This window comes from Melozone crissalis, unplaced genomic scaffold, assembly GCF_028551555.1.
Source record: "Melozone crissalis strain CALT ecotype California unplaced genomic scaffold, PUWL_Pcris_2 ptg000013l_1, whole genome shotgun sequence".
Taxonomy (NCBI): domain Eukaryota; kingdom Metazoa; phylum Chordata; class Aves; order Passeriformes; family Passerellidae; genus Melozone; species Melozone crissalis.
Window position 1 is genome coordinate 2,971,748 of NW_026535791.1, and position 60,948 is coordinate 3,032,695.

At 39.9% G+C, this 60,948-nt stretch overlaps 2 protein-coding genes across 2 annotated transcripts; one reads left to right on the top strand and one right to left on the bottom strand.

The window, feature by feature from the left end:
- Positions 1–3,704: 3,704 nt before the first annotated feature.
- On the top strand, positions 3,705–43,268 carry RNF17 (ring finger protein 17). Its single transcript, XM_054271994.1, has 36 exons — positions 3,705–3,781; positions 4,386–4,468; positions 5,151–5,209; positions 6,137–6,192; positions 7,459–7,558; positions 8,634–8,714; positions 10,118–10,215; positions 11,021–11,192; positions 12,511–12,587; positions 14,881–14,955; positions 16,097–16,188; positions 17,705–17,866; positions 18,446–18,638; positions 19,097–19,262; positions 20,593–20,783; positions 21,363–21,501; positions 21,967–22,120; positions 22,828–22,943; positions 23,881–24,001; positions 24,736–24,853; positions 26,391–26,612; positions 27,554–27,704; positions 28,737–28,855; positions 29,463–29,553; positions 30,375–30,490; positions 30,816–31,123; positions 32,254–32,417; positions 33,205–33,324; positions 35,710–35,790; positions 36,425–36,550; positions 38,895–38,999; positions 39,640–39,790; positions 40,718–40,853; positions 42,095–42,284; positions 42,608–42,709; positions 43,197–43,268. The coding sequence occupies exons 1-35, from the start codon at positions 3,705–3,707 to the stop codon at positions 42,704–42,706; spliced, it is 4,509 nt and encodes a 1,502-aa protein (XP_054127969.1). The 3' UTR covers positions 42,707–42,709; positions 43,197–43,268.
- A 1,497-nt stretch (positions 43,269–44,765) lies between these two features.
- On the bottom strand, positions 44,766–59,111 carry CENPJ (centromere protein J). The gene is made up of 16 exons (XM_054271971.1): positions 58,734–59,111; positions 57,574–57,697; positions 56,540–56,773; positions 55,736–55,883; positions 54,500–54,605; positions 52,583–54,206; positions 51,534–51,666; positions 50,538–50,703; positions 49,256–49,495; positions 48,542–48,641; positions 47,273–47,373; positions 46,496–46,594; positions 46,258–46,398; positions 46,066–46,150; positions 45,858–45,978; positions 44,766–44,958 (listed from the first exon to the last, which is right to left on the bottom strand). Exons 1-16 carry the CDS (start codon positions 59,109–59,111, stop codon positions 44,766–44,768), a joined length of 3,993 nt encoding a protein of 1,330 aa, XP_054127946.1.
- Between the last annotated feature and the right edge of the window lie 1,837 nt (positions 59,112–60,948).

Genomic DNA, 60,948 nt, shown 5'->3' on the forward strand with positions numbered 1-60,948 from the left:
TGCTGGCCACACCTGGCTGATCCAGGCCAGGATGCCATCGGCCTTCTGGGCCACCTGGGCACACTCTGGATCATGTTCAGCTGCTGTTTGCCAGCACCCCCAGGTCCTTTTCCACCGGGCAGCTTCCCAGACAGCTTTCCCCAGCCTGAAGCGCTACATGCGGCCGTCGTGACCTATGTTTTCAAGCTGCATTTGAGTATGACTTTAGAATACAGCTGCAGAGTTCGCCCCCAGGCCGTCAGTCCGCCCAGCAGCATCCTTCGATGGCAGCCGAGCGAGCGGCGGGCGGGCGCGGGCAGCGTTAGGCCATGCTGCCACCTCGTGGGGACCCGCCGCGACACACCGGCCCTCCGCTCCCGCAGCACCGCCGAAAGCTAGGGGACATCGGTGGTGCCCTCTGTGCACAGGCACAAGCTGTGCCTTCCTTCCAGGATAACTACTGCTTTTGTAGGAATGATTACCCGAACCGCCCGTTTTCTCTTCAGATTTTCAGAATGGTGTGAGCGCAAAACTGAAGAGACGATGTGTACGTTCACTTATTCTTTCAGATACAGGCCGACAGAGCAATCAAAACCCACAATATATACATGATACATAACCTGTATGCACGTCTTTATAATTCTCTGTAAAGACATGGAGAGCAGAATGTGAAGCCGTATTTTTTTAAATTTTTACACAATTAATAAAAAGAAAACTATTACTTTGGAATGTGTTGCTATTATTCACTTAACTAAAATATAAGCAAGAATAAGCTGTCTTCCCACCAAAGAGCTAATTAGGCTTCTTACAGCTAGTTACACTGTTTTTCAGATAATCATGTTCTGCTGCTTTAACATTGCATTCAGACCTCTAATCAAGCCAACCTTCCTATCATTTCCCTTTCTCTGCTACATCCACAGCAGGTCTGCCATCACCAATCCTACATTTTACTCCTCAGCTGTTACTCATTATGATCTTAAGAAACTGTTTGTGAGTTAGATTTTAAATGGGAATTAACACATACTAAGAAAGATGAAAACAAAATTTTGGGTGCGCAAGCCTGCCCTCACCTTGGAAGCAGAGGAAGCAATTTCCAAATCTAAATACATGTTGAGAAAACACCTTAGATTTTAGCTTCATTGCAGAAAAGCGAAGGAAGAACCAGAAACACTGGTATTCACAGAGCAGGAGAAGGGGGTTTAGTTCTTATGAGTAACATAGAGAGAGATGATTAATTTCTTCCCATCTGAGTGAAATTATTTAGAAGGGAAATGAGTTTGAGGATAACTTCTCAAAAGTTCTACCCTACACACAAAGATCAGGCTCATTCAAGTGTAGATTTTAAAAAACCCATGCAAACTTGTTTGATTTGGGTGTTTTACCAAACAATGGATGAGGCCCTACTCCATAGAATTGTGTAATTTTTGAACTTCATTGCTCCTTTCTTCATGCTTTCTGCCTCATTACTCCTGAAATTCTTCTCCTGTCCTTTCAGCACACAGGCCCATAGTCTCTCCTCTTCTGGCTCTTTTCCATACAAATACTGTTTGCCTTGGCCACACCAACTGCAGTACACCCTGTTATTAAGAAAACTTTGAGTAAGGTTTGTGTTTCAGCATTCCCTGTGCCCACTATCAGTGGTATGTCCTTCTTGGTAAGTTTTGGTAGCCTTGATAAGCTTTTGGTAACCTTTCCCTGAGTATGTCAAGCCCAAAACCTTAACAGGTCAATTCTAACAAGACACTTATCATGTTAACACCTGGACATCAGCAGAGGAAAATCAATGTATCTTGAATGTTAAAACTTAATTGTATTGCACTAGAGGTGATTAAACAGACAGCTGGACAGTATCATGCTACATTTGTGACAACCAAAACATGAGTGGCAAAACACTGCACAAACATATCTTGCTGCTTCTGCAAGTAAAGAGAATGCATGTAGAATAAAGTAACCCCAAAGCAAGGACTTAATGGTTTATAATCTAGTGTTCTGGTTTTGGCTGGTGTAGTAACAGTGGTATAGGGCTGTGGTTTGGATTTGTGCCGAGCAGAGCACTGATAATAGAGACAGTTTTGTAATTGCTTAGCAGGGCTAACACAGAACCAAGGCCTTTTCTGCTTTTGTATTGTCAGGTTTTGAACTGGTGAGGAAGCTGTAGGTGCATCAGAGGCTGGGAGGGGACACAGCCAGGACAGGGGACACAGCCAGGACAGGTGACCCCGACTGTCCAAAGGGACATTCCGGACCATCTGACATCAGGCTCAGTGTACAAAGCTGGGAAAGAAAGGAATGCAGGATGTTTGGAGTGATGGCTTTTGTCTTCCCAAGTTACCACTGTACGTGGTGGGTCCCTGCTCTCCCGAGGATGGCCGAACACCTGCCTGCCCATGAGAAGCAATAAATTAATCCCTTGTTTTGTTTTGCTTATGCGCGTAGCGTTTGCTCTCTCTATTAAACCGCCTTAAACTCAACCCACGAGTTTCTACCTCCCACTCTCTCGATTTTGTCCCCGATGTCGCTGCTGAAATAGCGAGCGAACAGCAGGCCTTATCCCATCCGGGCCCGCAGCGTACCACGCTCCGCCCATATCACGGCCGCCGCCATGGGGCACGACGGCGGAGTGACCCAGCCGCACGCGGCCGCCCCGCCCCTCGCGCCCGCCCGCGATTGGCTGCGGCCGCCTCGAGAGGCGCCCCGGGCCGGCCGCCATTTTGGCGCGCGAGGGGCCCGGCGCGGTGGCGCGGAGAGTGGGCGCGGTGCGCGAGCGGCGGCCGCGCGTCCCTGAGCCCGCCCGCAGCGCCGCGGGGACAGAGAGAGAGAGAGAGAGAGAGAGCGCGCTCCTGTGGGGCAGGGACCCAAAACTACCGCCTGAGAAACCACGGAAGGTGCGGGGCGGCAGCAGTCCCCCGGGAAGGGAGTCGGGGTCCGTACGGGGGATGGATTGTAGGTAGGGAGCGAGTATGGGGAGAATTGCAGTAAGGTGAAACCATCCTTTGAGGGTACGCGCTCAGGAGGGAGGTGGGAGGGCAGCAGTGGTGGGAGCTGTGAGCTTCTCATGGTATCCAGCAGTGGTAGGAGCTGTGAGCTTCCTGCGGTGCCCAGCAGTGTTGTGTGTGAGCTTCCTGCGGTGCCAGCAGTGGTGGGAGCTGTGAGCTTCTTATGGTATCCAGCAGTAGTGGGAGCTTCCTGTGGTGGGAGCTGTGAGCTTCCTGCGGTGCCCAGCAGTGGTGGGAGCTTGGGAGCTTCCTGCGGTGCCCAGCAGTGCTGTGTGTGAGCTTCCTGCGGTGCCCAGCAGTGGTGGGAGCTGTGAGCTTCTCATGGTATCCAGCAGTGGTAGGAGCTTGGGAGGTTCTTATGGTATCCAGGAGTGGCTGGAGCTGTGAGCTTCCTGCGGTGCCCAGCAGTGGTGGGAGCTCGGGAGCTTCCTGCAGTGCCCAGCAGTGGTAGGTGGATCGGGGTGGAGCAGCTGAGCAGTGCAGGGCAGGCTGCTGATCTGTTCCATTTAGATTTGCTTTCCAAGGAAGAAATGGGTGTGTAAGAATCCAGTACAACATAGGTGTATATGATACCATTTCTCTGTCTATCACTTCCATTTTGCTCTTAGCAAAATGACGTGAACCTATAGTGTATAGTGTTGGCTCAAGTGATGAACTAGTCTATGTTGAAGGGTTGAAAGTAATTTGTCTCCTTTTTCTTTTTTTCTTTTTTTTTAAATATTAGGCACCATGAGTGGAATGGGAGAGTTCTCCTTGTTGGGTGATAGTAATGGAGAGCTTCCCAGAAGTCGAATGAAAGGTGGGAGGTATGTGGATTTCGAGATGGTGGCTTTAATATTTTCAAGCTCTGGCAGCGCAGTTACCAGGAAATAGAATTGAGAAAATGTAGAAAGTTTGTGTTCTGCAGTGTTGTGAGACTGTTTTTCTGTGTTATGTATGTGAGTGAAATACTCAGTTTGTGTGAAGTTTCCGTATTTGGAGTAGGTTCATGGAAAGAGACAGTTTTAATGCAATTTGGTATGGTGTCAGATACTGTGTCATACTGGTCTGTATGTATTTTTTACAAATTAGCTCTGTTGGTTTATTCAGTAGTTTTTAAATAACTATAATGAATCTGAATTAAACTGATTGCATAACAATTTATTTATGCTGATTCTAGTTACCTGAAATACTGCATGCCTAGCAGCTGTAGTATCACCTTTTTGTATGGTGAGTTCAGTGTCCCAGAGCTAAAGTACTTCCCTAGTTAAGAGAGGGTAACATTTTTTGTGGTGTGTTTTGTTAACTGTAGCTTCTTCATAAAGTCATTTGGTAAAGGTGGATGAGCTTAGCTTTGAAACAGCTGGAAGTCAGAATTGGTTTCTTACTAATATTCTTGATGATCCTAAATCTTTACTTTTACCTCTGAAGGCAGTGTCCTAAGCCACTAGAAGAGCAGGCATATCAGAGAAATGGTGATTTGTGTCATATGTCAAAAACCATCAGTGCAGAAGGTAAGGAAGGCTTTGGGATCTTTTTATTTCCAGTAGTTTTATTGTGTGCACAGCTCACTGTTAATTTTTATTTTATATGACCTGTTAAGGACAGTAGATGAGCTGCTGGATTTGATTAACACATTGTTTATTTGCTATTTTTCAGTAGTTAGCAAGAACAATCAATTCCTTTTGATTCCTCTCCAGCTCCTTTTCTTGACAAAGTGATTGTCAACTTTGTTCTAAAAGAAACCTCATTTTTCTGGGTTTTTCTGCATGAGTAACTTTTTTCCAAGAATTGAAAAATGGTATGGGATGCATAGTATTTATGGGTTTTCATGAAGCAATGTTTTTTCTGGTACTTAACTATGCTCTTTGAAGGTGTGGGGTTTTTTGCCTTTTTTCCTTTCCTATGGTTATCCTGAACTGAATGTAGTAACAATATATATAGCTAAAGATAGCAGATAATGCCCTAATCAGTAAACACAAGTCAGTCTTTGTAATTCTCAGCTAAGTTTTATATCCATCCATCTGGATTTCTATTCCTAGCTCTTAAATTCTCTTATTAAAAAAAGTCAGGATTCTAATTCCTGTTGACTTGCTGAATACTATTTAGAAGACTACACTGGTGATGGTGTATTCCTATTGTCTTATGGATTAGGATGCCCTACAGGAGTGGGTTTTTCTGTGCTTGTTTTTACAGTGTTGCAAGGTGATGGGAAGGATGAAGACACTGATTTGTTTTGTTTCTCTTCTGCAGAAGTAAGTTGATCTAAAGCTTTCAGTTCAGTAGTCACTGTGGTGGTGTGAAGTAGCAATTTTATAGGAGCTTGTGTATTTTCACTGAGAGTGATTAAAGCAGGCTCAGGCCTCCTCTGGGTTCAGGGTCTGACCACCTACATCCCCAGCAGGTGCTTGCTAGCATTTCTCATTACACAGTGTTGCTGTGTAGTGCGTGTCAGCTGTTCAGAGCCTGGGTTTAGGAAGGTTTGTTTTTTACAATTCTCATTAGTGCCCCTTGTTGCCAGATCTGTTCCACCCTCTTGTGTGCACACTGTGTGCAAGAAAGCAGCTCGTTAATACCTACATTTTCTGTACATAAAGATTTAAAAGATACTGGAAAAAACAACTTCACTTTGCCCAGTAGTGCATAAATTTTGACAATTTCTGCTTCTGCATCTTAAAAAAAAAGCCTTGCCTATGACATGTTAATGCCATTGTTTCATCAGAATTTATATTTTGGACAAACATGAAATGCCTTTTTTTCATCTTATGAAAGTCAGGTTTAGCATTTACAAGTGAGTCAGATCTTTGGCACTTGAGCCCTGAAATTAAGTCTTAGTGAAAAAGTACATTGTAGAATCTGGTTCAGGAATCCAGTATTTTAGGAGTTTTGCATAATAATGGGGAAAATACTGATTGCGAACAGGAAGTTGGGATTCCTTTTACCTGGAACACTTTTTATTTATCACAAAGGTGCATTGATGGCTACAGATGCTCCACTTTGGAGCCCTTTCCTTAGACCTCCCCTTGTACAGTTCAACAGCACTTACTTTGAAGCTTGGTCTAATTGAAATGGTGGGCAGGGGTGGATACTGAAGGTGAACATAAGTTTGTAGAATACCTTTCCCTGGGATTGGGCTGTAAGGCTATGGTTTAATTTGTTTTCCTTTTCCTCCCTGAATTTAGAACAAAATGGACTTTAAATTTGGGCTCTGTGGCAGCAGCTTGGAAAGACAAGCAAGGTAAACCTTTATTAAATCTTTCCATGTCTTTAAATGCCAGCATGAGGGAAGATTTGACCAAGTAAGTGATTCCAGACATTTTCCTTGGGCTGATTTTTTAGTGTGTTCTTTAAACTTCAATAATGTTGTTGTTGGTATGAGTATCTGATACTGTGGTAACACATTGAGTACAAGTATCATTTCATTGAGAGGCAGTGAAAAACAAATTGGTTTGGCTTGAAAATGTGTGAAACTGAGAGTTTTAAGCGCTGTGGTAGATGGCTGATAAGGGTTCAGAGGGAGAGAGATCTGCTGAACTGCCAGGCTGTGGTGGGAAGGACTCTGCCTCCTTCCCCTCAATACCTGCTGATCCCATTGCCCCTTCTGTTTCGATAACCAGTCACAGCTATATGAAGATTATGCCAGCAATATTCTGTGGTCTTGTCAAATCTAAAGTACATTCACTTGTTTATTTGCCCAGTCAGTGTGAACCTGAAGGAAGTCTGGAAGTGGCTGTCTTCCCTCTGCAGTGTTATTGCTGTGGAGATTGGTGTTCATGTAAATAAAGAGTCCCAGAAAATTTTTTCAGGTCTCTTGCGTAAGGAACCTGTTCTGAAAGGAAGATGCAGGAAATTTGTCTTCTGAGTTTGGTGCATGTAACATGCACTGCTAACCTTGCCCAAAGTGAAAGATTTCATGTGTGGCTGTCAGTCTCTGCAGCAGAGTTCTCCAGATGCTCTCACTGTTGGTCAGACACAGCAAACTGAGCCCAGGAAGAACAACACAGGGCTTCCTTCCTGGAATAAGGCTGGTTTATGCAGGCTGCTTTTGTGGGAGTCTTGTTAGCTGATGCAGCAGAGCAGCTGAGGTCATCATGCCATAAAACTTAAGAGCCTTCCTAACAGGTTGCCAGTAAATGGTTTTGGTGTCATTGGTCATGTATTCTAAAGATTTTAACAGTAACAAATGAAAAATGAATCCTGGAATATTCATAGTCATGCATTTACTCTCACTGAGGATAAGAATCACTACCAGCTGCTAAGATTTTGTTCAGCCTTGCCAAAATAGTCAAATGAAAAATAGCTGCATTTAAGGGGATTATAGTAAAAATTAGATTTTTTTTTTTAATGGAGTATGTGCTATATGTGTGAATTAATTCGTTACGTAAATAGGTCTATATATGTATTTAATGATAGATTTTGAAATACTCTTGTGAAGTATTTGTAGGAAGTTTGGTACTTTATTTAAAATGCATAGGTCCTTTCTTTACAATTTTTTTGTTTGCAGGCCCTTCAGTCACAATATCAAAGAGAAAAATGTTCAGTACCCATTTTCTTCCAATGGTGGGCTGAGTGATGGATCAGCTCTAGCTCCATCATCTGACATGGTGTGTTAACATGGAATTTCCTTATATTCTCGCCTGGTTTGGTATATGCATAGTTAATAGTGTACTTTGTAAAACAAAAAACTCTGCACCCTTAACAGTTTCTTGCTACTGTTCTGTCTTACCATAGGGATGTGCAGCTACAGTGTTCATAAGATAACTTGACAAAATGAGTGCAGCTCAGACTCCCCAGTGAGATCACAGCTGAAGACACTTAGGTCTATCCAGCTGCTGTGAAATTATGTATTTTGAATTTAGCTTTTCTTAAAAGATACCCCAGGCTTCACAACATTTGAGTTGGGGACTTCTTTATTTGTTTTTAAATTTGGGGCATCTGCAAGGCTCATGTTCACATCCTTAAAACAGTAATTCAGGGCAACAAGGTTGGTGGACTAATGTACCTCTTTACGTTCTGTTAAATTTCCTAACCTCGTCTTTCTGAATAGGTTTGTGAGGTTTTAGACCAGAAAACATAAGTTGTGGATGTTTCAAAATGTAAAGGAACTGTACATCCACTGCCAGTCGTGTTTTCTTCTGTGAATGTTGTCCTGTACACTGACCTTGCAAATGTCTGTGATTTCTTTGGTAGTTTTGTTACAGTGCCTGTTAAAGGTTGAAAATGGTTTCCTTGTATCGGCAAACTACTGGAAGCTAGCTATGTTTTTTGGGGGGTTTTCTCCAAGTGATATTCCTAAATATTTTAGTTTTGTTCTAGGCTGCAGTATTCCCATTCTTCTATCTCCCATGTTTTCTTTTCTCTGTATTAGTAACTTTGTTTTGCTTTTTTTTTTTCATTTACTGTTTTAATTTGGTTTTTGTATGTGAGTATGCAATTAAATTGTTTTAAGAAACAAATTTAGCTCTGTTTCAAAAATACTACAGCGGAAATGTTCTCAGTGAAATTCAGGTAAGCCAAGTATTTTGTGTCTGATGGCCATTATGGAGCTGCTCAGAGTCTTCACATAGCTCATCAGTCATCCACATCAAATGCTTCTGTCAAAATGGCAAATGGTTGTAGACCCTCTTGTCTTTTAGTTGTGCAAGCAACTTTTATGTTCATTGGCAAACTTTTCCTCAGGAGAACAACACTGGGCCAGATATTGATGAAGCTTTGGGCATAGCTGTTAGTAATCTTGGCCACTTCCATGATGCAAGCAAGGTGGGTGAAATTTAGTTAAATAAATCATTAAATAATCAGTCCTCTCCTAGACTGGAGGTTTTTGTTGTGGGTGGTCACACATTAATGCATTATTGAAATTTGCTTTTCCTGCCTTTGTTTTCTTAACTCTTTTGTCTTTAACTGTTCCATGTTGTTTCTCTGAGTACACAGCCCTAAAGTCCAGGCTACAGTCTGAGAAGTACTCTGCAGAGGAGTACACAAGTTTGTGCATAATTTAAAGTTAATTGGTCAATACATACATTTAACAGAACCATATGCAAGCCAGTCTTTAAGTACTAAGTTTGTGTTTCCTTGGATCAGGGAAAAGTTCAGCTTTTGTTTTTACTCTAGCAGCTAGTCCGACTTTTAAATTCTAGTGTGCCTCTTTCTGCACTTAAAGGTGGAAAAGATGTTATGAGGGCAGGAGAAGTAAAAAATGCAACAGAATGTGCAGAAAAATGTAAATCAAGCAATTTATATGCACAGTATAAAACATAGGAAGAATCCTAGAACACCAGCTATGTTGTTAATAGGTTTTATTAATTACCTTTTAAATTTTATCAATGATAATTAATTTATTTAAACTTCAGCTCTTCTTAAATGTTTGAATGTGCTGCAGAAAAGCTTGCAGTTCTCTCTTTGTCATCTATTTGCATTTTACTTGTAAGATACACAGTATAGAAGTATTTAATGTTTCAAAAACTTAGTTCTGGTAAATGTGGTGGGAAGTGTCAGTGAGGCCTGTTCTCCATTACCTTTCTAATGGCCAGGCTTTCTGTTAAGCAAAGCTATGTTGAATTCCTAATTCATACACTGGTGGCATATTGTAAAAACTTCCCATTTCAGCAGCTATAATATAATAACCCATGGGTATTATATTATAACACCAAGACTGTGGTCTTGCAACAGGTTTTCAACAAAGACTGAGAAATTGCCAAAGCAGTATTGCACTGTTGAGGTTTTTTTTCCCATAGTCTCTTCATTCAATGTAACTGTAGTAACAAAACTGTTTGGCCAGAGGAAGAATTTTTTTTTAATTTTCCCTTTATGCTCACAATGAGTTTTAAAAAACAGTAGAAATCTCAGCGTGCTGTTATCTGTGTATGGTGCAGGTTTGAAGGTCAGGTAAGGACAGTGAGACATTGGGCCCAAGATCGGTGTGTTTCTTCCTAAACATAAAAGCTTCAGTGGGGGATTCAAACAGTGCCTGCTGACTCCAAGTTAGAGAAAACAAGAGTTGTAATGAGCTATAAGTGGTTTAATGTAACTGTCTGCTGGGGTATCCATCAGTGTCTTACTGTTCATTGCTTCTGTTCTGAATTTTAAAAGCAGTAGTAATAGTATTGTGAGAGTAATAAAATAATAATGAAATAATGCGTGTTTATTCGTACTGAACAAAATAGGTGCTGGAATACTTGGAGTTGAAAGTAAAGCATAAAAAAGACAAAGTTACAGAAGCTGCAGATAGAACACTTGATGAACTTATTACTCTTCTGTCAAGGTAGTAATCTAGTTTTGTAGTATGGCATGGGTGAGTTGCTTTTACCATAAATCTTGTCCTAATTCAGGTGAAAGAGTAAAATTTTGTTTAGAACTTTCTTGTAGCAGTATTTTGTAGTACCTGTCTTTTGTTTTTACCTTTTCATTGTGGCATCTTGGAGCTGGTTTGCATGGTTGGAAAACACTAGCTTATGCTGCCTCTGCTCTTAAAAGGATAAGAAAAATTACCCATAATGTTAATTTTCTGAAAAAGCTCAATTTTGAGGTTTTCTAATACTTTTATTAGTGGATGATAAATTTTAACAGCGGGGATAGCAGGGGTTTTTTTATTTACTTCCTGCACATTTTCAAGCTGATAAAAGTGCAGGGACACTTCATTTCTGGATCTTCACAAATATTTATGTGTTCAGACTGGGGGGAGAGAGGTGTTAAAGCTCAGGTTTCCAGAAGAGCCTCTGAGGGGGATGGTCTTTAATTCTACCTTAGTAGAATAAATTGTAAGATTCAACTGTTTATTTTTCAGTTGGATGTGTTTGGAAATACCAGGAGGTTGAAATGGAAGAGTGCTCCAAATATTTAATTAATAAATATATTTTCAGTGTGACCTCCTTAACTTTTGTGGTTTCTCCAATTACAGAGTGCATTTCCCATGCCTGTACTTCTCACTGTTTGGGGGAGATGAGCTTTGTGTGTGAGATGTATCCACTTTGTATTGTGTGGCTGGCAGCTGTGTGTAGCAGTTCAAATTTGAGTCTGTGCAGCTGAGTGCATATTAAATTCTGTGAAAAGTAATGTTTTTAACACAGGAAAAGGAAATCATTCGCAGAATTAAAGGAGAACATCAACAACTACATTTCTAATATTGCAAAAACGAAGGAAATCATTGAAGAGAAGAAGAAGCACTTGATTGGTGCCATTAGGACAGCAAAGGAATTAAAATTTTCACATGCTCTGAGAAACTGTTGTGATCTCGCTCAGGTAGTAACCTTCTTGCACTGTGAAATAATTTATTTTTAAGGAATATATTAAAATTTGGATTAGAAGTTTGTGGTCCCAGTTTGCTGATTTCAGTGCTGACATTTTGGGGCTGTTATATTCTTACCCTGCTTCTTCACAGACACAGAATTTTTATTTGGTCTTAGTCACAAGTTACAGTCGGGTGACTGATAGAGGAAGCAAAAGAAGGTGGTTCTTACCTTGAAGAGTTTGGCATCTGAAACAGGAAATGGAGGGGGAAGATAGGAAAACTGGCACAGTGCCGATCAGTGAAAAGATGATGTTTGGATCAGTTCAGTTTCTTAAGCATTTTTTATTCCAGAGCTCTTCATCCTTCTCACTGAACTACTCCAGAATTCATGGCCACGCTCACTTGATCCTCTTGGTCCCAGGCCTTTACTTTTGTTCTTTTTCCCCATCACATCTGCTGTTCATAGAAATCCATGCTACCTGCCATGCTGTATCAGAGCAGATATCCTCTGGAGTCTCCTGTCTGACAGCAGAGAGGAGAGATGCTTGGAGGGAGCATCCAAGAAACTGGGGAAGTTGAAGGTTGAGGATTTTAGTATCAATAGGATACATCAGGCTCATTACACTGAACAAGCATTACCTTATTCTGTCATAAGATTGTGGAACATCATCTTTAATGTCATTGTAGAGCTTGTGGCAATGTGCATGGGTGTGTAGGTATGTGCATTGTATGTACATAGGCATAGGTTGTGGCAGTGAGTTCCACCTTTCACTATTTAAAATGAGGTTTATGTGAAAAAGCTTCCTCTGTTATTTCAAAATGTGCCACTCAATTATTTCATTTGGAGCCTTTGTAGTCCTTGTGTTGAGAAAAGGAATGAATAATTGGTCTTGTCATTCTTTGAAGAAATGTGCTTTTCAGAATCATCTACTCTGCATCTGTCACTTTCCAGCTGAAGAAACTGGGTCTTCTGACTCAGAAAAGACATCTAGTTGTTCCTTTTTTTCTAGCATTTACTTCTCTCACCACTGATTTTTTTGGGAACTGGCAGCCACCACTCCCCTCTCATAGGCCTGCCTTTTTACTTAGAGATGACTTTCTGATTAGATATTGAAATAAAAGGAGTATCTGACTTTTGCTTCTGTTTGCATGCTTAGATTACAAAATCCCAACCATTAAGTGTTAATAAGGCAAGAGACATATTTGAGAATTGGTTGTTGGCTAAACTCTTGGGGTTTTTTACCATAAAATTTAAGGTGTCATGCTATAGATAAGTGCTTGTATAACTTCCTATTTACTGGAAGCTAAGATTGTACTTCTTCATTTCAGATTATTTATGACTTGAAGTTGCCAGTGGAGACTGAGCTCTCAAGAGTGAAGAATTTAAAGGACAAAATACTTTCAAGGTAAATGACTGGAGTGGGAGATATACAGGGAGGTAAAAAGAGGCACAGGTTATCTTAATTCCAAAAACTATTTATGGAACAGTTAAACAACAGAAGTTGAGCTTCTTCACTTGCAATTGACTGAAAAACTACTTTAGGCATAAGTAGAAACTCTTCATTAAAAGTAGGCAGTAGCCTTTATGTGAGGCATGGGAGAGAAAACACATACAATTTGCTGAAGTACAGGTAAATACATACGCATTTTAAAAACCCTTGGCAGACTTCTGCCACTTCTGAAATCCTCCTTTCCTTACAAATAGAAATAAATTGGGAGAATAAGGGCTTAATTACTTTTTTAGTGAGTCAGTTTCTGACCTTCAGGAAGCGTAAAATGCTTTTTGGACTGCTGGTGTCTAAAGAAAGTTGTGGAAAATCCCAGTTGCCGTGCTGTCCTCACTGGAAGCCACTGATGATTTCTGTAAGAGAAGTGAGTAAGAAAGTAGGTCACAGCTGAGGTACACCTGACCCTGTGCAGCTTGATCATAAGGCTGGCCAAGAGTGCTGCAGTTCCTAGTGCATAAAGGCCACACTGGAAAATGATGGAGGGACAGGACAAAGATGGTGCTCCTTTGGAACATCTTGGGGCAGGCCCGTTTTATTTCAGGATGTGGAACCTCTCAGGGAATACAGTGGCGGGTGTGATTCTGACTGGCACAGAGAAATGAGGCTGAGCAAGTTGATTATTTACATGCTAAATGCAAACAGTTTTTGTAGGATCACAGAATCATTTAGGTTGGAAAAGGCTGTTAGGATCACTGAGTCCAACCATTAATCTAACACTACCAGCTCTGCCTTTGCCATGTGTTTCAGTGTAGTGTCTACATGTCTTAAATCACAGTCACAGAATGGTTTGGTTTGAGAGAGACCTTCAAAGGTTGTATAGTCCAAGTGTCCTCCTGTGAGCAAAGGCATCCTCAGCTAGATCAGGTTCCTCAGAGCCCCATCCAGTCTGACCTTGAACCTTTCCAGGGATGGGGCATTTACCACCTCTCCAGGCCACTTGTTCTGCTGTTTCACCACTCTTAGTGTAAGAAATTCCTTTTATCTACTCTGAATCAACATTCCCTTAGGTCAAGGGGTAATGGTTTTAAACTGTTGCAGAAAATTTGTGTGTGCCTGTGTTTCTGAAAGGTGCTGTAAGATCTCCCTGGTGCCTTGCCTTCTCCAGACAGAACAGCCCCAGCTCTGTTAGCCCCATGTCTCCAGGGATGGCGACTCAGCCAATCCCTGGGTGGGTTGTTCCAACATGAGACAAAAATTAGGATCCCTCCTGCCTTGTTAGTTGAGTTCTTGAATTAGAACATGGATAAAGCCATCTATAAAATCCTCTTTTAGAAAACTTAGGCCCTACCTACCAAGTCACTGTTTTGAAGATACTGTCAGTGATGAATGGCAATTTCAGAGATGCCTGTTTAAATGCATAATGGTACACTCTCCCAATTTAAAAGAAAGCTGAAACATAACAAAATCCAATTTTTTTTTCATTGGAAAACTTTTTGAGAACTTCAGCTGAACAGAGGACAAAGGAGACCTGATGAAGGATAGCTCTAAAGATGTTATGTACCTTGTGCCACTCCAAAATTACACCAAAGGTGAAAAAAACCACGAGTAGGAAGTGCATAGAAGTCGAGACACATGCTGTAGACATAAAGTGTTCTAGAAAAAAGAGTGATACTTTCCTGAAGGGGCAGTGAGAGAGAAGCCCAGAAGCCCAGACAACTGTTCATTACGACTTATATTTTGGTTTTCATTAATTAAAATTGGATAGAAAAGTTAAGGCATTTATTTAAGTTACATTCACAGTTCCATTAGTTTAAATGTAAAAGTGCTTAAAAGATTTTGCTGGTTTTCATTGGTAAAGAAAATAGTTAATAGTGTAGCAGTGACCAGAAGCATATATTTTGGGCTTGAGTTACAGTTTTGTTCCTTACAAAGGAAAGAAAATTCTTTGTCTCTGTGCAGAATAATATATTGAACTAAACTGAATATAGATGAGGAAACTGGGTGAATGCTGTAGTACTCTGTGCATGAGGGAGAAAGCATAAGACAAGAGTTTTTAAATATGAACATGAAGATAAATGAGCAGCCAAATCTGGTTTTTGTAGGAACAAATAAACTAGAGTAGGTAATTAATCTTACTTTGCCCCTCCATGGGTATTGGGCTGAAAAACACCAAAGGTCCCAAACCTTTTAGGTATTCTTGTGATTTAGGTATTCTTGTAACTATCTATAGTGTTTGTTCTCTTCTGTTGAGATTGTTCCTGAACACTTTTGAGATTACATCTTCATTAGAAAATTTGGGAGAGATTAAACAGGGAATGACAAGGAAGTAAGTATTTTTTAATGAAAGAGAATAGGTGTAGTAATTTACCTCCTCTAGTGGTTAAGTGCTTACTGGAGACCAAATCAAAAAAACTGTAGGTGCTTATGGAATTCTAAGTTTATTGAAGCAAAGCAAATCTTTATATGCTGATATTTCAATCAGCATTCCAGTCAGTCCAGTTTGTGTTTCAGTTCTGACATTTTTGTTTTGCTTGTGTTTTGCCCTAGTATATTTTGCTGAATCACCCAAGTTATCCAGAATTTATTTGCACTGTTTACTTTTCAACTTTGATTGGCACTTAATGATTTGACCATGGAACCAGTTAGGCTGGAACAGGTCATGGAGTCCAACTGTAAACCTAACACTGCCAAAGCAACCACCAAACTGTCTCCCTGGGTGCTGTGTCTGCTGTGTTTGTACTGCATGTAATAGAGATGTTAATCATTTCAGCACATGAAAATGCATGTAAATGAATCTCTAATGAACAGCAAGTACTGAAATTGGTAGTGTTTCCAGTTCATGGTCTAAATACAGATTGTGTCAAATGCCAAAAAAAACTTAAGATTAACAAAGAAAACCCTTTTATTTTATTTGGGGACTTTTTGTTTGGTTTTTGTTGTTGTTTGTTTGTTTCTGTGGTCTTTGACTAATACTTGAAACAATGGAATGGAGTTGCTGTCAGGGCTGTTGTAGTTAACAATGAATATGCTAAGAAAGATTTGTTGCATACTCTAATATTTGAAAATCCTACACATGAGAGTGAGTAGTATCTGGTAGTACAAAAACATCTGATATGCTTTTTGTTTCCAACTTGAGTTATCTTATCACATTATGAACATTGTTTTCAAATAGTATTTATGCTTGTGTCTCTGATCATCTAGGTGGGGGGTAGCTCTTGCAGTAAGCTGTGCCCAAGTATATGTGCTGTGTCTGTGACAATTCTTCCTAGGATTCAGAGTTATAATACTGGTTATTTCTTGTCTTGGTATTCAAAAGTGCAATTCAGTTTATTTCTAGCAGGTCTTATGAGGCATTTTTTTGACGTAGTGATGCATTCTTAATAAAAGCTCTGCTTTGACTTGTGCTTTTCTAGAAACAGACTGAATTATGTTAATTTGTTTCCAAATAAAATTTTTCCCAAATACAGTGAAGATAATGGGCAAGACACTCTTATCCTTGATGACCAGGAAGAAGCACCTGATGTCATAATAGAAGAAATACTTGAAGATGACTTGGAAGGCAAGTGTCTTAGTACCTGATGCTTTCTGTGTTCCATTGTTGAATGTGATCTTGTTTTTGAGTCTTGTATTATGCTGTGTGTTTGGCTCATGCAAGTTCTTTAATGGTGTCTGTTTCAATTCTTTTGAGGGTTTTTTTGTTCTCCTGTTTAGCTTATTGAAAACTTTATCACAAGCTCTCCAAAGAGGGTCAGAAGCACTATCTGCTATATGATGATTTACTGTGACTTGTAAGAGTTTCTGTCATTGGCTCCTGTGGAATTCTTCTCTGTCAGTTACCTCAGCTTCTTGAATCTTCTCTCAGGCCATTGTCCTATGATATTTGGCAGGAACAGCTAGGTTCCTCAGCTTGTCAGGTTCTCCCTGGATTGTACTAGTAAGAGTGTAGCTGGCAAGTCCATGAAGGAATCCTTCCCCTCTGTCAGAAGACTGAATCTGGAGCACTGTGTTCAGTATTGGACCTTGTGATACAGAAAATCACTGTCACACAGGAGGGAGTCCAGCAGAGCCTGCCAGGCTGGTGGGCAGGAGGTGCTCAGGATCTTAGAGGTGTTTTCCAGCCTTAATAATTCCATAATTCTGTATGTAAGAAAAGATAGCTGACTCATCACTCTTGGAGATGATGGCCAGAGGTGATCCAAAAGAGGCTGTGTCCCTGTAGGGGAAATCTTCCAAGTCATTCAGACTTCTTGTTCAGGTGCCATCTTTTACACTGGAAATGGCCAAGAGAAATCTTGCATCTCTTCTGGATGCAACATTTCCTAAACTTGTAAGCACAGTCCTGGATACCTGGTTGGATTGTTTCAGGTGCCAGATTCTGTGTACTCTTTCACCCATGATGTGTTGCAGTTCAGAGGTGGCAGTGCTCCAGGATGTTGCGAGTTTGTCCGGTTGGTGTGCCCTGATCAGTCATGCAGGTGACATTCAGTCTAGATGATGTTGTCCACTCTTTGCAGGTATAAAATACTCTTGTAAGAATTGGGTTGTGGGGCTTCTAAAACCCTCTGATCCATTAACAACCTTTGTTGAGTGGCTTCAGAAAGAGAAAGCTGTCTTTTGCATCCCTAGTGGAGGGAGGTGCCTGCAGTACAGAGGATTTGGATGTTTAGTCACAAATCCTGTCTTCCATAGGGTCATCTCTTGGCTAGTTCCTTGGTCTTTGTGTGCTAACACTAACTATAGGAAAGTGCTTAGCATACCTGTTCTTGAAAGTAGAAATCTTAATCTCTAATTTGCTTTCTATGTCTTTGTTAGAGGGAATAAAAACTCTGAATTACCCACTTAAATTCAGGCTACCACTTTGTGAGACAGCGTGTTGTTTTGGAGCACAAGGGTGGTAGTTCAGAAGAAAAATTCCATCAGGAAGCAAACATGGTAATAGTTTGAAACAAGTATGAACAGACTTGTCAGATTAAAATCTGTTTGAGATAATATTTTCATGATTAATGCAACATAAACTGAGTCATATGCCTGATAATATCTGGAAGGTGTTTGATAATTTGTTATGTCTTACTCAGGTTTGACAGAATTGGTGTTGGTGAGCCATGTTATAAATCCGTGCCATTTCTATGTTCGGAGATATTCACAGAAGAAAGAAGCGTTTGCTTTGCAGACAAAATTAGAAGACTTCTGCTGTAGTAAGAGTTCCTATCTCTTGCCTTCAGACGTTTTGGAACTAGGTAAATTGTTAATTTCTAAAGGTCTACACAGCTTAAGATACTACCTTGCAATATACCTTCCTTAGTATCATATTCTTTCTTTTTTCTCTCCTCCCTCCCACTCCTTTATGTGGTAAAGCAGTCCTTATAAAGTCCACTGACTGAATAGAAACCATTCTAGAAAGGAAAATGAAAGACAATAATACATTCTTAAATCATTAAAATTATTTCCTAGCCCACATGTTGATGATGTTACCCACTTCCATAATGTGTTCAGAAAACTGATAAAAAGTATGTAATATGTCAGTGGGATTTTTGCCACTTTACTCAGAACTATAGAAAGTTTACCAGAAATTACTTTTTGATACAAGCCAAGCACCTGATAGCCTTAAAGACACTGTGTGAATGAATGTGAGGGGAACTTCTGGTGGCTACAGAGACAAGATTAACACTATTTGTGTCTTCATTGTAGCAGTAGCACTTTCATTACCTGTGTGGAGGATGGGAATAGGGGAGCATTATGCAGAACTGTAATAATAGTTTTGGTGTGAGGTACTTTAAAATACTGAATTTAGTCATTTTGTATTTGCTTCCATATAGGTGCTAGAACTTTCGTTAAGAGTAAGGAAACTGGAATGTGGTGCCGTGGAACTATCACTGAACTAATTCCTGTAGAAAGTAAAAATCAGAGGAAGAAGCTTTGTGGTCCAATAAGATACCAAGTGTGTGATATTGCATTGCTGAAAGTATTCCTGATTGATTTTGGAAGCTCAGTAGTTCTGATTTTCTCAGGGTATGTTTATGGAAAAAAGGGGTTTTGTCTGCAGTTGTTGTCTTTACTGTTGTTATTCAGGATCTCTTCTGAGAAACAAGTCTTCCTCAACTTCACACAGGTGGAAAACCAGATACCAAAATTGCTCTGGTATTCTCTTCATACATATTCCCCTCAAAAAAAAAAAAAAAAGTGGCACTGTATTTAAGTGCACAAGTGAACAAGCCTGCATACATTAAAATATTTAACTGAGACATGAATTGCAAAAGCAAACTCTTGAGCATGTAAGTACTAAATGCTTTAAAAAAATGCATTTCAGTGAGACTTTAAAATTCTGTTTTATGGACATGACATTACACCAATTACTGCAATAATAACTTACAATAAAAGCCTGGGGTTTCATTTTGGGGGATTTTAGGCATTGGATTTGGAGTATTTTGCTTTTAAGCTAGTGCTGCATTTATTCCCACTGCCATTAGATGTGATCCCACTGAAAGGTCTGATCCTGCTACTCTGCAAACTATTGAAACCCATGACATTTGTCTGTTTGTGAGGAAGCCTGACCAGCACATTGAGGCAGAGCTTGCAGCCATTCCTCCTTTAGCAGTACGGTGTTCACTGAAGGATGTTGTTCCCAAAAATGAAGTAAGTACAAACTGCTTGAAGTATTTCAGGACCTTCTTCATAAGATTTCTGTTAAAGAATGTAAATATGGAATTTAAAATTATTTTATTCTGATATAAACAGAAGGAAACTCAAGACTACAGGGTTTACTTTTTTAAGTTAAATTCTTTTGTAAAAAGATGTGTTGCATTGCCTTCATTGGAAAAGAAATGAAAGCTTATAGCAGTCTGTCTTAAAAAGCCTGTGAGACTACAAATGTATATTTCAGGCTTAAATCTCACTGCTCGTGCTTGAGACATGTTCTTTTGTGAAGTTTAAAAAGTAATTGCAAAATTGATCATCTTCTTTTGTGTCTGTCTGGTAACTATGCAAGTAGTAACTTTCAAAAGTCATCCAAACAAAGAATAAATGGCTTCTTAAAAAAAATAAAGATAATCCCTTCAGAGATGGTACTTGTTACTTAAAAATTTTTGCCACTATTGTAAAGTGTTATTTATTCTCTTGCAGTATAATCACAAATAAAGTACTGCCAACCCTTATTCTATTACCAAAAAAGGCATATATATAGCAGTATTATTTCCTTCAGTATTCACTTTTTATTAGGCTTGCTTTATTCTTGCCATATGCACATGGAAATGAGCTAAGTCCAATACAGCTCTGCGTTTCTGGCAGTATTAACTGTTGGTCAGTTTTGAGGAGTTTTTACCAGACTGATGTTGACTGAAGTAATTTTAAATAGGAAAGTTCTGGAACAATTTTCTCAAGTGTAGATGAAGTGCCTTCCTTATATGTACTCTCAGTTTTTTCTGTTCCTAAGAGGCACAGATTTGCAGTATCAAATGAGAAATGCAATAACTTGGTCCCAGAGAAACAAATTCAGACAGGCTTTTTCAAGGTAGATAAAATGTTACACAGGATGCTGTGGAGAGTAGCAGTGTGTAAATTGATCAGATCAGGCTATGTATTTGTGTAAAGACACAAGAAGACAAACTTATTTCTGCTCGCTCAATTCATGAGGAAGTCATGAAATGAAACAGGTGAGATGATTCTGGTTAATGTATCAAAACAATCTGAGGGGATCTCCAGAACAAACATGGTAGAAACTGCAGTCCTTTGACCTGACTCAGTTTTATGCAGTTTAATACACATACTAATCCATCATGAAAGAATTCCATTCAGTGCTGTCCTGGCTGTAGGCTAGACAAGTCTGACCATGTTCAGTATGTAATCTGTTCTGATGCATCTGTGCTTTCTTCCTTGCATTTACTTTATCTATCTTTTAATTATTTTGTTTGTACTTTTTGTTCTAACATTCTCTGACATCCTCAGTAACTTTTTCCTTCTAATGCAGGATGAAGGTTGGGGAGAGGAGGCAAAGACAAAATTTTTAGAAATGGTAAATAACAAAGTTGTTTCAATGATGGTATTTAGAGAAGAGGATGGTGTTCTCATTGTGGATCTGAGAAAACCTCCATTTAATGAAGTAAGCAGTAACACACCACTGTCTCTCAAGGATGCTTTGGTTTTCTTAGATTTGGCAAGGTATGTGTCTTCCTTTGGATCCTGCTCCTCTATGCCATAAGTGATAACAGAATAATGCTTACCAAGTGGAGTTTACAAAGCTGGTTGCTTTTGCAGCGTTCCATATATTAATGTGTTAACTATATATTAACTAACCTTCAGCAGTGTCTGCTGATTTCCTTTTTTGCCTTCACCAATGAGCACCATGCTATACTCATTTGCACTAGTCAGGCTTCATTTAGATAGGGAACTTTATTTTAGAAAATGGCAAAATATTTAAAATTTGTGAAGAAATATATAACCAGGGAGGCTCTCTAAATGAGAAGCCCTTGATGTCTATCACAGACAGAAAACCACACAGAAATGAGCCTGGGATCTGTTTGATTTGGCTGGTAGGCAGTGGGAGAAGCATTACAGATAATTGGCTGCACCAACTGCAAGAAGGAAAGTTTAAGCTATACATAGAAGTATGAATCAAGTAATTTTTATAAGATCATTTTGTGTTTTTTTAAATGGGAAATTTGACATTTGAATATAAAAGGATTGGTTTGCAGTTCATTTTGACTGACTTTATTCAAAATTTCACTTTGTTTACCTTAGGTTTAAATTACAGCTTCCCAGCCAGTTGGAAAACTGCACCATCTTGCAGTACAGTCCACCAAATATTCCACAGGAAGGGGAAGAGGTCTTTGTTGTGGTTTGTCACATTAATAGTCCAAGTGATTTCTATCTTCGCTTGGTAAGTTTAGAAATAAAGCCTGTTCAGATTAAACTGTGAATAAACATTTTAATGTTGAGCTATTTGTACCCCACACTAAATAAGCTAGAACTTCTATTAAGTTCTGTCAGTTGTTACCAGTGGTTGGATTCCTAGGATTAGTAGGTGAGATTAATTCCAACAGTCATTGATTCAGCCTAGTTAAAATTCAGGAATTCTTAAAATCCTGGAAAGGTTTTGTCAGTTCTGTAACATGATTCATTCTTTTGTGAGTGTGCAATATTTTACTGGTTATAATTGATTGAATAGGGCACTATTCAGTAATTGTTAGGCTCTTTAATTCACTTTATGTATTCATGACCACTTTAATTTTGGAGGGAAGACTGGAAAGTACAGTACTATTAAAAGAATTATCCCTTAAAAGAGTAAAAATGCTATTAAAAAAAAAACCTGCTGTGTACATGTGGTTTGTTGTTTTTATTTCAGAGAGAGAATGTGGAATCTTTAGCTCTTCCAGAGAAAATTCAGGAGATATATAAACAAGAGAATGGTAAAAACTTTGAAATTTTCTGCCCAGTTGAAGGCCAAGCATGCATTGCAAAGCAGGAGGATGGGAATTGGTACAGAGCACAGATTATAGGTGAAGTATTGATTCTTTTGCTCTAATGCTAGGTTGCAAAATCAGATGTGCTAGTAGGTCAGAGTCACATGCTGGATATGAGCAGTAACATCCAGCCAGTATTTTTACTGGGAATTATGGTGCTACCAGGTAGCTTCATAAAGTCAGTAGTACTAATTCATATTCTTTTGCTACTAACAGACTGATTTGTACACCTGTTCTTTCTAAACAGAGATGCAACATATTCCATTCTCTAGAGATTATTGAAATTCTATTACATAATTATTTTAAGTAGCATTTCTCTTGCTGTTACAGTGTGAAACCCAACTTTGGCTATTCCAGCCAACCTGAGAGTGTATCTGGTGTTGGTTCATAATTCTCCAAAGTAATTCCAAAGGGAGTGGGGGGGCTGTGCTTGTGCTGAGTCTGTGTTGCCTGTAGGTGGGCAGTGTAGCATGTCTGCTTACATGTTTGTAAAACTTGGCATGTTTTCAGTGAGCCAGTGTCTCGCAAAGGGGGCCAAAATGCCAGGGCTCTCCTTTTAGGGACCTGAAAGAGCTGGCTCCTAAAAAATATGCATTTTGGTTGGGATATAAAAATTAAAAGAAATTTATACTAGGTGATCGATCATATGGCATGAATGTGGGGTCTACTCTGAAATTCTGGTGCTTTAACCTGTATCAAATCCTAATTTTTTGTTAAAACATCTTGGGGTGTTTTCCTTGCAGGGCTGCCAAGTTGTCGGGAAGTTCTGGTAAAATACGTTGACTACGGCAACATTGCAAACTTAACTCATAAAGACATACGCAGAGTGAAACAGGAATTCCTGAGCTTTCCAGAAAAGGTAAATGCCTGGATTAAACACTCAAAATTAACAGCATTTCAGTGAATGAGAGGGGGAAGAGAGAATTGTGCACCTTCTGAAATACATTAAATAAATAAAATGTTAAGGAACTTAATTTTTTCCCACCATTATGAAGTGTCTCACTTAATGTTTTGGGTGCATATTGAATACTCAATTTTTTTTGTATCTTTCAGGTGTAAATTAAATCTAATGTTGTCTTGCAATATACACACTGCAGGAGAGGTATATATACAATGTGTATATATACATGCTTATTTAATTCACCTACATTTATTTTCATAAGCTAAATGAAATTTTGTGTTCTTTCCTTTTTAAATTATAATCTCATAATAAGAGGGGGTTTTTATTTTTGTTTGCATTTGAAATTTGGTGGTTTTCCAACTTGAGGAATGGTTGGAGTGTCCCCATTTTGTCAAGGAGGAAAACTGACTGGGAAAGAAAACAGCACAGTGTTTCTGTCAAATTTTTAAAATGCCCATAAACGGAAATTATTTTTTTCTTTGCTATTCATTTGATAGTTTTGGTTACCAATCACAATTATGCTGAACTTTGAAACTTCATATGTTGGTAGGGGTTTTTCTTAAATCCTTGAAGGCCCCAGTGGGCTTTTTTTTTATCACTTCTGATCAATAATCTTTACTGATCTCTGCACCAGTTCTATGCCTTACCATAAAGGGAGAAAAAGAGATTCAGGCTCTTTGTATTTCAGCAAGAAAGTCTCTTACTGTGAGGTTCATGCTCAGCTACTGGGAAAGGAGGGATCATTTTGAACTAAATCAGATTGTGGTAATGTGGAACCAGAAGCCAAGGTCTTGCTGTCTTGGATGAGTGCAAAGCAAAGCCTGTGATTGAGTCATAATCAGATGATTTTGATCTGTATGTGATGTTGGTTGCATAATCTTGAGTTATTCTTCAGGCAATCAGGTGTAGGCTGGCTTGCATTGAGCCATTCAAAGGGGCAGATGAGTGGAACAGAGAAGCCAAGGAAAGATTTGAAGAAATGACTGAAGATAAGCTTATGTTGTGTTCAGTTATTGGTAAGTTACCAGGAGTGTATTAATTTATATTTATATATTGTTAAGTTGTCTCAAATGTAGAAACAATCACTTTGAAATTTAAAGTAGTATTTATTTGAAATGTTCATGCTTGCTAGAGATAGCCTGGAGTGAGAATATGTAAATTCTCTCCTCTGATTGGAGGAGGCATAACAGATAAAATTTGCAACAAAAGTTCTATTCATGTCTTGTCTTACAGACCACACCAGTGTTACATGATATAAATAATCTGATTATTCAGGTGGGCTTGTTTCCAAAAGTACTAGCTGTCCATGGTGTTTCCTGACTTTATTGGTATCTGGGAGTGTGATTGCTGCTGCTCTAAAATATTGCCAAGAAAAAGAAAAATAATTTCAGATAACACAAATATGCCTTAGTAGGATTTTTCTCAATACCATATATTGTTCATATGTAGCTACTTAGTTTTCAGCCCTTGTGGAATGATTATCTGGAGCCCATTTATAAATGGAATTGTGTAGCAGTTGGAGTTGTTGTACAAAAGCATTTTGTGATTATTGGTGTATTTCAAGTTAATCTTATGGATATGTGCAAAGCTGAGCATCTGCATATTGTTGATGTTCAGAATCAATTATTTTGTACATCAAATGTAATTTTGGAGAATTCTGTCTTTTGGCACTATTTGTCATTGCTCTAAAACCAGAGTCTTCACACTGTCATTGATTGGCACTAATTATGTTGATATTATTCATTCACAGAAATTTTAGATAATAATGTCTTATCTATTGAGCTCTTCAATGCCTCTGCTGATAATGGGAAAAAATTCAGTATTAACTGCCAGCTAGTTGAGGAAGACTTAGCATCCTACATACCTGGGTAAATACATTGTGCATTACTTTTAAAGTATTTGGAAATACAGAATTTGTGTATTGAAACTGCTGGTGTTGGTGTGTCACCTCCAGTGGCTGGAATTTACCACATCTGCAATAAATTGCTTTTAAGATCACATCCATCAGCTGGTGTAATTTAGAGTGTAAATGCAGTTCAGTAGTTAATTTCTCAAACTAAATCTTCACTGATGTATTGAAGTTGTACCTGTGAAAAAAACTTGAAATCAAATGTTTGCCTTGTACTTGTAGTGTCCCTAAATGCCAGTTCTTGCCCAAGTATTCACTGTTAAGGTTCCCATTGCCATTTAGTAAGAAAAAGAATTTGTGTCTTAAACTTGCACATATGGTGAGTCACCCCTTTGGGAGGTCTGTTACTAGAAAACACTTGGGTAACCAGCTATGACAACAGAAGGGTTGGGAAGACAGCAGAGTTGGGAAGTATAATAGATAATCCATGGGCTATAATTCATGAAAATCTGTAGTTACTCTTCAATTAATCATTTTTGAATACTGTTGGAAATATATAATTAAATGGGAAGTTTTCATTCCAAAAGTAAATTCCTGAAATTGCTTTTTTTAGGAGGAAGCATGTAAGTGGATTTTCTCTCCTAGCTTAGAAATGTTACTAAATCTTAGTAACACTCTAATACTGTCATAGTCACAATTTTTAGTAAGATTTTTGTAAGTTATGCAACCTGAACAGCTGAGTTGTTTTTTCCTGTCACAAAGGTATTTTGTTGTGTCCCATCTGTACTAAGATGCCTGCTGCCAGCCTTCACTCAAGGGAGTATATTCCTTTGCCCTAAGTTGTTGTGTAACACTGATCCCTTGACTAAGGTGGATTTTATGATCCCTTACTCACTCCCCTTCTTCATTTGGTCTGGGGAGAAAATAAATTTGAAAACTCATGGGTCAAAATAAAGAAATCACTTACCAAGTACTGTTGCAGGCAAAACAGACTTGATTTTACTTAGTTATTACTAATTAGCATAAACACTGAATTACTAATTCGGGCATTGGTACACAGAAGACAAAGATTTATGGCACCTACCCTCCCCCTTTCCCAGGGTCAAGTTTATTCCAAGCAGCTCCCATTCCTCTCCTGCCCTTGAGTTACACTCAGCATTCAGGGAGGCAGGGAGTAGTGCAGGGAGTTGGGGTCAGGACACAGCGGTTTATCTGTGCTGCTCCTTCCTTCTTTTCTTCTTGTGCTCTGGAATGGACCCCCCACAGTCCCTTATTCTGTGGGGCAAGAGACCCACTCCAGATGTTCTGTTCTTATGGGCTTGGTGTTCCCTGTGCTATCTCTTCTCTTCCCTGAATGTGCAAGGATACCTTCTGAAGGAGAATAAAAATGTTATTATCATTAGTGTTTCAGAAGTAGCACTTATGAATGTTCTTGTCTAGGCTACAACTCACTTGCTGCACATTGAATAATTCCTGTTATTTTGTTATTGAGCCTTTTTCACTTCATTTAAAGTCTGTTTAGATTTTCTATTCTAACTATTTTGTGCTCTTTACAGGTACACTGAAAAAACTGAAGTAAAGCCTAATGAAATATGGGATGATCCTCTAGAAGAAATTCCTAGAACCTCAGAAGCTTTTATTCCCACAGACATGGAATCTGTGGATGAAGGAGATTTCAGACCACTTTGTAACAAGGAGTTAGATGGGAGGATTAGTCATGTTGTGTCTCCTAGTAAAATTTTTGTACAATTGCTGGCATCAGAAGGTATATTGAAAAGGTACTGAAATTCAAAGAACTTCTCTTTAGTTAAAGTGTCCTTATGACAAAATGGTGAAGTACAGTTAGAACAAACTCTGAGATTTGTTTTGATACTGTGTACTTCTTGAAGGCTGCTGACTTACTTGCCTTTGTTGAGGGAAGTATAGGAGCAGAAGAGAGGTTGGCACTATATTGTGGCTTATGAAATAGTTCTGCTTCCAAATTAAGTATATGGTCTCACTTGTATTTCAAATCAGTTTTATTGTAGTAAGCATTGCAGCCTGATGAATGCAAGTGTCCAAAAAGATTAAATCTTCCTGCTCTTTCTTCTCTCCTTGCCATTCCCTCATTAGAAAGCTGATTAAATAAAACCTGTATCCCAGGTCTCAGAATTTACTATTAGTGGTAGTAGCAGGGTTTTTTTCCAAAGTGTTTCCAGTACCCTGTTAGGAAGTTTGAACACAATTTCTAGACACAGTGTATATCAGCCTGCCTTTGGTAGATATTTAGGTAACATTTAGGTAGTCATGCCTACTCTTTGGAAATAGTTAGAAGAGTCTGTCATGGTTTAGTAAATGTTGCTTATGTATTTATTTATCTTTTCATGGCTGTAACTGCATAAAGTACCATTTATGTAGTCATGGCATTGAGGATCACACTCTCAAGCTGTCAAGAGAAAACAGTGTAGTTTTCAAATAGTGCCATACAAAGCACTCAGGACTGCTCAGATTAATTCCAGTGTCTAAGTTAACGTGATAGGTTTACAGACTTTTAATCAGCATGCATGTGTTTTGTAACTCCCATTTCATGTATTTCTAACATGTTACGAAGAAAAACTGCAGCACTGTACATCTGTTAAAGCAGTACAGCTTCACTGTAGGCTAGTTAAATACTGACTGAATAAGCCTTTTATTTACTGCATCACATTTTATCTCTGGAAAAACTTTTTTTGAATGTCAGATTACAGGAGGAGATGGCTTCCATCTACAGAGAATCCCAGCCACAGTCTGTGAAGTGGGAGAGGGAAATGCACTGTGCTGTTTACGTACACGATGTGGGACAGTGGCAGAGGGGTCAGATAAGCAGGATTGTCTCTGAAACAAGTGCAGAGGTAAAGCTCTTATCTTAACAGGGTTCATACTTTTATTTTTAAACTTGAAAGCGTTCGCTGATTAAAATAACGTCAAATCTTTGTTTCTTTCTTCTGTGTTCATATTTTCTCACAGCCTTTTGCTTTTGTTGAGAGTTTAAGTAATGCTGTACATTGCTGCAAATCAGTTGTCTTGTCAAAGCTCAGGTGCCTTTAGCAGGGAATCTGGTAGTTGAGGAAGGCTCATGAGGTTGACTCTTTATTTACACTGCCCTTTGGAACATGGCAGAGATTCCCAAGCTATAGTCTAACAATTCATTTTAGATTCCAGCAGGTGTGTGAAACTGAGGGTTACAGTAATTCAAACTTCATGATCCTTGTTAGAAGAGGGAGCCAGTTGAACCAAGTGCAACACCACAGCATCACATGCAGTCAGGCAGTTGCATGAACCCTAAACTGATGCTGATGCACTGTGCCATGTAGCTATAACACTTTGCACAGTAACCTCACACAGCACTGCTTGAAATGTGTTCTGTTGTACCAGTTTGAAAATAATGAGCACCAGAAAAAGCATTTTGTGATTGAATACTTACGTGTCTCTAAAATATAAGAATGGCTTTTTGCTCATCCAGGTAATCCAGCACTGGATTGCTATTATTTTTTTTTTTCATCCATCATCAGATTGTGCCCAGGGTTCTTTTTAGTAGGAAACAGAGATGGTACTTCGTGTACTTCATTTTGCATCAGCTGCTTTCTGAGCCCAGGAGCCTTCGAACAGCTATTTAACCCCATCAGAATAAAAAGCAGGGGGTGGAGGAGAGCTATTTCAGTGTTTCTTGGTTTACCAAAAAGTCAGTAATGTTGTTTAACCTACTTTCAGCACATTTGTATGGTTTGTCCCTTTGCTGTGCTGTGGTAGTTGCTTGAGTTGTGGTGAAGTATTTCAGTGCAAAAGGCATTTGTTAAATCCTAGTAATGTTTGAAATTTTTTTAAACAGATAACAGCATGAGAGGTGGTTTTTTTTCTGTTTTATGGTTTCTTGCCTGTAACAGGTACTACTTTATGATTCTGGAGCTGAAAAAACAGTGGAGGTCAGCTGTCTAAGAAAACTTGAGGAAAACATGAAGACCATCAGGATGTTAGCAATGGAATGTTCACTGACAGAAATAAGGTAGCCTTTCCCTTCTACTGAGTGGCAGCAATAGAAACTAACAGTGATGTACCTTTGTTAGCACTGATTATGTAAGATTTGGATGTGGTTTGCTTTTTGAATAAAGAGATGGTGTGCTGGCTGTGATTTATTTAATTAAGGTTTGGAGTTTTTTTCTAAGGGTTATACTGTATTGTAGTAAAGCAGAAACTGTTCTGTAGAAATAAATAATATTTATAGGTTGAGTTACAAAATAGTGAACAGATTTATTTCATTGAATACTTTCTTTCCTTGGCTCAGAATTTGAGATGAATTGGATTTCCTGAAACAGTACAGAAGGTCTCTTTTCTAGACTGTTTTGACAGGTGTCATAACTTCTAGAACTCATGATCCTCCTCATTTTGAAATTCTGGGTTTGTGTTTTTTAATTTTTCTGGTTGTAGAGATCCAGAAATTAATAATGATTTTGTTACTCTTGACTGTAGTAGAGATTCTTTTTTTTTTTTTTTTAACAGTTTAGGCAGTTTAGAAAAAAAGCCAAGTTTTTGGTAGAGGGAGGAGTTGGTAGTTATACTCAGGAGATGCCAACTTCTTTTGTACCTAGAGGTTATCATTTGTTCTGTGTTAGACCCACAGGTGGAAGCACACAGTGGACAGCAACAGTGTGTGAATGCTTGTCCTATTACCTAACTGGAGCACAAGTGAAAATAGTCATACAGGTTTGTAATCAAAACCAGTGGTATTTACAAAATTCCTGTCAGACTGGCTGTTAATTTGGATTTTTTTCTGAATATTTTACCTTTCAAAAGATCATTAATAAAACTTGTATAGCTGTTTGCTCTAGGGGAAAAGGTGCTTTCTTCTTTCTGCTTTACTTTTGTTATTCGCTGGAGCAGTAGAGCAGTCGGCTGCCCAGTGTGGGGAAAACTTAATATTTGATGTGTTTGGTTATTGAACAGTAGATGTATCTTTGGGATCACTGGATGCTGACAGCCTTTATGGACAGATAAGTAAGCTGCTCAGTTTTTTTATGAGAATTATTTCAGCAGCTACTTTGTTAGTTTTCAAGCCTCAGAGACTGGAAGAATTAATCCAGTGCTGTATGAATATCATTAGTAATTTATCTCTTCCACAGTTTAAAAAAAAAAAGAGTCTTGGGAGGGTTTGATTTGTTCAGTGTCTGTTGCCATCTGCCAGTGATATTTTACAGTGTGTGTGGAAATAAAAGCAGTGATGAGTGGAGTTATTTATGCATGGGTTTAAATCTCCTGCTGAAAGACAAGTGTTTGGCACTTGATTTTATTAAAAAAGCTCAAAGGAAAAGCAAGCTTTTACTCCACAACCCTTTTTTAATGCCTTGTGTAGCGTAGAACAGTTGGTAAAATGATTCATATGGCTTAAATAAATTTGTGTCTTCTCATGTGGGTACCAGTTGTTCAAGGATGTCTGATTGACAGTACCATTAAAATGAAAAATATGCCTGTAGTTTAGAGGAAATGCATATTTGTAGTATGTTGTCCAACTCTCCCATTTTTTCCAGGAAAATGTTGTGGGTTGTGCATTGCCCGTGAAAATTCTTTGCAAAGATGAAACAGGAAAAATGACTGACACTTCTGAATACCTTATTGAACAGGGTTTGGCTCTTAGAAACAGAAGGTTTGGATACTTTTCTTTTGTATTCTCTCAGACTCTGATGGTCATATTTGACAAAACTAATAAAATCAAAAAATTTGGATTGTGTTCTACAGTTTTAGCAACCGAACTCCATCTTCAGTGGACTTACTTATAATGTTTTATAATGAGTATAATGTTATTTAATGTATCTGTGGCACATTGCAGTTCTCTAAGTTTGTAGATGAGATGCTTGGCAGTATTTTGAGATACCTTTGCCACTTCTGTGTGTTACTTGTATTATTTTGTAGTTTTGCACTTTTGAAGTTCTCTGTCAGTTAATACATTGATATTTGATTGAATCTTCCAGAACTGGTAAAGCCAATGGGGCTTGTTTAGTCTCCAAGGAACATCTTGAAGTACATTTTGAGCAGGAGAACACACAGCTGGATGGTTGTAATTCCAAAATTGCATATGAAAGAAGCAGGACTGTTCCAGAGGAAAACACCACTGTCACAGAGAGTGAACAAAAATCACTCAAAATACATGAGCCACTGCCTCGTCCAGAAATGGATGAAGTGTATAAATCTCCCATTGTTCCTGAAGCAAAAGTTTTCCAGGCTGTAGTGAGTTGTATTGGAGGTGATGGAACTATTTATATAATACCAAAATCATTTGGTGAGTTTATGTAGAATAAAATACATTTATGAATCTGAGTGCTCTTGCGTATCATAATGTATGCTAGAACACCTATCTGGTCTGGAAGATTCCTCTTGGGAGGTGATGTCTTTTGGTGTGAGGGGCAGGGATTCTCTCTCTCCTTAAATCAGCTTTCCTGTCCTCCCACCCTCCCAAGCAATCCAAAAGCCCAAAGCACTTGGATAGGCATGTTACTTGCCTTTCTTCTCTATGCTGTGATGGGTAAAGCAGCAAGTGCTTTATTTTGTAATGTTGACTGACCAAGTAAATGTAGTAATTATCTTCAAAGTGATGCAGATACAGTCATAAAGGTTCTTGGAAGTTAGCTTGGTTCTCAGATACTGCTGCTGTATTTTTTTCCTGCAGTTTAAGCTCAGTACAGTTTCTTCAGGCTCTTTATTTGCATTGTGATACATTCTATATCTCACAATGTTTCCTGTTTGTGTGGCTCGAAAGAATTTCATTTTCTTCTGACTGATGCAGTGTCACTCCTCAGTTCCATGTTAGTATATTGTGCTTTAGAGAAATATTTATGTATGAGAACATTAATTCTATCTTTTTTGCTCCACAAATGCATTTAGCTACTAGATTATGTAACTATTTTTATTCCTAAAACTTTGAAATTCAAAGTACAGTAACGCCACTTGCACAGGACTGTGTGTGCTTCCTGCAGATCTTGCTGCAGGCTGTACCATAACAGGAGAGGTTCTTCTGGACACCTCTTCTGTGTTGTTTCATGGTGTCCTACCACTAAAACAGTGTTTTGAGAGTTGTTGTCTTGTTCATGCTTTGCTTTGCTCTGATATAGTGGTGCCTAGGTGTCACTTCCAAAATTTGTAGACTCTTCTACAAGTCCTTCTGAGATTAGAATTCAGAATTTCTAATGGCTTCAGAATTGGAAATGCAGTTTACTGTTAGTAACTCTTCTGCATATACTAGATATTGAACATACATATTGTAGCACTGTGGGGAAATAGATTTTAAAGCTGCACATGTGTTTGTTTATACATGTCATCTGCATCTGATGGGGTTTAGTGATGGAAATATTTTGCATGAATGTTAGAGACTATTCTTAATTTTTTTTTTTTTATTTCACCTCCTCTCCCAAGAAACTGCACTAAACAAATTGATGGCTGAAATACAAAATACCTTCAAGGGCCTTGGTCTCCTGATACCCTACTGCTGGAAGAAGGGAGAAGCCTGTGTTGTAAGAGGATCAGACACTGTGTGGTACCGAGCTAAAATTGTAGAAGTCAGCGGTAGTACTCTGCAGGCAAGTTTGATTGTATGGGGTAAGGGGAGAGGGTGTATGTATATCTGCATATGTGTGTTTAAAAAAGGCATGTAATCCAATCCTGTAAAATAAATAATGGATTTAACATTTTTTCATTCAGCTGACCTGTGCAGTTGTTCATTCTGCGTAAAGGTGTGGATTACTGTCCTCATTTTTACATTTATTTTAAAAATCATTTTTACCTATTTCAGTTGTCACAGTTTTTCCTGTCATTTGCCTAGTAATAATTAATTTTTTTAAGTAAAAAGCTGCTCTTGATTTCCTGTAAGTAATCCCTTTTAGATTTTTTATTTTGCTGTTCTTACCATATGTGGAACACTTTGAAAACAATTAGGTTTAGAATCCCATACCTGCCCTAATCCCCACCCAAAAAGTATTGGCTGTCTGTTTTGAATTCTTTCTGCTGCAAAGGTGTAGAACCTTCTTCTCATTAGCAGTTCATCTTACCTGAGCTGTTGAGTCTGCTCCTGACTTTTGAATGCAGATTGAAAAATCTATCCTAATTCACAGATTTTTTTTCCTTTATATTTTAAACTGGTTATTTCACAAAAGGTAGCAATTCTTGCAAGAGAAGTTTATAAACTGGATTTCTTACCTGCCACAGCACTTTTTTAAATCTTTTCTTGCTTTTTCCCTTTGTCACATCACTTACCATCGAATCATTATTCTTTTTCCTTCATAAAAGTAATGCTGTAAACAAATGCATTCCCTTACTAAACTTAAGTATTTCAGGAATTATTTCAGGAAAGCTTTGCATTTCCTGTAGGTACAGTACATAGATCGTGGTTACATAGAGAGCATTCCTCAGTGTCACCTGTATCCAACTACATTCTACACTGGCATTCCTCCCTTTTGCATCCCATGCCAGCTCTACAAGACGCTGCCGGTGAGTAGTGGCACATCCTGGTGTTGGTGGGTGCTTCTCAAATCAATACCCTGCCTGGTCAGAAAGGCTGAGAGGAGTGCTGGTGTCTTCTCTTGCCTGCAAGGATTCAGAGAAGAGATGATGATTGTTTCAGCAGGTCCTTGGCAGGGCCCAGCAGGTTTGCTTTAGGAGGGGACCATGCTTGAAAGGCAGCTGTCAGTGGGGTTAAACCTTTGTGAGACAGGACACTGCTGGCTTGGCAGGGGATACTCTGAAATGATAATTCATTTTGCAGTAGCAGCAGCAAAAAGTCCTGGATTTCTTAATGCAGAATGGCCAGACAATCTGAAATTGTCAAGTCCTGCAAAACTGTGTTTCTAGCATTCTGATCTTGGCTGTGTAGGAAACGATCTATAAACTAATACAGATGAATTGTTTTAGGGGTTTTTGTCAGTAAGGAATGGGTGTGTAAATAACATCTTCACATACCATCACACCTTGCTTACTCTGAATGGTGCACTTAGTAAAAGTGACATACTGAAGTTACCGGCTTACTTTTATTGCTGGAAATAGTTAAACTGATAGAGTAAGGAAGGCTGCAGGGGTGGTGGGGCAGGGACAGGCAGCAGACCTGCCAGGGAAAGGTAGCATGCCCAGGTAGGAAAGCTCCTGCAGCAGGTGGTGGGAGGGCTGTGCAGCATCAGGGAGGCTGAGGAGGGGTTGGAGAGCTGATTCCAAGTGCAGTCTGCAGTGAACCCACAGCCAAACAGCCAGAAACCCTCCCAGCAGCACATGTGGAAGAGAGAAGGGGCAATAATGCAGAAGAATGGAAGCTTGCAATGGCAAGGGCCTGCAAGAAGAAGAGATTTTCCCCAGAGTGTGAGGTGTTCCTGCAGCACTGCTCCCTCACCCTGCAGGCTGATGAGGGCAGAGCTCTCACATCAGGAGGGATGCCAGGGCTGAGGAGGGCAGCACCCTCTGCTCCCCGTGTAACCCCCAGGGCAGCTGGCAAAAGGCTCCAAGGAGATGGAGACGGGAGTGGGTGCTCCCTTCAGGGAGGTTCAGAGGAGCTCATGTGCTGAGCCAGCACTCTCTAGAGAGGGATGGTGCTCCTGCCTGTTTGTACTGGGGACATTGCTGAGAGGCTGCCAGGCCCTGTACAGTCCTCTCCCTGTTACCCAGTGCCAGGAGTTAGTTATCTACTCCTGTTGACAGCAGTGATACCCCTCAGACTGCTCCTGGCTGTGTCTACAGGGGTTATCTGCAGATCCCAAGAGTGCTTGTAGGGATCTGTGGCCTGCCAGTAGATTTTTCATCAGTCCTGTCTGGCAGAGGGAAGGGCCTTGAAAGGTTCACTCCAGTCTGGTGAGTTATGAATTCATAGCTGTTGTCACAGGAGTGTTGCCACAGCCAGTGGTTGGGCTGCTTGGATGATGGCACTCACTTTGAGGAGCCTGCTCTGGTGGGGTCCTGTGGGGCCCATGTCCCAGGGAAGAAGAGCCATTTTGGTCCATAGGTGTGCCAAGCCTGGAGAGGGATCACAGATCAGGAGACCACCAGTGGGAGCAAGTGCAGGGAAGGGCAATGGAGATCAAAGGGCTGGAGCATCTCTCCTATGACAGGCTGAGAGAGTTAGGGCTGTTTGTCCTGGAGGAGACTCCAGGGAGATCTTGAGCACCTTGCAGTACCTAAAGGGGCTGCAGGAGAGCTGGGGAGGGACTCCTTGCAAGCTCATGGAGTGATAGGACATGGGGGAGTATCTTCAAATTGACAGAGGGCAGGTTTAGATTTGGTACTAGGAAGAAAATCTTCACTACAAGGATGGTGAGACATGGAAACAGGCTGCCCAGGGATGATGTTGGTGCCCCATCCCTAAAGTGTTCAAGGCCAGGTTGGAGGGGGCTTGGAGCAACCTGGTCTAGTGGAAGGTGCCTCTGCCCACAGTAGTGGGTTCAAATTTGATCTTTAAGGTCCTTTCTAAGCCAAACCAGTCCATGATTCTGTGAAAGACAGGCTTGTAAGCATACAGGTTGGACAGCAGATACAGCAGAGAATAAAAGTATTTAACTTTTGTTGAGTGTTATCTTGGATCCTGTAAGTATTTGAATTATGCTTCAGACAATTTTGCACACATAAATTATTACATACATAGTATTGGTTAGATTTGGCAAGCAGCATCTCTTTCTAAGCCATTTCAGGATCTCAAAGTTGTGGGTTGCATTGTCACTTGAATTATAATGCATCAAGTAGTAGATAATATTTAAATGATTGTAGGCGACTCAAACTAATGTGTCTTCTAGTCAGATTTCTTTTTTAATGGTTGTGTATTTCCATCTACCCTAAGAATTAGAAGAATATTACTTGTTAGCATCTTAATGTGTTGGTTTCTTGCTTTTCTCCAAATAGATTGGAAATTTTTGGCAGCAGGAGGCAGTAGAATACCTTCAAGAACTTCTCAAAAATGAAGAGGTTGAAATTCATGTTAAGGTAGCCTAATTTATTCATAGATGTGAAATTAAACCAAGTTTTGTTGTCTTTTTCCTTTTAACTGGCACTAGGAATGGTACATGAGGGAGTATAGCAGTAAATGCATTTCTTAGACAAAAGAAAAAGCACAACTAAACTTACTTCTCCTGTGACTTTACCTTTATTACAGTTTTCATGCCTTAAATATCTCCATTAGGGTTAGTGCTGTGTTTTCACGCTGTTCATGTTGAGTTGTCATTTTGACAAGTAATCTACCTATTGGCAGCATAAATTGTTCTAAATTCTATTCTAAGTGATAAAATTCTAACATCATTTATTAAAATTATAAGGAAGCACTTCATCTGTATTGTCTGAAAACAAGCCATTTCAGACAGCTTAATGATAAATTGTGAAGGGAAAGGGTTTGAGTGAGCAAACATGGGATAATATTTCAGTGTTAGGATGAGCAGTTGGTGCTTCCATGTCAGAAAGAGAGATTCTCCCATTTGTGTTACAACTGATGTTAATAGGCATATTGGTCTTGTGTCTTTGAGTGTTATACATAGCAACATGAGAGGTTTGAATTTCTTGGTCACTGTTTCTAAAACTTCAGCCAGTATTACTGTTACAGTCCTGTTTTGTCCTGTGTAAACAGGAGTTACCAGATAACCCGTGGGGCAAGCTGTCCATCAGCCTGTATTTTGGGGGCATGTCACTGTCATCCTTCATGGCATACCAGAGGTACTGTGTTGCTGAAGATTGCCAGGACATCCAAAAGCTGGTGAGACTTGTGTGTGTGTGTGTGTGTCCCCCTTTTGCTGTTGCTGTTTTACCTTTGGAAAGATTATTCAGTTGCTTGTTGTGACCTAGGAGGATTTGTTACTTTTTTTAATATTTCTGTGTGATTTTGTGCTGTAAGCAGCAGTAGGACTGAGCACACAGGTCTGCAGCACAACATGGGGAGCTACAATGTGCTGATAAGACTCTGTGGAATAAAAAATTGCCAAGAGTTTGTTTATGGACTCTGTAATGAAAAGAGATTTTTGCACTTCTGTTTAAAGTCCAGCTAGCATTCCTCTAGAACACTACAAATAGGGTGATACTTTTAGCACTTGAAGGGATTAGTTATTCATAGAAATATATCCAAGGATGGAGTAAATTAAATCAAGTATTTCATCGTAAAGCCAGTGATTTATAGGGGAGTTACCTAGGTTCTTTATTCCAAGAGTCTGGGACATCTCCCCTAAAGATCATCAGGTAAGATAGAAGTTTCCACCTAACTTCATTTTCTTAACACAAAAACTCCATACATAAGTAATTTCTCTGTATTTGTTTTCATTTTTTTGTTCCTTGAAATCTGAGGATCAGGTTTATTTAAATTGCTAAGACTTTGTTATTGCATTTTCCTCTTAATTCTGTTTAAGTCTGCCAATGTACTTTTCATTCCAACGAACATCTTTGCTTCAGAAAATAATTTTCCAGTACAGAGTCTGCTGCTGTCACTGGTGGTGCAAAGCTTGAGTTGTCTGCCACTGGGCTCGTGATGCAGTTGGAAAAATCCCTCAGTGTATATTAGAGCTGAGTAACCATGGAAAACCTCATTGTAAATCATTCTCTTGTTGCATTTTCATAGAGTCAGCACGACACACATCTTCAGCAAATTAAATATGGATCTGGAAATGAGATTGGTACCTTTAACACAAAAATTAAATTTGGAAAACAAAAATAAAACTGTGTAAAAAGGTTGCAGGCAAGAAGCATTCAGAAAGCCTGAAGTGCTTTCCTCAAGGAATAATTGCATTAAGCAGATCCATTCCAGGAATAAGTGACTCAGAACAATTTGTAAGAAAACAGACTTCACAAGTGTTCAGTTGTAGACCAGAAAAGAAGCAAGGTATCCAGGACTCGAGCTGAATCTCAGGAACAGCAGAAGTGGGAAGCAAACAGCTCTGAGCACATTCAAACATAATCAGCTCTGGTTTTAGCTGTAGAGACTCAGCAGCCATGCTCACAAGACAGCTGAAGTGCATTATTTTTACATAAGGTGTAACCATTATCTTTTATTTTATTCTATAGTTTTGTAACTTTATTTCACAGCTTCAGATCAGTGATATGGGATGAGTTAAGCTGATAAGGACTGCATTTTATGTTGTGAGCCTTGCAGCTGCTAACAGTGGCTTATGCAGGGCTCAGTGCACCGTTGCTGCAGTGTCTCTGTCTCTGAGATGTGCTTGCCTTGCACTGCACTGATGAGCTTAGGAGCTGGTCTTTGTTACCATAGGACAGTCCTAGCTTAGGCACTAGCCTGACATTCCTGGTAGGGCAGTAGGATGTTGGAGAGTGCATCAGAATCTCCCGGTGTGCTGAGCTTCACAGCATTACTCTTATTCCAGGTATGTGTGTCCAAGTGTAGTCAGGTGGCTCCCAACTCACACTGCTCCTGATTTGCAGAAATCTGCCATTCAGTTTGTGTATCTGTGGTTTAGTTAGACATTCTTTCTTTACTTGTAAGAGTATGTACTTTGAATGGAAAAAAATCTTTTTTTCCTAGCTAAGTTTGAGGAACATAATGGCTTTTTGTACTGCATCCTCTGTGAGATCCTGCAAGGGAAACAAAGGGTCATAATTCATTGTTTCATTTTCCAGTTACATATGTTGCTTCTACATTTCTCTTGGGGCATTAATGAAAAGTGTTCCTCAAGTAAATGTGTAAAAATGTATTTTGGAGAAATTGTACATTTTGTAATACATCATGTTTTAAGTACAAGAGATAATACGAGCTCTTTTCATGACCTATGTTCTAGCTGAGCTGTGTGCCATATATCCTTCTAAAATATAATTTAGTGCTCCAGGGTTTATTTTGTGGTGAACCAAATGCAGTGATGACATGTAGAATTCAAACTGTAAAATGCATGGATTTAAAAGAAGATACGCTGGACAATGCCATACTGTTGAGAAAAATCTTTATCTGTACATTGCAATGTTGGTTTTTTTTCATCAAGGACATATTGCTTACTGTTATTTTGCACCTTTTTAGGTATCTCCTTTGTACCAGAAGTCATAGCTAAGTTAGTTTCTGTTTTGTTATTCAGTATGATGCTCAGCTGAAGTCTGTCTTGGTCTAGGGGGTATTTGAAGGAGACCTTTCGCCCTCGTACCTGCTGCAACCACTGCCTGTTCCAGGAGAAACCTTTCCTGTCACAGTTACCCACCTGGTGTCCCCCAAGGAGGTCAGTGTGTCTCACATCTCACATGCTGCACTCCCCTGAGCTGGTGAAAAGGAGAGCACAGATGGCAATCTCATAGCATTAGAGGCTGCAAAATGGTCCTGAGCTGTTGGTGCAGGAGGCTGTGTGGGGCAGCTCTCTGGATGAACACTTAGTTGAAATAACCTCATAGATGGGGCAGTGAAACACTAATTATTTCTCTACAAAAAATTAATTTAAAGAATTACACTACTGCACTCTGGTAATTTTGGGGGTTTTTTTGGTAAAAAAATTTTAAAAAAAAAATTTTTTTTTAGTAATTCTGCAGTCTGGTAATCTGGTATATTTTTTAATAAGAAAATAGATGGTTGGAATTTAATGTGGCAGAACAATAGTGAATTTTGTGTAAGCCCACACAGTTTCCTGGAGTTCTGCCCAATCTCCCAGGCAAAAGGCAGAATGTCATGTGCATTGATGGAATAAAAGATTCCTATGTGGACTTTGAATGTTGAATGATGAAATAGAGAAGAAAGGGGAGCAAGGAGATGCTGAACCTTTCAAAGATGGGATCTGGATTAAAAGTAAACTTTTAATAATGGTTGGAATTCCTTGTTTCTAAATTAACTGCAAAAAGTAGTAACATCAGAGCCTTTTCTTTACATAGGTTTATATTTGTCTTGATTCTTCTGAGAACCTTACAAAGCGCTCTGCCACAGAGAGATCTGCCAGCTGTGACTCAGAGAGCCTTAGTAAGGCCCTGAAGTGGTGCAATAAAATTGTCAAGACACTTCCTCACCTAACAAACTTCAAAAAAGGTACGTTCTGTTTATTTTCCCTGTTGTTTTGTGTGGATATTTAGAAAGCCTGAGTTTCCTTTTGTATTTGTATGTATCTTTAATTTAAAGTTTTGGAGAGTAAGGAGTAAGATCACACTACAATTACATGATACACTGTAATATGTTTTTACTGTTCATTAAATTGAGGCTTTTGTGTCATTCTCCTCCACTGGAAAATGATGGACAGAACTCAGACTCCCAGTGCCTGTTAGAGTTATGAACTGACTTTAGATCCTGTTTGGCAGTAATAAAACCTTACCCTAAAAGTACCTGTCACTAAACTGTGATAATTTTATTAAATATTCAAAAAAGAAAAGTTATGTACAGAAAATCATGTTATAAATGTTTATAAGTTGTGTGAGCCCTAAGGATCACCACTTTAATGTCCACAGCTGTTGGGCCTAAATTAACACAAGTATGGCTTCTTAAATCTGGTGAAGAAAGCAGTTCTCACTCATACTTGATTCTGCCAACTCATAAAAGTCTGGGTGAGGTTTTAGGCAGGATCTGCCCCTGTCTTCCAGACATGTCTGTTCACCTGGAGATCAGTCTATTTTCTGACTGGAGTGTGCAGATGAGTCCAAGTTGAAAAGCTGGAACATTAAACTGTTTGAGTCACTATCTTTTAACCAAGCAATTTGCTGTTATTTCTCACCATTGCCATGTGAGGCAGAGAAACTTGACTTAAATTGCATAGCACTGCTTGGATTGGAATTCAGGTAGAATTAATTGGAGGATGCATGGAACAAAATTGTAGTAGTTTTCCTGTAGTATCTACAGTAGTAGATAAGGAAGAGGAGACTTAATCTTGGTCACAAAGTAAAGTGGATTTTCAGGGTCAGTTTGTACTGCACTGAGTATTGTGGGGTGTTCTGTGATGGTTTTGGTTTTTTCTTTCTTTTACAGAACTGCCTTGCCTTGCAGAGTATGTGGATGGTTTGTGGTATAGAGCAAAGCTCCTCTCTATTACACAGCTTGTGCCTGTTCAGATTCTGGTTCAGTTTGTTGACTATGGTACTTACTTAGTTGCCCCAACCAGCAGGTAAATAAGAAATAATTGCATGTAAAATGTCTATGTGTATGTATACATACACTTAAATCATAAAATATGTACTTATAAATATGTGTGTTACATTTATTATAATTTTTTCTAGAACTATGTATATATATTTTTACCATCATTTACTATTGGATTTCAGTTAGAGAGAAAGTGGTTTGGCTGGTTAAATAATTTCTGTCTGTAGGATGTGGGGTTTGTGCACCTGCTTCTCTGTTTCAGGTTGTTCTGAGAAGCCCATTATTATAATATCAGATTTCTCCATTATCTCCACTTACTTAACCTGTGAGTGGGCTCAGATTCTCAGGGGCAGAAGCAGATTAACCTTACTCAAAACAAGGGCTGAAAAATCCCTTGTACAGACAAATCCCAATCCTGTGTGACTGTCATCTACACAGAAGACAGCTGGGGAATAAACTGAGGGATAAAGGAGAATCTGAGTGGGACACACCCTGCTCTGCCTGTGTGGAACATGGATGTTCAAATCCCTGTTCTGTGCAGTTCTGAGATGCTCTGGACTGTTCCTGTGCTGACACAGATGTGTCTCAGACATCCTAGGCTTTTAGGGTTCCATAAGCCTGTCTGAATTTCTCATACATTTATATATATATATATACACACACATATGTACTGCTTAATCCCAATGACTTGCTCTCAAACTTCTTGTAGAATGTACACATCCTTGCTGACGATGATGCAGAAATGGGGATTTGAACAGATTTTGTGCTTTACAGTCTGCTAAGGTCTTGGGAGACAGTCTCTCCTGTTTCAGAGCTGCATTTCTCTGCTTCCCCTTTCCCTTGCTTCTTTAGAAAGATAAAGAATGGGGAGATGACAATGTAAACCCCAGGTACCTATTTCCAGTAGTGTGTCTAGAGCACATTCAGGCGTGAAGCATTTGGACCACAAAGGTTTGTGGAGCTGCACTGTGATTTTCACACTTGGATTCCTGTGCTGCAGTCTGTGTTTGGGGCTCTTGGGACCGGAGCAGGGTTCTGGGGAGGGGTCTCTGATGCTGGGCTGCTTTCTGATAGCTCTGTGCCAAGTCCTTCAGGGGGCCTGAGGAATTGTTGGGTCTGATGGTGGCATGTTTCTGTAGAGCAGGGACTCCAGTCCTGGTTCCCACACCCTAAAAGTGCTGTGTGAGCCACTCAGGCATCCTGCTGTCCTTACTGGCTGGTGGATTGCTGTGGGCGACGCTTCTCATTTTGTCACTTTGCCTTCAGATTGCGTCACATACCTTGTCACCTGCTGAAGTACCCAGTGCAGGCAGTGCGAGTTCTGCTGGCTGGATTTAGACCTGCTTCAGATGACAAAAACGTGGAAAGAATTCCTTATTCCCCAGAATGGAGCCTGAAAGCATTGTGGACCATGGTGGACTGTGTTGAAGGAAAGCGTCTCTCTGCTTCCATACTTGTAAGAAATGCCTTTCTTTTCCCCCCCCTGGTTTTTGCTGAGCCTAAAATTCTTTCTAGCAGTCTAATTTCTAAGGCTTTGTTTTACTGTTAATCCTCATAGTTTAAAACTGAAAACCATTTACCATGAAGGAAAGCTAAGAGAAAATGGTGTGATGTTCTTAATTCTGCAATCACAAAGTTTCTGAGCATTCCTGTTATTTTAAAACCAGAGGTATTCTTTTTATATTCCCAGTTCCATTTAGACAGTGAGTGTAGCCAGTAAAATCTTTCAGTATCAGTTTGAGGTTTAAATGTGTAAGTGTCAACACTGTAATCTTTCAGACTGTTTCACCAGAGGTTACCATTTCTCTGTATGGAGATGACAAAAATCTGGTTCATCTGAAGCTGATAGAAATGGGTCTTGCAGAGTTGGATCAGTAACATGTAAGTACAGGGACCATGAACTACAAATTCATACCACTGGGGAGGGATGATTGCAGAAGTTCTAAGCAAAGTATAAACTGCCAGTAATGTGGACAACTGAAGTTTATTAGAGAAAAAATCCCTTCTGTCCACATATCCATTCTATTAGTAAAATATTTAACATAAACCAAAAAGTTGTTAATTTTTAACTTCTTTACATACCATTACTGAAACCCACAATTAAGGCACTGAAACAAAGAACCCTGGGGTGGTGTAACATAAAGTGCTTCGGCTGTCAGTAACTGAGAAAGGCACTTTGCAGATGTGGCAGTGTACTCTGCCCAAACAATCAAAACTCATCTTTATTTTCTGTTTTAATCTGTCAGGTGCTGGGGTGAAGAAGTAGATCAAAAGCTGATGCTGGGACACTTTTTCTGGTATCTTGTTCAAAGACTTGGAGGGAAGATCAAGTTTTATTATTGTGACATAACTCTTGTTTGTGTTTCAGGTTTATTTGGTGACAGACATTTCCACCCAGCACGAGATAGGGAGCAAACAGCTGGGGCTGCATTACTGTCTTTGTTCTGGAACACATTTGCATTGTTGCTGGTTTCTGTTTTCACTTTTGGGTGTTGTTACATCTCTTTCACTTCAGAGTTTGGGAATAAAGAGTTTGGTCAGCATGCACCTGAAAGCTTATTTTCCTTTACTGCTGTAGTATGTGAGGTTTCTCTGGGTGTCTCTCCATTGCACTGAATCCTTTACCTGTAAAGCTCAGCGCCTCCCAGTCTCTCCAAGGAGAGCTTTGTCTAGATTATCAAGGAAAACACTTGTGTGATGGCTCCATAGCCTCTCCAGGCAGGCAGTTCCAGGGCTCAGTCACCCTCCCAGTAAGCAGCCTGTTGCTGGTCAGGGGGAACCTGCTGTGCTCATGCACACAGAGCCTTGCACACATCTCTTCCTTCAAGCTCCCATGAAAGCAGGGGTCCAAAGCTGACCTCTCTGCCCAGGCACAATGGGACAAACAGTGGAAGGATCCTGTCACACTTCCAGTACATATTCTGGTACTAACCAGCCACATCCTAGGTGCTCTTGCAAATACCCCAGAGAGCTCATGCTCATTTTCAAAATATTTTCATTTAAAGACCAAAACCCCACTGTTTATCACCCATCTTGAAAGCAACTCAGCCCTGAATTATGTAACAGCTGCTGTTTGAGCAGTTTGACCCAAAAGTCCAGGACCTGTCTCTGCACCCAGCCAGGGAACTTCTGGGTGAGAGTGAGCACAGTTCTCATTGCCACCCTGTGAGCAATAAAGGGCATAGACAGAGTAAGGACAGAGCTTTCACTGAGGAGAAAGGGGAGGGGGCAGAGGAGACAAAGAGAAGAAAGTATCTTCTACCACATGAGAGAAGGAAACAAATTTTTCAGCATGCACAGGAAAGGAGACTTAAAGCAGCCAGCCCAGCAGCAACATTTTGATGATAGGTACTGCAGAATTTTGAAAGACAAGTCAGCTTAAAAATACCTGCTAGGTGGGAAAACTGGATGAGATGACTTTTGTTAATTTTCTGGTATTTCTGAGTAGCTTGGAGAATGAACCTGTCCCCCAGTCTCACCTGTTAGCCCTGTGAGTATAGGAGGGCAGTTTGTAGAACAGACACTGCAGTCTGCTAATGCTGTTGTTGCCTCCTAACTCCAAGATGAAGAAAATAAGATGAAGGAATAGTCCAAGACTGCCATTCCTTTGGTCTTTCAAGTAAAGCAGTAAGTAAACTGGTGTCCAGAATAAGGTATGGTCTGCAGTTGTTTGAGTGTTTGCTGACAGCTGATGTAAAAAACACCTTTTTAATGCCATATGGCTTGAACACCAAATCAATAAACTGTTTCTTAAACATAGAAATGGGAAAAAAGAATTAGCAAAAGTGCTGATGTAGTAGCACCCACTGAAAAATAAATTTATTTAGAGAAAATTATAAATAATATATACACAACAAGCTTTAAGCTTTTTCACTTGTTTACAGAAATGTACATTATTTTTGCTGATGTGCTAACACTTCAGCAGTTTTGACATGGTCTACAACTTGGTGTCCATGATAATATTACCATCCTTGTCCTTTATTCTGACTCTCCCAGAGACATACTTGGTTTCCTGCTGTCCATTCATGTACACAGTCTTGACAGTCCCATCTGGATACTCCCGTCTCTTGAACTGTGGTGTGTGCAGTTCTCGCTGGCCATTATTGAACTCTATCGTTGTGGTTCCATCTCTGCATTAAAGGGGAAAGAAAATCCCAAGGATTATGCATTGGTGTACAATTAGTCTCAGAGCCAGCATTGGATATGTCAGCCTAAATGAAGGAAAGCAGCATTTGTGGAAAAATCTGTTAAGAATCTCAGCTGGTTCATACTCAGAAACCTGTTCTACAAAACTGATGTTACTTCTTTATACTTAAGAACCTCCACTGCACTTTATCTGCATCAAACCCATCACTGCTCAAATCCAAGGGAAGTTTAAAACTTGGTATTTTGAGCACTGTCAGTTATCTGCTGTCAGTCACACCTGCTTCCCACACCAGCCAGGTTCCTAGATATTTTTTCTAGAATTATGTACAAATAGAGAAATGTTGTCATCTTATTGCAGGGGTTCCATACTATTGTCTCCTTATCACAAACATTTTATACCTTCTTGGTGTTTCTCGTGGGCAGCTCCTCAGAGCACTGACTCTTTCTTCTTCACAAAGCAGCCAACTGACTCCAGTTCCCTTCTCAACCAGCCACCCCACTCTTTTATAGCACTCTTCTCTATGCTTACACCTGTGGCATATTAAATTCAGGCCTGTTCCTAGTCTTTGATAAGTGGCCCAGCTGCAACTCCTTGGGGGTAAGATTACTTTCTACACTATCTTTAGTTTCTTATATTCTATCCCCCTACAGAGAAGTCTCTTAGGGTATGAGACAATACACTGTCTTTATGCCTCTTCCATGCTACAAACAAAACAAAAACCCCAAAACTGGAGCTGTAACTATGTATTCTCAGTATAGTCCATTGAAATGCAAACCTGCAGGAGATGCAGAAACACACCTGTCACCATACAGTGCTCCTGTCACTGAGCCCCAGGTGCTCCAGCCCCTGCCCAGCCCAGGGACCCCAGAAGGAAAAGCTCACCGCTGCACACGAACAACAGTGCCATCAGGAAAGATACTTTCTTCTTGGCCATCTGTAAATAGACTCTTAATTGTCTGATCAGGGAAGGTTATTTCCTTCTTGCCATCAGGATAATGCTTCTCTGAAATGTATTTTGAGAAAATATGCTTATTACATAAATACATATCTGGGCAATAATTCTGACACTTGGGTTGGATGATTCCTTTACCTATTTGTCCATTTGAAAACTGCAAGACCTCTAAGCCATCAGTGTATGTAGTGTGAGTAGTCTTAGCATCGGCATAATAATAAATCTGCAGACAACAGGTGAGATTCAGTGTAACTAATGAGAAGTTTTAAATGAGGGTACACATGCAGATAACTAAGCATTTGTTGAAAAATGCAGATATAGGATACCTACCACTGTTTGATCAGGCATAATCTGTTTCACATCCCCATTGAAGAAGGTTATAGTTATGGTCTTCCCATCAGAGCCCACTTTTTTCCATGTTCCATTTGGGAAAAATATAAGATGACAGCCATTTTTCAAAACCTTCTCAACCTAATGAAAACACAAGTGAGGTCAGTATTGAGCCCTCACGCTCATCTTTCCCAACAGCTGTCTTCCAGAATTTCCAAGTGCCAAGCTCTCATTTTACCTTTCCATCAGGATAAGCAGTTTCTCTCTGTATCTCTTCACTGCCTGTAAATGCAGGATCAGATGGTGGTGACACATAAGCTTCATTAGGAGAGGTGTCCTGAGATGACAAGCAAAAAAAACCAAATCAAGCTTTGTCTTTATATACTTTTCTCCTAGGCTGACAGGTATTTTTGGAAACAAGGAGCATCACAGAAGGAAGATGAATATGGGGAGGCATAACCACAATCTGAGGTTTAAGCAACTCCAAATGTAATTCAGGTGGTACAAGAGATGGAGAGTGAGCCATCACTGGATATCTGTGGCCAGTTGTAGCCTGGACTAAAGTGGAATTCAGTGATGTGCTGTAACAAGGAGCTCAACTTCCTTCAGAAATCCACATCATGGCATGAAACAATCAAGTTCTCTAAAGCCTAAGTGTAAGCTACAGCAATTAATGTAAGAAAAAATTAAACTATTTAAAAGATCCTTGCACATGTTGCCCTAGATGGAATTTATGAACATCCATCCTTCTTTAGCCCTCCAAAAGGTAAAAAATTCAAAAGAGCAGCAGATGATTACTTTGTATTTTTCCTGAGCCAAAGAATAATGTAACTACTAGACAAACACTCCTCATTGACTGGTACATAGCCATTTTCTGTTATGACAATAAAGGCTGAAGAACACAAAAAAGATGAGTTAACAGCCTCATCAATCACCCTCCAGATACTCATTAACTTTTCCATTTTAGGCTTTTTTTTTCCCTGCTTTGAAAACCAAATCAACTCACAGGATTTACTACCATAATACTCTGAGAAGAATCTTCCAGTGGAATCATTGCCTCAGAGTTGTTCCTCTCATTAGCAGGTCCTGATGCAGGTGTTCTAGGAAGTTTTCCTACTGAGATACATGTAATGGTTAAATTGGACAGAGAAATTAAAGTGTGGTTTAAGAGTTACAATTCTGTAGGAGGTCAAGCTGTACAGGACACCCACATTTCTTAAGTGCAGTAGAAACTGAAAGCAGGGTATTTATTAAAATGATAGGCACATGCCCAAAAAATCAATCACTGACATTGTTTAATGTGTTAGCACAAAGCCAGAATTGAAGAATCATTACAAGGGACATTTAATGCAGTTTGTCTCCTGTTTCATCTCTGTAGATTTACAAAGGATTTGCCCTTCCTAGAAATTTAGACAACATTATTACTGATGCCTTATAATGAACAAAGGAAGGTGAATATCAGCTTTTAACAGGAACTGATCAGCATATTTTTATCATGTCTCTCCTGTCAAATTACCAAAATAAAACTACCTTCAATTCTGAAACACCTCCTGTAACAGATAACATGATGGTTGGAGGAGCTGTCAGAGGTGTCAAAAAAATTACCCTGCAGTTACTTTCCATATGTGATTATCCCTTAGGAAGGCAGACACTAACTGTGCACAAGAACACCTGCCACAGCATTGCCCATATGATTACAGATCTGCTGATGGAAGGTTCTGAAGAGACACAGCAGTTTTCATGTTATCAACACATTCAACTAAACATTAGAAGGAAATTCTTCACTGTCAGGGCAGTGAGGCACTGGACTAGGTATCCCAGAGAAGCTGAGGTTGCTCCTTTCCTGGGACAGTCCAAGGCCGGGCTGGATGGGGCCCTGAGCACCTCTGGTCTAGTGGAAGGTGTCCCTGCCTGTGGCAAGGGTTGGAACTGGATGACCTTGGAGGTCCCTTCCAACCCAAACCATTCAGTGACTCTGATCTAACCAACACCTGCAGCCTGGAGAGCACCAGTGATGAATGTCATTTTTAATTAGAGAAAGCAGCTTCTGCAGTGCTCCAGACCATCATGTAAGACCAGAACCATTTTTCACTCCAAAACTGGAGTGAAACCACAGCTTTCTCCAGAATCCCACCCTGTGAGGTATTGATCCATATGCTCCAGCCCATGACAGCTCCCACTCTATCTCCTTTTGAGGTGGTAATGCACTCCACACAGCAAAACTTCACATTCATTTTATTTTTAAAGGCTTAACAGAATTCTCTGCATAGACAAACACTTTTACCTTTTGCTTGTGAATAACTTTTGCCATTTATCTTGCTGCACTTCTGTACTGGAAGAAGCGGAGATACACTTCGACTTTTTAGGCCTCTGTTTGGTAGACACTAAAAGAAAGGAAGCATTTGTGGTTTATGTGACATGTAATCATAACTGTTCATGCAGAGTCAATACAATTTATAGACCATCTGACATTAAATGTACTGGAAGCTTTCTTCACAACCTATACAGTTTTGAGACTTGAACAGCAGAAGGGCTTGTGTGATGTAGCCCAAGCTGCACTTTGGAACTCTTCCTCCATCAGCTCCTTCGTTATCAACAACTCCAAAATGTTAATTTGATGCAAGCAATCCAGAATAACAGTTTTAGTTTCAAAACTTAATTGCTTTAGACAATTGTGAGCTGCTTGGTTTGCCTGGTTGATCCCAAAGGAGCAGAGGTTCACAGCTTAGACTCCATCAATTACTTTTCTTTCATACTTGCATCATTTTTAATTTCCAAGATGAGTTCCTCAACAAAAGGGATACAGCATATTGTGAGCATTGACATTTGCAGAGAATATGACATTAACAAAATTCTCTGTCTGTCACCACTAGTGTAGGCCCCACAGAAGTAAATTAAAGAAAACAGCTAAGCTGTAGCTATTAGAGTCCAAGTATATAACAGAAAACCCACCAGTACTCACACAAATATATTTAAAGCACTAAGATTAATAACTTACAGATTCTGCTCTGTTTAGACTCATCCCAGGATTTTCTATTTTTTTCTTGCTTCTTGCAGCTTCTACTTTCTTCCAGGCTTCTAGACGAAACTTCTCCATAATTCTGATTTCCTCTTTTAGCTCAAAATTCTCATTTACTAAAGCTTCTATTTGATCTTTCAGGCGTCGATGAGTAGTCGACCATTTTGCCTCTTTTCGTTTTAGATCTTCCTGTAACTCTGCAATCTGCTGTTTTAAAGCCTTAGAAAAATGCATGTTTTGATTTTTAATATAATAAACTATATTTTAGTTTCTAACAGAAATACAAACACAAGGGAAAAGGGCATAAGTGGCAAAAAAGTCAAATCAGCTTAATAGTGCAGAGGTGAAAGGCAAGGAAGAGTTTTCTTTCCTGAAAGAGTGTAAACTACCAACTTTATAAGCTCTACTCCAATCACAGGAATTGTTTTTCTTGCTTTCTTAGCATTTTTTACACTTTCTAGATTGGCCAGTACAAATACACTTGAGACAGAAACACAAAATCCTTAACGCTACCATTGGAAGGTCATTCAAAAATCTTGGCACAGAAAACAGGAAGGACACAAACACACATGTAAATCTGCCTAGTTTAGCAAATGTCAATTCAGTTTTCTGAAGGGAAATTAGTAGGGAAGGAAGAGGAACATCCCTGTGTTCAAATGGTTTGTTTATGCATCTCATATACCATACATCCTGCCAATGAAGGAAGAAACAGATCTTGTTCCTTACATCACTGACACCTAAAGACCTATAAGTGATAATAAAATGTAACTTTGAAAATTGTAGAAGATTACCACATAGACTGTACAAGAGTTGTAGAGTGAATTAAACCCTTCTGGAGTTCTCGTTGGCACTTTGATCGACTACCATGAATAAAAACTTACAATTTACTATTTTAACTTCAGTAATTTTGTTTCAAAGTTGAAGATCATTCTATCAGTTACTAGCAGTTTTTAGTATGGAAATGGGACAAAAAGATTTGCTCATGAGGAGTTTTTGCCTTAAAACCATCAAACAGCGTTGTAAAGACCGTAGCTCCCTTCCTCAATTAGAATAATTTAGATTGGAAAAAAAAACTTTAAGATCATGGAGTCCAACTGTTAATCCAGCACTGCCAAATTCACCTTACTAACCCACATCTGCTAGCAGTTCCCATCTGGAAATCACCTGTAATCTTTGAACTAAGTTAGAATTTAGTTCTTGAATGCCTTTAAGTGAGCTTACATGTTCCTCTGTGGACTAGAATAATAATGTATTTTTATACCTGAATTTCATCCCGTTCCTTTTTATCCGGAATTGCTCTAGCTTCTGTGGTGTATTTTTCAAAAACTTTGCGCTCCTTTTGCAGTTTTTTAATTTCCTTTTTCTTATACTCTTCTATTTCAGCCAGTTCTTGGGCTTTCTTCTGTTCAAAGTCTGAAACTTCTTTCCTATAATTATGAAACAAAGTTGTTATTGTTTTAGCCCAAATCTCCTTTATATCTAGATTTTAAGAAAGAAAGTGAAGACTCAGTGTCTTGTGGTCACAGATTGTAGTTCAGCATCTATTACCCTCAGGAAGACTTACTTATAAACTGTATTAGTTATTTAAGGAGTAAGAATTGTCACACAGTGGATGTTTGAAGTCCAACAATATATATTTTTATATCTTCTAGTCACAAACATTATCCTGAATTTAGAAAAGCTTTGGCCAAAATCTTGCCACATTCTTCAAAATATTAGAACACCATCCCCCAAAAACACCAGAGAAAAGAATCTGCTAATAGGAGGTCAAAAATTAAATGTTAGTCAGAGACTCCATGCTATTCCCAAACAAAAGTGGCTGTGGTAGGAACAGATGTGCTCCATTTATGTCATCAGAGGTAATTATTCTGTTCTATATGCCACTTATAAATGCCCCTGTTCAAATTAAAAGATCCTCAGTGTGTACACACAAATATCAAACCCAAAGCAAAAGCATTAAGACCAGTTCTGCAGGGCTAATTCAGGATTGTATTATCCATTAGAACTAAAGTATACCTTCTCCAAAATACAGCCTTTAGGGACATCATATTAACTGAGCAGGGGTTCTTAACACTATTAAATTGTGTGTAATAATTACAGTTCAACATACACATAGAGCAACAACTTGTGTCTAGACCAATCTCTGCTGTAACTGAAGCACCTGAATTGTTTACCTGTGCTGCTGGTCACTGGACATTGGGAGAGTCTGCAACACACTGTGAAAGTTACACACCAAAATGTTCTGAGTAAAAGTTACCTGATATTTGCCAGGGCGTGCTCTCTTTCTTCACGGAGTTTACTCAGAGTTGTGTTCTCAGCTCGGAATCTCTCAATTTCCTTCTCCAACTCAGCCAGTCTCTCTCTCAGTAGCTGGGATGGAACAGTGTTTCCTGTCAAAGCACAGCCACATGCACATTACCCAAATGGCATTCATAGGGCTGAAGTGAACATTATCACACAGCAGTTTAAAAATTGTTAAAAAAAAAGAAAAACCAAGTAAATACTATTTTTAGAGACATAGTAAATACCACTGAAAGACAGCAGTAATTTTGCAAAAAAAATTTCTACTATCCAAATAACACAGAAGTTATGTTCAAAAACACTGCACTATTTACAAATATGGAGTAGATCTATTACTTTTGTAGTACTGTAAGTACTAAATGTATCTTTCATCTTGGTAGAACTAAAGCTATATTTGGAACTGGAATTTGAAGGGCTTCACATCAAACCAGAGAAATAAAATGAAGGTGTAAGTGTGTAATGAGTGTATATGGCACATACCACATATATGTGCCAGGTACATACACACAGCATGATGGTACAGGGTATATTAAACAGGAAAGTTTATGGTTGCAAGTTTTTTCAAGTTTTAGTCACTACAAAGTCTGTTCACACTCATCTGTTCACACCCATCACCCTACTGTGGTGTAAATCCACCACTTCATTTTCAGCTTGCCCATGCTATTTTTCTTCATTCAGAAACAGTGATCAAGCAGCTTCAGATCAAGTTACTTCAATGAGTTGAAGCCTCCAGAGGGAAGGAGAAAAAAGAAACCCACCAATTAAATAAATAAAATTTTAAAAAGAAGTTTTCACCCATCAGAGTCATTCTGCAAGCTGTGTAATTGTTAGATCTGGCATCAGACATGCAACCAGAGATGCAGGGGGAGAATAAGGCCATTTCTCACAGCACAGGTGTGTACTTAAACCCTCTGGTGTAATTTCAGTTTGGAGCCCAAGCACTAGCAGGGAACACTTGTACAACACGCCTTCCTCACCACCTCCTACCAGCTGCTGTTCTCTCACCTCCCAGCTCTGGTTCCACATTTGATTTGGTTTCATGCTCTGCATGGCAGCCTGCCTTCTGTTTTGGCTTCAGTGAAGGAAACAGTTTCATCATCAGGTTTGATACTGGAGGTCCATTTGAATCACTGTCCACTGCAAACTCTTTGGACATTTCATCTCCTTTCTTGGAGGCCACTTTCCTCTTTATTGCTTTGTCTGGGACAGCTGTACCATTCTTACAGGAAAAGTCCATCTGCAAAGGTGTTTTAGTGTATTTTTCAGGTAAATCAATGCTAACATAATTTTCATCAAGATCACTCCATGTTCTCTCATCGTCAAACTCAAATTTATTCCTACTTATAGACAACATGCTTCTGTGATCATCTGTAGCTTTCCTAATCTTTTGCTTTGACAGTGCACCACAATCTTTGTCTGACAACCCAAGGTCAGCATCTCCATTTTTGCTCTCTTTGCTGATGTCTTTAACAGAACTTCCACAATCAAAAAATTCTGGATCACTTTCTCCGTGGTTCACGAGAGCTGTCTTAGCATCTTTGTTGTCATGCTTCAATGTGGCTCCAAATTCACTCTCAGAATCTGTAGCAGTATCACTGTTACCCTCACTCTCATCTCCATTTACAATCCAGTGATTACTTTTTAAAGCAGGAGCTGCTTTCATGGAAGAAGCTGAGAGTATTACACCATCTGTTTTACTCAATGGATCCTTCATTCGAAAATCTGTTCCTGAATTTGAGGCTGTAAGTGTAACAGGGCTATCATTTGTATTTTCCTGTGCCACACAGTCTGCCCTTTTATTTCTCTCATCTGTGAGTTCCACAGCCAGCACCTTGACTTGCTGCTGCTTTGCCTTGATAGGAGTAGAAGACATCCTACGGCCTTTTGAAGTTTGCTGGTCTCGTTCCAAGATCCTTTGCACAAATGAGGAATTACTTGAGAAAGAGATTTCATCTGCAGCTTGTTCTAGAAACAAAAATTCATCTAATTCTAGATTCTCTTTCTCTTTTTCTTTTTCCCAGTTCTCCAGTTTATTCTGAAATGAAAGTTCAAAAGACAGTTCTGAATCTTTTACAGGGTGACCTATGGGACATTTAGAATTAGCAAAGGCACTGGTCAGTTCTTGAGACAACTGAGACTTTTCAGCACCAGGTAATTTGTTTTTGATTTTGCCAGTGTTAGACTTAGCAAATTCTGCTCTGTTCTCTGTATTTTCTATTTTGTTTTTAATTTCTGATGGGTAAGAATCTCTCATCTGTCCATCATGATTTTTTCCTGATTGCATTCTTGTTTCTAAGGGCAAGATGTTTTCTCCATTGTGATTCCTGAGTACCACTGTCTTCTGAATAGGACAATGTTTTACTTTACGGGGGTGGCTGTATTTTTTACACGGTGCAAAAGGATTTTCAGAAACCAGTTCTTTGCCAGGAAGCACAGTTTTCTTCTGTATTTGTAATCTGTCCACTTTAATAACATTTCTATCATCTAAAGCCCTTTGTTGAAGTTTTGAGGTGTTTTCTCCAAGTTTTGTTATTTTAGACTTGGCATTAGTGAATCTTGTTAAACCTTCCCCTCTTTTCAGGAAGGGTCTCTTGATCACTGGTTTTTGAACTGCTGATCCATTTGTCTCCTGAAAATGAGGAGAGAAAAGCAAACGATAAAATGTTAAAAAGCTTCTTACACAGTTTGAAGATTTCTTCAAATAAATCCCAGACATCAGTAGAAATTTACATGGTACATTTTTACTGGATTTCTGAAGACTTAAGCAAGTGAAGTGTTTGGGGCTTATTATTTTTCAGAATGTGAATGCTGCATTCAGTGTTAGCTTTCCCTGCCAGCATCTTCCTTGTACACTTTTAAAGCACCCATCACATCTCAGCACAATATATAAAGAAGAAGGAAGGTTTTTAAATAATCAATAACCTGGAACTTCTGGGTTTCCTCCAGGCGCTGTTCCTCTAGTTGTATCTGTTCTTCCAAGAATTCTTCAAAAGTTTGTTTCTTCCCCTGTATTGCAGCTTTAATAGGTCTAGAGTAAGTACAAAAACAACTCTTACAATTCTGTATAAAATAACTACGTTGAACACCACTGGTAGTCAAAGACCTGTGGTGTAATTGCACAAAAGATGGCAAATTCTGAGGTGCTTTAGGCATTAAGGTAATCTGAGAAATGCATTTCAACACCACATGTTTATCCAATCCCTGCAATAGTTAATATACATATCTAAAAGACACTGTGTGCAGGTTTTGTTGCTTTTTCTTTCACTGTTTTTCTTAGTGATCCCTTCTTTTGGACAAATCACCAAACTTCCACTCATAATTTAGTCACACTGCCAGTTCCTACAGTATCACCTTTCCACTCAGGAATGCTGCTGAGATAACGTTCCCTGTCTCCCTCTCCTCCTTCACAGGAGTGCTGAGTCTGGCTGGCATGGAGTGAGCTTTTTTCATAGCTAACAGCACTGATAACACAGTATTTTAGCTATTGCTGAACCCTGCTTGTACAGCATCAGGGCTTGCTTTGCTTTTTCATGCTGCTCCCACCCCAGGAAGCAGACTGGGGGTGGGCAAGACGTCCCCCAGGGGAGACACAGCTACATTTCACAGAATGACAAAATCACTGAATGGTTTGGGTTGGAAAGGACTTTAAAGATCACCTTGTTCCAACCTCCCAACCCTGCCACAGTGGGCAGGGACACCTTCCACTAGACCAGGTTGCTCAGAGCCCTGTCCAGCCTGCTCTTGCACATTTCAAACAATCATAACTCCCATAACAAACTAAAAAGTCACAGCCCCGCCCTCCTCCCTTACATTACTACTTTCAGAACATAACAGTGGATAGGAGGTTGTAATAAATCAAACTGGGAGCAGCAATCATAACTGCTTATATACCCAGCTATACTGAAAGGTGCCTCTATGCTGTCATTACCCCAGGCTGCACACACACCCCTTCATCCAAGACACAACATTTCATCTTTCACAGCACAAGCAATTCCAAGCAAGAGCCTCTCTTACCACGGGTCTCCACAGTACCAGGAAAATCAAATCCTTTGTTAAGAAATTGCACAAATTAAGAGCACCAGACTCTTTCCTTCAGGACTCAGAATTCAACCAAACTTGTGTAATTTGATAAAAAATGCATTATCATAGTTGAATTACCTTTCCTCTACATTAGTCAACAACTGTTCACCTCCACAGGAATTTTCAGAGACATGTGCACTTCCCACACCTAATATGTGATCAATGTGATTATCTTCACTCTCCATTAATAATTCCATCTTTTTTTCTGGACACCACAGGTTTTTTCCTGAGAAAGCAACAGAGTTGTTTGGTTTTTTTCATCCCAACAACAAATCAGTTTTCAGCACACACTTTAAACAGCATTCAGGTCAGGTGAAAACCAGAAGGGAGCTTCATTGCCATGTGATCTGAATTCCTACATAAAACAGTTCTAACATTTCCCCAAATTAATTCTTATTTGAATTTGCACTTTTTAATGGAACAAGCAATTATGCATTAAAAAATTTCCACAGACCTTAAATAATCCATTCTGATTGTTCATCTGCTTCACTATTGTTCATGTATGGCTTAAAAACATAACTGAACAAATGTTTATGTCTGCTGTAATGGTGAGGTCTCTTATCAAGCTTCTTGTTTCCCACATATATATGCATAAATTGAGAAGAATTTGATTTTTGGCTCATGCTGCTTTTAACCAAACTCAAACAGACAACAACAGGAACATTCTGAGGTCCGTAAGCCATCAGTAAACAAACCAACATACCAAGTAAACCAACTAAAATTATAAAACCTTCAAAATAAGTAGCAGAAAATTACTCCCAGTGACAAGGGGGAAAAAAGCACCACACAGCAAGTTATGTTTCTATAAATGACTAAGCAGTAATGTATTTGTCTTCCTTGTTTTTCAAATCATTTGGACTTTTCAGAGGCACACACACAGACCTTGCTTTTCACAGGCAGATACTTCTGTAAGATTGTTCTTCAAAGATGAGGTGCATTCTCTGTTGTTCAGCTTTTGTAAAGAATTGTTGTCTTGTGTGTGGGAAGAAACAAGCAGAGCACGAGCTCTGTCTTCGAAGATATTCTGGTATCCAGACGATGGCAACTGAGGTGGAGGTGCTAAGCCTGTGGGGTGCCCAGCTCTCAGCTTCTGACTTTCAGCCATCACAGCAAAACCTGGCAAGGAGAAGGAACAAAATGGCTGTGTCATTCTATTTGTGTCACAAAATTACTGCTCCGCAGGAGAAAAGAAATGGCACTGAAGGGCAGGATTGATCACCCAGCCTCCACCCTTATGTCACTGACCAAGAATAAGTGATTGTGCAATGTTGATTTTCTCCTCCCAAAATAAGCCCTAATTTAATCTTCTCAGGAAGGCAGAGTGAAAGAAAGACAATCATTGAAGTCAGGTTGGACTGACACTGCCAAGAGCAGAAAGTTCCCCTTCTCAGCTGTAAAAGCTTTTCCCAGCCAAGAGCTGTCCCCTCTCCTTGCACCCAGCAAACAAGACTGGAAAACTGATACAGGTTACAAGTCTCTGCTTTTAAATACAGATCAGCTCTCCATCCTGGTTCAGTTCATCACCTCAATGAGACATGTGTGAGCACAAACAAGGAGGGACCACTTCATTTGGCTACACTGAAAGCTTAAAGCAACCAAAAGTACTGTGAGAAGCAGCAAATGAGAAAGGAAAGTAATTGTTTTACACTTCAATACATGTACTTTGAAGCAAGGGCTCCCATCACAGCACATACTGATCAAGCCACAATTACAGCTGGCATTTTATAAAAATAGGACAATATTCCTTCTTCAGCAGCACTCAACTTTCAGGCACTGAAGCAATGCAGCATTTATCTTTGATTAATCAAGTAATCTTAAAATGAAGAACCCAGAAGGCACTTTCAGATTTTAACTGGAAAATGAGATTAGATTTTTCAGTTTCTACAAAGCACATCATGTACATCAGTACAACTTACCAAGAGCTGCTGGCTGGCCAGATACCATGCTAAGTAGCTTCTGCTGCTCTTCCATTAACCTTTGAAGTTGTTCCATCTGTTGTTTCTTTAACTGTTCCTGTTTCTGCTGTTGCAATTCCTTCAGCTTTTCAAACAAATATACAAATGTATTAGAGGCTAGGCTTATTTAGAATTTACCACAGAAATATTTTGTTATAGATTGTCAATAACTTTCTAAGGACACTTAATAATTTCTCTTAAGGTACCAATAAATCAGCCAATATTTATTTAGCCACTGATTGGTATTACTGACAATATTTAAAAAGTGGGTAATTATTCTCCTGTCATGTAAAATACAGGAGAAAACTTTTATAGCACCTGGTAATTCATGGAATTCTACTCTGGAAACACACACTCTCTCCCTCTCTCCACTCCAGTGAGCAGATATAGGGATTTATGCTGATGTAGCTGCTGGCAGAGTGGGCAAGGACTTCTTAGTCCTTAACTGCAGGATTTACTGAAGTTCTGCTGAAGACTTCCAGCCAACACAATCTGTATCCAGTACTTGGGAAGAGCTTTAGGGAACAAATAGCAACTTACAGTGGATTGACTGACACACTTGCATTAGGAAAAAAAAAAGTAACGTAACAGCATTACAATTCCAGGCATTTCTTTATCCTGATGTCATGGATACTTTATCACATTCAACACTAACACATCCCCTCATCTAAACAGAGCCAGGTATGTCACACCTACTTTGAGAACTAACAAAAGATGTTGCTATAGATACAGGAACATTCAACTCCACTGTGTGGTGAATACCTGTGATGAAGCATTACCACGGTAATGACCAGCACCCCATCTCCACAGCCTCGAGGGAAGAAACTTCAACTAGAACTGAGTGCACCTTTCCAGGAAAAATGATCTTTAAGAACAATTTTAAACTGGAACTTGTGCCACCTGGAAACAACAGCAGTTCCACTCCCAGGAAATGCACATCATGAGGAAGACAGCAACTTTCATGTGAGCACAACTGGAACTCAGGATTTGCTCTTTAAGCTTGCTGTGGCCTATACATTCGTTGCAAGGGGTTTGCCTACTTGCAGGCATAACAAATCGTATGCAGGAACAAAATACATCTTACTGTAAGCATGTCAAAGAATTCTAGGTGTATTTATTACCTGTTCAAGCTTTTGTAGGAGTGTATCACTGTGACTGGATTTCTTCTGACCATCCACTTCACCATGGACCAAGTCTGGTTTAGAGCTTTCCATGTTTCCAGGTGCTGCTGGAAAAGGTGTTCCAGTGGTGCACTGCTGGGGTGCCTGAGAGCTGGCAGACTCTTCACACAGGGAGTCATCACTTACAGAACAGCTGTCTGAAAAATGCAGCACTTCTTCAGGCAAAGCTGGGATGTTTTCAGGTCCAGGTAACAAATTTTCTTTCTTAAAGTTCAAACCAGTAAAACTAGGACCTAGTAAGACTCCAGCACGGGCACTACTGAGCATCCAATATGCACTGAAGTTTTGCTCACCACTCAGATTTTCAACAGTTGGCATCTTGCAAACTGTATTGCAATTTCTCTGCTGATCAGCATTAACACAACAATATCACAGTCTGTAGATTTAAGACAATATAACTTTCAAAGTTCCAGGCAGTTGGTATGGACAGTTATCTATCTGCTTCTTGCACCTAGAAATTAAGCAGATAAACAAAATCAGAAATTTACAATAACAGATCCCCAGTAAAAGAATACAACCAACTCTGTTATAACCAACCTAGTGCATTTATAAAAATAACTCATAGGCAATAGAAACAATATGGAAAATAAGTAACACACACTTTTGGTGCAGAAAATCAACAAAATCCAACTCTTAATTGTATGATTTGAGTGCAGCCAACAAAATCCCAAATACCATGAAGTTGTACATAATATTTTCTTCAGTAGTACTGGGAGAGATTCAGAATTTTTTTTAAACACTTGCAACAAAAGAAGGGATTTGATGAGCTGAGAGATCTCCACCACATGACCTCCATATTAATGCAAAGTTTCACATATGTCCATCTAAATACAAACACTTTACTGCACATATTTCAATGCAACACTTATCATTTTCACATCTTCCTTAGTTTCTCAAGGAAACGCTGCAGCTACGCTGCCTGTTATCCTCCTTCTCCCAAAAAGCATCTTTAAAACCCACCTAGAGGAAATTTTAAATACAGCAACAAATCCTACAAGAGCCATAAAACGTGAATAAATTCATGTAGGAAGGAGGCCCAGAGCGATTTCCTCCCTTAGGATGAAAAAGACAAAACTGCTGCGGGTGACAGTGCGGCAGCAGTGGCCGGGCTGCTCAGCCGTGCTCCTCAATCCCAGGGCAAACGATTCCCTGCCCTGCATGCGGAGTGTCAGGGAACACAGAGAGAAGGGGCCAGGGCCCCAAGGACACACAGCCACAGCAGCCCAGGCTCAGGAGTCCTGCTAATCAGGAAATAACTTCTTAAAGCTTCCTCATTCCCAAGAGTTCAGCCCAAGCCAGCTCTCACTTCATTTTCCCGCAGTCAAAAGAAGAGTTTCAACAAGAGTTTGAAACCGCAGCTGGGAGAAACAATATACAAATGTTTCATATAGAAAGGACTGCCGTGTGTTTTTCCCAGCGAGGTGCAGATTCCCGCAGTGGCAAACTGAAGTCTGCAAGGCTCACGGGCTGTTTTCCCCGTCCCCTTTGGGAGACCCTCTGGAGGCCGCCTGCCAGTCTAAACCTCCCCATGAAATTTACGGCAGCAGCATCTTCGAGCCAGCCGGAGCGGCCGGCAGGGATCAGGCTGATCCGTCCCGCGAAGGGCAGGAGGGACACAGGGATCCCGGGGAGATGAGCACAGCCCCGCTCCTCAGCCGAGCCGAGGTGTCGGGCCCGGCGTCCTCCCTCCCTCCCTCCCTCCCTCACCGACACCGCCCTCACAGAGCACGCCCCAAGCGCACCCCCGGCCCCGAAGCACCCGCTCCGCGACAGCTCCGACCCGCGGCCCCTCGCATACAGCGAGGCAGCTGTCCCAGCCCCGCTCCTCAGGCCGCCGCCGCCACCGCGCCCAGCTCCGACTGCCACAGCCTTCTTCTATTACAAACCTGCCGCCATCGCACAGCCTCCCGGCGCCACAGGCGGGCACCGCCCCGCCGCCGGGCATGCTGGGAGCTGTAGTTCGAGCGCCGCACGGCCACCTCGCAGCTGGCCTGGGAACGCGGCAAACTGGGACTACAGCTCCCAAGAGCCTCCGCGGCGGGAAGGCGGTTGATGGGCGTCCACAGTGGCGGCCGTGCCCCGGTTCGTGCCGGGGCTGTCCGGGCGGGAAGCGGCGGCGGGAGCCGCTCCGGAGTCGGGGCTGTCCCGGCTCCCG

What these genes read in the sequence shown, in the direction of transcription:
- CENPJ (XM_054271971.1), bottom strand. Translation starts at nt 59,111, where the DNA reads ATGCCAACTGTTGAAAATCTGAGTGGTGAGCAAAACTTCAGTGCATAT. An exon ending in TCCTACAAAAGCTTGAACAG is followed by an intron (nt 57,698 to 58,733) that starts GTAATAAATACA and finishes TTGTTTGAAAAG; the next exon opens with CTGAAGGAATTGCAACAGCA. An exon ending in GTTTTCAAATGGACAAATAG is followed by an intron (nt 45,979 to 46,065) that starts GTAAAGGAATCA and finishes AATACATTTCAG; the next exon opens with AGAAGCATTATCCTGATGGC.
- RNF17 (XM_054271994.1), top strand. Translation starts at nt 3,705, where the DNA reads ATGAGTGGAATGGGAGAGTTCTCCTTGTTGGGTGATAGTAATGGAGAG. An exon ending in TTTGTTTCTCTTCTGCAGAA is followed by an intron (nt 5,210 to 6,136) that starts GTAAGTTGATCT and finishes CCCTGAATTTAG; the next exon opens with AACAAAATGGACTTTAAATT. An exon ending in GTGATTTCTATCTTCGCTTG is followed by an intron (nt 21,502 to 21,966) that starts GTAAGTTTAGAA and finishes TTTTTATTTCAG; the next exon opens with AGAGAGAATGTGGAATCTTT.